A 72,089-nucleotide genomic window follows, 5' to 3' on the forward strand; every position below is an offset into this window, starting at 1 on the left:
TTATCCTTTCTAAATCTCAACAATCCACATATCAATTCTTCATTCTCTTTTTCCCTTTGAATTCTTAACATTTTTCTTTAAACCTTTCTTAATTTTCTCAGCCATTCATCCATAAAAATCTTAACCATCAAATCATTTCATAATCTCTACTTTAGCAATCTTAACTGAAACCAACTTTAAAACTATTTTTCAGTTTAATTCTCTATCAAAAGACTCAAGAAAATCATTTATTTTAAATTCATTAAATACTTTTCAAAACATAACCCTCTCATTAAAAGTAATCAAATAAAACTCTTTCTCAAGTTTACTAATGTCCCAAAAACTCAAAGATCATCTCTCTTTACCATTTAAATTCAGATGTTATAAATTCACCAAGCTCCTCAAAAGGTAATCCTTTATTTCAAGCCCAAAACATAACTCTTTTCATCTTGAATCGAACTCAAAACATAGTTCCTTTCTTAAATAATTCAAACTCAAAACATAAACCTTTTCTTGGAAAATCAAATTTAAAATAGTATAATTCTTTTTTTTTTAAACTAAATAAAACTCAAATAATTAATTTTCCAAATCCAAATCTTCTAAAATAACTTTTTAAATAAAACCTCAGATTTTATAAAATTTCGTCAGCACCTTCTCTAAAACTCGGACTTAGCCACCCTTACAGGTTACCTTTTTCTCAACAATTCATCCACCTTTTCTCAACAATTACCAAATAGGAGATTCTTAATCAATCAAAAAATTCACAATTCGCAATAATTAACAATTCAATCATAATCCGCAATTCCCACATAATCCATCAATCCAACTTCCATCTCATCAATTCATAACTAATTTCCCAAAACCAATTCTCAATCAGTCACCAACCAAGTCCACTACCGTTACCATATATCGAATAACTAGCTCATCAACAACCAATTCAATATAATTCATTAAAGATCAGAATTTCAATTCATTCATCACAACCATCAATAACTCAGGCACAACCACAACCACATCCAGCTTCAATCATAATTCAGAATAATCACCACAACTAACTTTTTTCAAATACTTTTCATTCAACAATTAACTCATCATATTTCAATTTAGTAACAATTAAGCAACCTTACACTCCAAATTTTGTATCTAAGCCTAGGAGTCTAGGACTCTTCCAATATCACAATTCCAACTTCCATTTCATTAAACAAAGTTATTAAAATCAGTAGTATAGCTCCAAGAACTCGGAATCAATAATTCACAAAATTACACATACATATTCATAATAGTTCATCAACTTCCAGCAGAATTTTCAAGCATACCCTCATCATCATCAAATCACATAACCAACAGAAATAATCATCCTCAAACACAGCCACAAATCAATCTCATCACAATTTCATCACATTCAATCATATTCACAATCACCAACAACCTAAATTTCGTCAATTTTCATCAATTAATCAAATAAGACATTTATAAATTATTTGCAGTTACTCACTAAATCTCAATGGCATCCATAAATTAAAACAGTTAATTTTAAAATAAATCCCCAACCTCCGAGCGTCGAAATTAGAAGAAAACCGAAACCGCTTGGGGCGGCAGTGGCTGAGCTAGCGTAAACAGCAGCAGAAACAGGGGTTGAGCCAAAGGACAGTGGCTCCAACCCTCGTGAACTCTCTCTTTCACTGCGGCTGGGCTTTCCGACAGCAACGGCTTCTGACCACAACACGACAACCTGGCGCGGCGGAGGAGCGCGACGACGGCAGCGATTGCTTCGGCGCAGTGACGATGACTTCTTCCTTCTTTCCCGCGAGCTCGACGGCTTCACTCTCTTCTCCTCGACGGCAGCGAGCTCGCAGAAACGGCTGGACGGCGACGGATCTAACAGGAACGGGACCCTCGGCGGCGCAGGACGCGACGGAGCTGGCAGCGGCAGAGCGCGACGGCTCCCCTTCTTCCTCGCGTCGTCCCTGGCTCGCGGCACTCTCTCCTCTCGAACGGGTCTGCTCGACAGCGGCGGCAAAGAGCACGGCGGTACATCGTCCTACTCTCTGCAACGGCGTCGACGGCGTATTCCAGGACGGCGGCAGTGATGAAGGAAGGGGGTGGCGTCGCTGAATTAGGAATTGAGGGTGAGTTGTGTTGTGCGTGTGTGTGTGTTTGCCGTGAGAGATGAGGGCTGTGAGCATAGTTGTAAGAATCGGACCGGTGATCGAACTGGTTAGGTTATTAGTTTATTGGTTTATTGATTTAACCGATAAATCGCTGGTTGAACCGGTAAAATCGGTTTCACATGAGTAAAAAATATAAAATAGTAAAAAATTTAGTAAAGTGATAATTAGGTTCTTGAAATTTTTTACTTCGGATTAATTAGTCCTTGAAAAAAATAAAGTATCAATTTGGTCCTTTACGACAGTAAACCATGGATACGTTATGTCCCTCTATCAATTTATTATGTGAAATTTAATAGTGATGTTTATATATCTACTAATTAATCCTAAGTCAAAATCTTCGAAGACATACTACTTAACTTAATATTTTAAAAAATTTAAAATAAATATATTAACTAACATTTTAATAATAGTATAAATCCTAAAGAATTATATATTAAAAAAAAGGTGAGTATAAAACTAAAATTAAATTAAATAAATATAAAACAATTCAATTATGTATATATATATATTAACTAGCACATAAAGTATAAAAGTGACAAAGCAGCTTGGTGGCATACCTTGTTGAGTGCAACAAAAGAGACATGAGTTCGAGTCCTGCTCTGGAGCACCGAAGATCTGCGAGGGAAAGGAGCATAGGAGTAATGTTCGAGCCTACCATGAGGCGCTGGACGGCTGGAGCACCGTAGACCTGTGAAATGCTGGGAGCACCATAGGATCGGCCGGTTCGCGCATTTGTATCGAACCGACCGGTTTTAGCCGGTTTCTGACGAATCGTCCGATTCTTGCCGGTTTAATTGCGTGTTCGGTCCAAACTATAAATCGAATCGGCCAGACCACCGATTTTTCAGTCGAACCGGCCGGTCCGGTCCAGTTCTTACAACTATGGCTGTGAGACTGAGTGCGAGAGAGAGAGAGAGGAAGGGGGACTAGGATTTCTCAATTTGGGAAATTAGGCTCTGAATTTGGAAATTTAGAATTAGAAAGTAGAAATTTTACAAAGACTATAAAAAAGATATAATAAATATAAAATAAAAAAATATAAATAAGAAATTCTAGTATTATTATTTACTATAATTACTATCACAATATAATTAATATATTAATATTGTAGTATAAGAAAGAGAGAATAGTATAAGAGAGAGAAGAGATTATTGTTATTGATTGATTGTAGTATCTGCGGAGGCTTAACCTCCTATTTATACACATAAGGGATCTTCATTTTTAACTTTTAATTAATGCTCCTTTAATATTCTTCATTCTTGGAATATGAGCTCCACATAGAAAATGGGCATCCACGTCTCATTCTTATCACAATACTCCCCCTTAGATGACCATTTAGGATTATTGCCTCGTTAAAATCTTACTAAAGAAAAATCCAGTGGGAAAAAACTTTAGTGAAGGAAAAAAAGTACAATATCCTTTAGTGATGGGGACTGCCTCATTAAAAACCTTGTCAAGAAAAACTCAATGAGAAAAAACCTGACCAAGGAAAAAAGAGTACAGTCTCCCCCTCTTGCCGACATTATTTTATATCTCGAAATCGGCGCATCCCAATCTGATGTACCAATCTTTCAAAAGAAGATTTTGGGAGTGACTTTATGAATAAATCTGCCAGATTATCACTTAAGTGGATCTGTTGAACATCAATTGTCCCTTGATTTTGAAGATCATGAATGAAGAAGAATTTGGGAGAAATATGCTTTGTTCTATCACCTTTGATATATCTGCCTTTAAGTTGAGGAATACATGCTGTATTATCTTCAAACAGGATAGTTGGAGCTATCTTCTGATCAATCAGTCCACATGATGACAGAATATATTGGATCACACTCCTTAGCCAAAAACACTCGCGACTAGCTTCATGTATCGCTAGTATTTCAGCATGATTAGAGGATGTTGCTGCTATCGTCTGTTTCGTGGACCTCCATGATATAGCTGTACCACCATATGTGAATAGATATCCTGTTTGAGATCTCCCTTTATGTGGATCAGACAAATATCCAGCATTTGCATAGCCAACTAATTGTGAGTTGGATCCATAGGGATAAAACAATCTCATATCAACCGTTCCATGAAGATATCGAAAGATCTGTTTGATTCCACTCCAATGTCTTCTGGTTGGAGAGGAACTATATCTTGCTAGTAAATTCACCGCGAATGATATGTCAGGTCGCGTATTATTAGCAAGATACATTAGCGCTCCAATGGCACTAAGATATGGTACTTCAGGACCAAGGATATCTTCATTCTCTTCTTTAGGACGGAATTGATCATTTTCTACATCTAAAGATCTTACAATTATTGGGGTACTTAATGGATGTGACTTATCCATATAAAATCTTTTCAAGATCTTTTCTGTGTATGTTGTTTGATGAATAAAGATCCCATTTTTTGTATGCTCGATCTGTAGGCCGAGACAAAATTTAGTCTTTCCAAGATCTTTCATCTCAAACTCTTCCTTTAGAGTTTTTATAATTGTTGGAATCTCTTCAGGAGTTCCAATGATATTTAAATCATCAACGTACACAGCAATAATAATGAATCCAGATGCAGTTTTCTTTATGAAAACACAGGGGAAGATATCATCATTCTTAAATCCATTTTTGGCCAAATACTCAGTAAGACGATTATACCACATTCGTCCAGATTGTTTTAGACCATATAAAGATCTTTGCAATTTAACTGAGTATAATCCTTGTGAATATTCATTGGATGGTTTAGATATCTTTAGTCCTTCAGGAACTTTCATATAGATATCCCGATCTAATGAGCTGTATAAATAGGCTGTTACCACATCCATTAAATGCATATGCAGTTTATGATATGCAGATAAACTGACCAAATAACGTAATGTTATCGCATCCACTACAGGGGAATACGTTTCTGCATAATCTATACCGGGCCTTTGTGAAAAACCTTGTGCCACAAGTCGGGCTTTATAGCGCACAACTTCATTTTTCTCATTTCGTTTTCTCACAAATACCCATCGGTATCCAACAGGTTTTACATCTTCAGGTGTACGGACTACAAGTCCAAAGACTTCACGTTTTACAAGTGAGTCTAATTCAGTCTTCATGGCTTCTTTCCATTTTGGCCAATCATTCCTTTGTCGACATTCTTCGACTGATCTTGGCTCAAGATCCTTACTTTCATGCATGATATTTAATGCCATATTATATGCAAATATTTCATTAACAATTGTCTTATTTCGGTCCCATTTCTCTCCTGTAAAGACATAATTTATCGAGATCTCATCATTTTCACAATTTTCAGGTACCTAAACGTCTTCTGGCGTTAAAATTATATCAGAATTTTGGACAACTGCAGGTGTCTTTACTGTGTCTTTTTCAACAGGAATAGTATTTACCTCTTTTCTCTTTCGAGGATTTTTATCTTTGGAACCGACAGGCCTGCCACGCTTCTGGCGTGTATTTGCTTCAGTGGCTATTTGTAATAAATATATAGGATTCCTACCCATATTTGGACCGTTTGGTATATTACTTGAACCAGCTCCGGTGTTATTGTGAGTATCTGTATAATATGTAAAAAATTCATTATTAAGATGAAAATAATGTAATTTGATAATTCAAGGGTACACTCAAGAAATAAATTATACATAATTCGTACATACTAAGAATCAAGTAACATAGATATATCGTAAAAAATAATTCATATTAAATGATAAACTAACAACATAAATTTATTAATGGGAAGTATAACTTAGAGTACCTGATACAGAGTATTGTTGAGGGGGTATATTTGTGATATCTTATAATGGTGTTGCTGCCTCTGTTCTTCACTCATATTTTGTCTTCGTTGTCTGCATAGTTTTGCCAAGTTCGTCGACCACTTCCACTTGAATCTTCCATTAGTATGTTGTCAACTATAATTAATCAAAGAAATATATAAAAATAGGTTTACACTTTTATTTAATGACGAAAAATAAATTACAGTAGGTTTTACATTATATTTAGACGAAGTGAGAAGAATGCAGGAGAAGATGGAGAAAAAATAAAGGAAATTTTTTCTATTATGGAGTAACCAGTGAAGTGAGAGAGATTAAGAGGAAAAATTGGTATCCTATTAGTTATTATAGATGAAGATGAAGATTAAGTAGTGGAAATTCTGTAACTGATGCAGTAACGTGATGTGAGAGAAATTAACGGGAGAAATTATATTGATGTGAGAGTGGAATTCTGTAACTGGAAGTAAGTTATTAAAAAGGATAAAAATGAAAAAAAATATTGGACACCAAAATGGGTTTTCCCATTATATATTGTTATAGATATGAGAATAAATATAATAAATATTTTGATAAATTTTAAAGGTAGAGTCATTTTAAAAATCAGATATACTTTAATAAGAATATTTAAAAATATTATTTATCAATATATTGCTAAGTTTAATTAATTATTTTTAATTTAAATTATAAAATAAACGGATTAATTATACTTTAAATAAAAAATATCAATTATCTAATTTAAATCATTTAACTCTTCATTATTTTTTTATTATCAAAAATTTAATTTCAAATTATATAAAATAACTAATTTCAATAAAATTTTTATAAAAATATTAATTAACTTAAATTCTAAATGTTTATAAAATCAATTTAATCATTTTTAATAGATTATTTTTAAAAATAAAAAATTTGAATTAAATTATAAAACATTCATAGTAAAAATTACCTAAATTAAATTATGCAACTCTTTCTTATTTTTTAATTACTGAAATTATGTAAAATATTCAATTATAATAAAAGTTATATAAAAATCATAATTAATTTAAATTTTGATTATTATAAAAATTACATATTAAGTTCTAATTACTTTTAAAATTCAAAGTATTATAGAATTTTATTTAATTATCTTTAGTAAAATAATTTTCTTAAAATAAAACTCTCAACAAAATATAATAAATTAAATTTTTCAAAAATTCAGATTGTTACATATATGTGGCATGTTATGTTCTCCAATCAAATACATAGCTGCCAATTGGCAATGAAAAGCTATACTGCCAATTGGCAATGAAAGCTATAGCATCTTAATAAGTTGCAATGCAGCAACATCGATTCATGTTAAAGATATGTATAGTATTTTACAATGCATCAAGTGCTGATGCTAGCTTTATACTGCTGTTTATAAAAGACTAATAAAAAAAATTGTTCATTGTTTATTTTTATAGAAATTAATTCACACCTATGGTTGTATTACATTATAATTATATTACCTGTCACTTCAAAATTTGAAAATTTGAAACTAACAATTTATATGTTCATAATCATTATACTGACATGACTTAATTAGTCAACAACTTTTAATTTTAAAAACAAAATCAAACATGTATGTTTGCTTTAGGAAAAAAAGGCTTCACCCCCTTTATTTATCTTATCTCATTCTCCTTCATCGTGAACCCAACACCAGCTCCATCGACTGTGACATCTTAACTTCAGACTTGGCAACCTCCACAAGTACGTCGAAAGGAGTACATTGCCACCAAATTGCTCATCGGAAACATCATCATTGGCTTTGAGGAGATGAAGGAAAAGATGATGTAGAAACGCGAAAGTTGGCCATGTGCTTACCTATATTTCAAACAAAACCCCATTGAATTTTATGAATGTAAAGATTATCGCATATCTCTCTATCTATCCATATCCACATAAGGATTATCTATCCACCTTCAATCTTCGTTATTTCTATCTAATATGTATCTATCTATCTAATTATCTATGTAGGGTAATATTTACCTCTACTGCATGAAGAACAATTAGAGATAAAGTGTATGACATCACGAAATGGTAGTCTAATTCCTTGTAATTCTTCACCAATAGATTACACAACCAACATTAAAAGTAAGTCTTGTTTGGACTCTAATTTCTTACAATTTTTATATTTATAGCATGTACATTTTTCAGTTCAAAACAAGAAAGCATTATACTTTAAGCCTTTTTGGTTCAGTTATTTATTCATAACAGTATAATGTTATGATCCTTTCAACTCCAAATTTATTTGTGGCATAGACAGTATTTTAATTTTCTATTTCATTTTAAATATAATACTCAAGAAAACAATATATCCATGAAAACAAAAATGTCTTTAACAAGCTCTAAGATGAGATGCATGAAACAAATTTAATTGTGTAAGATAATAACATAAAGAATAGGACATCTGTGAACTCAACATTATTAAAGCAAGGAGAGTAATCCATCAACTAGAAAATAAAATAACAAAATGATGAAATTTAATTTTTATTAAATTTTAATATTGTGTCATTTAAATAAGTTTTTTTATTAAAGTTTAATAAAAATAGATCCATATTACACACTCTTTAAGAAATGTTTTCATTTTATACATACAAATTATAACCATTTCAATTTTTCAAGAAGAAATAACTAGCCAAAAAAAGTATGTAAAGGAGAAGGGTGTTCATGGAATACAGAAGAATCTATGACAATTACTAGTAAGAAACAAAAGCAATATTGCGTGAAATATAGGAAGGGACATCAAAAAATCCTCCACTTTGATAACGGAGACCCTGCATCCACGGATTTTTAAAAAATTAAAGAAAAAATCGAAAAAAAGATTAAAAAACAAATAATTCTCAAGATAATATATGTTCTTCAATATTAAATGTAATCTTGCTGATTAAATTGTATTAAGAATTGGGGCAATATATGTTCTCTTTATCAATTATAACAACAACATTAATACTGGTTGTTTTTAAAAGAACCAACTTAAAAACAAAAATATAACAATTAAAATAAAGATATTAAAATGAGTCAAGGCAACACTAAAATCATATGAATTGTTGCAAGTTCTTCTTTAATATCTACGTTGCATATACAAAACACACCTACACTGCTACACACATATGTATGTCACAAGAGGCACAAGTTAGTTGTTTACACAGCAGCTCACTAATTTTGCAATTTAAATTCAATAATGGCACAAGAGACACACACTAAGCCATTTTGTTTAATCATCCTTAACTCTGTTTGAAAACAACAACAAACACACGTAATTGTGCATCTTCAGCAACAACATCCACAATTATCTCATCAATCACTAAAGCTAATTAGCACCCTCAACAACATTCTTGCCATAATAATGGTTCAATCCTTTTCATCAGCATTTCTTTGTCTTCAATTACCACACTCCATTAAGGTCAGAAGACACACACACAAGAGGCACACACACATTGAATAAGATCACAGAAGACTTACGGGAAGGAAGAGCGACGAATGGCCAAGAAGCTGATGGACATGCTGCGACTAAGACCGGCCAAGATCTTGCTGGAAGCGGCAACGAAGACCGAACTAGAAGCGGCGACGGAGACCGTGCTGGAGGCGGCGGCGATGTTCAGGCTGCGATGAGAGAAAGCGACGACATTTTTGCCTCGGCCCTCAGACATGGGAAGATGACGATTTTGCAGTGAGACCGTGAGAGTGAGAGACGGTGATGGTAAGAGGGGAGAATCATGGCGGTGGAGGGGAGGAGGGTGGTAGATGGCGGTGAGAGTAGAGTCAGAGAGGTGCGAATTTCTGAAATTGTGAGAGGATTTGAATTTTGGAAGTGGAGAGAGTACAGGCTTGGTGAGCTTCTCCATCTTTTTTGGAGTTGTCTTTCTAGAAGAGAAAGTTAATTTTATGTTGGAATAATTAATGTAAATTTTTTTGTATTTATCAAATATATTTAAGTATAAAAATATTTTGTATTTATTTATTATATAAAAATTTTAAATAAATATTTATTAGAAAAATATAACTTATAATTTTTAAAAATAATATTATTTTATTTTTTTAGTATTTTTATTTTAATTATTAAAAATTTATCAAATATATTTAATAATTTAGTGACACCAAAATAAACACTAAAAGAATAACGGCATGGCAAAAAAGGGCGATAGAATTAGAGTTTTTCTTTCTCAAAACTAAGAGATATATATAATAGAGCCATTTATTATTATTATTATTATTATTATAGTAAAATATATTTTTTATTCTGAAATTTTGTGAAAAATTTTAAAAATATCCCAAAATTTTATTTTATCTAAAATTTTTTTTATTTGTATCAAATATACCTCTAACAGCTAAATTTTCAAAAAAATTAGGACTAATTCAGCAATAATACATGACAACTATATCTAATTTTCTTGTCTTGGGTTATTCTTATTAAATTGTTGCTGAGTTGATTCAAAATTTTTTGAAAAATTAGCCTTCAGGGGTATATTTAATACAAATCGAAAACTTATGGGATAAAATTGAAACAAAATAACTCTTATGAGTATTTTTAAAACTTTTAGCAAATTTCAAAAACAAAAAATACTTTACCCTTATTATTATTAAGTAGTAATAGTAGTAGTATACTATATTTTTTTGTTGCCCGTGATATCCCCCAACCCGATAGGCCAAAGACTAATACGTCACGAATCTAAGCTCCATTTACAAGTATGCAACTGGCCAATGAGTTGCTGCACGCACAGAACGGAATTTGAACCCCCGACACTTGGTTAAACAGATGAGTAAGCTGACTATTCGACTGATCCAAGTTTGTTATAGTAGTAGTATATTTAGCAGTAGTATTGTTATAAACACTGCACTAAAAATGCCACTTCGTGTGCACCAGGCCTGATATGGTCATTTCGTGGGCATTTGGCTGGACATGCAATATATATTCATTTTGTGGAAGGAGATAGCGAAATGAAGTTGTGCAAATTTAAAAATCTTTTCAGTCAAACGTATTTTGATAATAAATTATTTTTTGTTATTTATTAAAAAAAAAGCGAAGAAATTGCCGAGTTCGTAGAACTCTAATACTAAAACCTTATTACAAACAAGAACACAACAAAACCCTGATACCATATGAAATAAGAACATAACCTTATTAAAAAGACACTATTGTCTAGAAATTGCATTGAAAAATGAGGACCCTGATACTACAAATACAGCAAAAACTTACAAGTCAGAAAAAGCAAGAAAAAGTATGAGGGGACAAAAAAAGGTTTATGCACATATGGTGAATTCCAAAGGGACACTAATAATGGCATCCAGAAAATCATCTCTTTTTCCTTCAAGAGAGTAATATGCAAGAATATGATCTGGATGCTTCATGCTTCATTACTAGAAGGAATCAACTCAATAGCCAAAAGACTGCATCTGGAAGAAGAGACACCAGGACCTTGCACCCAAAAGTACCTAAGAGAAGCTAGAAACATCGCGGAAATGGCTAGAACACACTCGGTAAAAGAGAAACTTTACTTAAAGAAGCATTGTTATAAGTTAAGCTCTGAGCCAACGGAACATACTAACATAATATTTGAGCTGATAGAATGTGTTTATCATTTATTTCTTCACTACACGAATTATGTGCCCCTGTAGTTTCATTAAGGGTACTGGTTAGTATAGGACATGTAATTATGAGTGGATAATATGACATTTAATTATATAACAATATGACAGAATGTGAGGTTTGAATTTCAGAATTGAAACTGATGCATTAGTGTATTACTTACCCAACATTGGAACCATCTCGCGGTTGATTAGACCCATTGCAGGAGTTTAATGCCTGAAACACTTAGTGGGGAAGATCAAGAATCTACATTTGTCGATGAATTAAGGTATTGGTACGATGAAATTTGAGGTGTTCAGGTTCAACAATGCTCAGGTCATTGGGTGTTGCATCTTCATCTCTGATAAAGTTATCGACAAATTATTCTTTCATTTTTCCTTTACCACTGCAAGAGGCAAAGGAAATATTCCCATATAGAACATGCTAGTAATTTTCTTCAAGTATCACTCAAATGTAACAAAGCACATGATGTTATCCTCTTGGCAAATTATAGAAAAATTTGACACTGCAAAGGATGTTACAGGAACTAATAACCAAACAGCTCATACATGAATAACAATATTCTCGTAAATTGTATGATGTATGGTCACTATCAACTATAAAATATGAAAAATAATGAAGAATAAAGTTCAATATCAATAATGTCTATCAGCAACTGTAATTGAGCAACCAAGAAAGAAAAAAGAAGCAAAATTAACTTGATCTTTCACACGATACTTTTGGTGCATCCATGAACATAATTCAAATTTACCATAAGAGGTAAGCAATTACCACTGCCACAAGATTGAGTTACATGTAGACACAGTACATGTCACAAAGAACCTTGAGTCTGAATCGAACAAGTTCTACATGTCACAAAGAACCTCTAGTCTGGATCAAGCAAGTTATGGGATTTGATAGTTTTTTTTACTCTCTTTCTTCAAGGTCCATTCTTGGTTAATGGATTCTAAGAGTATACTTGCTTCCTAGTCCAACACATTGTGTCGTCCCAAGAAATTTTCTAAAGGCATTCTCGTGCTATAAAAGTGTTCCAATCTATTGAGTCCATGTTTACATAAAGATTTAATTTTCCCTTCTATTGCCAACACCATTGGGCTTTCTGATTAAAGCAAAAACAAAAGCAAGTTTCTCACTGTGGTATAAGATGGATTTCAATTTTTCTCTTGTCCCACATTATGCAAAACAATGTTTGTATATGGATTATACCAATTCATTGCAATATTGAAATCAGTCTGTTCAATTCATCATAGATATTTTCCACTGCTGGATGAGTACGATCTTCTGAAATAAATTTTTGGACTTCACTCTGAACCTCAACCAACTATAAGCAGCAAATTTTTTTGCATTGTTTTTATTCATGAGAGATTGTACATCACCTACTTTTTCCATCTCCCACAAGTAGCGTATAAGTTGGAAAGCATGATATAAGGTGCTGCATTATGTAGATCCAACTTGAAGAGATGACCAGCTGCCAATTCTGCATTCTTGATGTCACCATTCTTTGCACAAATAGAGAGTAGGTTGGACTAAATGGGGTAATCTAGTTCATGAGTTATGCACTTGATGAAATCCATAGCTTTATCAACACCACTAGAGCGACCAATGAGGGTGACCATACAAGCATAGTGATCCAATGTTGGTGTCATCCCATGTTCACTTATTGAATTAAAATATTCCTGTCCTTTTGCGACCATGTCAGCACTGATACAAGCAGATAATACACCCAAAAAACTAATGCTATCAGGTTTGATATTTTCTTGAAGCATCCTTTCATAAAGATCCAGTCCTTCATGTGGGTTGACTATTTTGTGCATAACCATGGATCATAGAATTTCAAGTAATCATATTTCGAATAGGCATTGTCCCAAAATTTCTCCAAGCATCCAAAGTAACAGCACACTTGCAGTACAAATCAACAAGAGCACTTGACACAAGCATGCTATGATCAACACTCATTACTATTACTTTTCCATCGACAACCTGACCATGACACAAAGAAGCTAGCTTGGCACATGAGCTGACCACACTTGAAATGGTATAAATGTCAGGTCTAACATCTCCATGCAGCATGTCGCCAAACAACATCAATGCATCATCTTCTCTTCTATTCTGTGCATAACCAACTATCATTTTTGTCCAACAAATCTCATCTTTTCTAGGTATTTCACTGAACATCCTCCTTGCATCATCCACATGTCTACACTAAAAGTAAGCATTGATAACAATTGATGCTGTAACTTGGTCAGGTTTCAAATCCAATAACTTCATCTTATTAAACAATTGAAAGCACTTATCATGATTCCCTAATTTGACATATCCAGAGATCATCAGATTCCAGGAAACAACATTCTTATATGTCGTTCGATCAAAGAACCACCGTGCCCTGTGAATATCACCATACTTCGCATAGACACCAGTGATAGCATTCCATACAAAAGTGTTATCCGCACAACCAACAATAACAACTCTCTCGTGAATCTGCTTACCAAGCTTCAAATCCAAGAGCTTAGAACATGCATGCAATGCATTCACATCGGATTACTGGACGGGCTAAAACCCATCTTCTTGGATCCTCAATAAATTTTCAATGCCTTGTCTGAATGCCAATTAGTTGCAAAATAAGCAATCAAGGTGTTATAAGAAACGGAATCATGAAAAGGCATTTGGTCAAAGACAGTTCTCAAATCCTCAACCAAACCCAACTTAGCATAAGAAGAAAGCAAGGAATTCCAAGAATAAATATCTATGTGGGTCATATTATCAAACAGGTCTCGTGCATAGGAAAGTTTGCCGCATTTGGCGAACAAATGGAGGAGCTGGTTGTGGATGAAGGAGAATTTGGGTTGGAAAAGGTGAAGTTGCATGTGAGACTGCAATCTGTTGGCTTGAACAAAGTCATTTGCTCGAATGCAGTGAAGGACATGGCGCATATAGGAATTAGAAGTAGCAAGGCAGCGAAAATACAAAAATCAATAGCTTGCTTAAGATTTTGTTTAGCCATTGAAGAAGAAAGTGCAATGCCCAACCTTTTGAAAATACGACTAGCTTCAAGACGTTGACATTTTGGGGGGTGACTCCTTGAATGGCTTCCAAGTGGCATGCTCCTATTGCTCTTGCATCAATGCCCTTCTTGCTGAAAAGTTTGAAAAAAAAACCCAAAATGAATTCAAAGAACAATAGGTACAATGATATCTGTCATGCTCAAAATTAACATGCTCTGGCTTTTGTTTGGACATATATGTGGGATGTTATGTTCTCCAATCAAATACATGGCTGCCAATTGGCGATGAAAGCTATAGTATCTTAATAGGTTGCAATGCAACAACATCAGTTCATGTTGAAGGTATGTACAATATTTTACAATGCATCAAGTGCTGATGCTAGCTTTATACTACTGTTTATAAAAGACTAATAAAAAAGTTTCTTCATTGTTTACTTTTATAGAAAGTAGTTCACACCTACGGTTGTATTACATTATAATTATATTACCTGGCACTTGCCAACATATCTCACCAACAAAACAAACCAACTTAAAAATTTTAAAACTTGAAACTAATAATTTATATGTTCATAATCATTGAACTGACATGACTTAATTACTCAACAAATTTTAACTTTTAAAAACAAAATCAAACATGTATGTTTGCTTTAGGTAAAAAATGGCTTCACCCCCTTCATTTACTCTATCTCATTCTCCTTCATCGTAAACCCAAGGCCAGCTCCATTGGTTGTGACATCTTGGCTTCAGACTTGGCAACCTCCACAAGTACGTCGAAAGGAGCACATTGCCACCAAATCGCTCATTGGAAACATCATCATTGGCATTGAGGAGATGAAGGAAAAGATAATGTAGAAACGCGAAAGTGATGAGCGGATAATTTATACGTTTTTTGGCATTGTTTTTACATAGTTTTCAGTATGATTGAGTTAGTTTTTAGTATATTTTTATTAGTTTTTAATTAAAAATCACATTTATGGACTTTACTATGATTTTTTGTGTTTTTCTGTGATTTCAGGTATTTTCTGGCTGAAATTGAGGGACCTGAGCAAAAATCAGATTCAGAGGTTGAAGAAGGACTGCAGATGCTGTTGGATTCTGACCTCCCTGCACTCAAAGTGGATTTTCTGGAGCTACAGAACTCCAAATGGCGCGCTTCCAATTGAGTTGGAATTTAGACATCCAGGTCTTTCCAGCAATATATAATAGTCCATACTTTGTCCGAGTTTAGATGACACAAACTGGCGTTGAACGCCAGTTCTATGTTGCAGTCTGGCGTTCAACGCCAGAAACAAGTTGCAAAGTGGAGTTCAATGCCAGAAACACGTTACAAACTGGCGTTCAACTCCAAGAATGACCTCTCCACGCGTAAACTTCAAGCTCAGCCCAAGCACACACCAAGTGGTTCTCGAAAGTGGATTTCTGCATCAATTACTTATTTCTGTAAACCCTAGTAGCTAGTCTAGTATATATAGGACATTTTACTATTGTATTAGACATCTTGGGACGTTTAGTTCTTAGATCATGGGGGCTGGCCATTCGGCCATGCTTGAACTTTTCACTTATGTATTTTTCAACGGTAGAGTTTCTACACACCATAGATTAAGGTGTGGAGCTCTGCTGTTCCTCAAAGATTAATGCAAAGTACTACTGTTTTTCTATTCAATTCAACTTATTCTGCTTCTAAGATATTCATTCGCACTTCAATATGATGGATGTGATGATCGTGACAGTCATAATCATTCTCAACTTATGAACGCGTGCCTGACAACCACTTCCGTTCTACCTTAGATTGAATGGATATCTCTTGGATATCTAATACAGGGGACCGAGTCCGAGATATTAGTGTCTTCGTGGTATAAGTTAGAACCCATGGATGGCCATTCCTGAGATCCGGAAAGTCTAAACCTTGTCTGTGGTATTCCGAGTAGGATCTGGGAAGGGATGGCTGTGACGAGCTTCAAACTCGCGAGTGCTGGGCGTAGTGACAGACGCAAAAGGATAGTAAATCCTATTCCAGTATGATCGAGAACCGACAGATGATTAGCCATGCAGTGACAGCGCATTGGACCATTTTCACAAGAGGATGGGATGTAGCCATTGACAACGGTGATGCCTTACATAGAGCTTGCCATGGAAAGGAGTAGGATTGATTGGATGAAGACAGCAGGAAAGCAGAGATCAGAGGAACGAAAGCATCTCTATACGCTTATCTGAAATTCTCACCAATGAATTACATAAGTACCACTATCCTATTTTATATTTTATTTATTTTCATCCACTAATTTCTTAATACAATTTAATCTGCCTGACTGAGATTTACAAAGTGACCATAGCTTGCTTCAAGCCGACAATCTCCGTGGGATCGACCCTTACTCACATAAGGTTTATTACTTAGACGACCCAGTGCACTTGCTGGTTAGTTGTACGAAGTTGTGAAATAGATATAAGATCATGAACGTGCGTATTGAGTTTTTAGCGCCGTTACCAAGGAATGGAATGATCACGATTTCGCACACCAAGTTTTTGGCGCCGTTGCCGGGGATTGTTCGAGTTTGGACAACTGACGGTTCATCTTGTTGCTCAGATTAGGTAACTTTATTTTAATTTTAACCTTTTTGATTTTATTATTCTTATTTTCAAAAATTCAAAAAAATTTCTTCTTTTTCGTTTTTCCCAAATAATTTTCGAAAAAAAATACAAAAAAATTTTACAAAATCATAAAATCAAAAATATTTTTATGTTCCTTGTTTGAGTCTAGAGTCAAGTTTTAAGTTTGGTGTCCATTGCATCTTTTTAATTTTCTAAAAAAATTATTTTTGAAAATTTCATGCATTGCATTCTTCATGATCTTCAAGTTGTTCTTGGCCAGTCTTCTTGTTTGATCTTCATATTTTCTTGTTTTGTGTCTTTTCTTGTTTTTCATATGCATTTTTAATTTTTTAGTTTCTAAAGTTTGAAAATTTCTAAGTTTGGTGTCTTGCATGTTTTTCTTTCATTAAAAATTTTCAAAAATAAGTCTTGATGTTCATCTTGATCTTCAAAGTGTTCTTGGTGTTCATCTTGATATTCATAGTGTTCTTTGCATGCATTGTGTGTTTTAATTCATAATTTTTATGTTATGAGTCTTTTTCATATTTTTCTCTTTCTTCATTAAAAATTCAAAAATCAAAAAATATCTTTTCCTTATTTTACTCAAAATTTTCGAAAATATGATTTGATTTAGTCAAAAAGTTTTTAAATTTAATTGTTTCTTATGAATCAAATCAAATTTTCAATTTAAAAATATTATCCTTTCAAAATCTTTTTCAAAAATCAAATCTTTTTCATCTTACCTTCATATTTTCGAAAACTTTTTAAAATTGATTTTCAAAATTTTTTTCTCATTTTATTTCTTAATTTTCAAAATCTTTACTAACATTTAATATGATTGATTGAAAAATTTCAAGTTGTTACTTGCCTATTAAGAAAGATTCAATCTTTAAACTCTAGAATCATATCTTTTTAGTTTCTTGTTAGTCAAGTAATCAACTTTAGTTTTCAAAATCAAATCTTTTTAATTTTCTTTTCAAATCTTTTTCAAATTAAAATTTCAATCATATCTTTTTCAAATTCAATTTTAAAATCTTTTCTAACCCCTTATCTTTTTAAAATTGATTTTCAAATCTTATCTTTTTGTTTCAATCATATCTTTTTAAATTTCAATCATATCTTTTTTCAAAAACAAATTTCAAAACTTTTTCAATCAATCTTATCTTTTTGTTTCAATCATATCTTTTTCAAAACTACCTAACTAATCCTCTCTCTTATTTTCGAAAATTCCCTATCTCCTTTTTCAAAATTCCTTTTTAATTAACTAATTGTTTTAATTTTAATTTAATTTCAATTTTAATTTTCGAAATCTAACTTTCAATTTTAATTTTTATTTTAATTAAATTTCAAAATTCTCTCACCTCTCATCTCCTTCTATTTATTTATTCATCTACTAACACTTCTCTTTCACCCAAAAATTCGAACACCACCTCCCTTTCTGTGTTCGAGTTTTTTTCTCTTCTCTTCTTTACATTACATTCTTTTCTTCTTCTACTCACACAAAGGAATCTCTATACTGTGACATAGAGGATTCCATATTTTCTTTGTTATTCCCTTCTTTGTCATATGAGCAGGAGCAAGGACAAGAACATTCTTGTTGAAGCAGATCCTGAACCTGAAAGCACTCTGAAAAGGAAACTAAGAGAAGCTAAAATACAACAATCCAGAGACAACCTTATAGGAATTTTCGAACAGGAAGAGGAGATGGCAGCCGAAAATAATAATAATGCAAGGAGGATGCTTGGTGACTTTACTGCACCTAATTCCAATTTACATGGAAGAAGCATCTCCATCCCTGCCATTGGAGAAAACAATTTTGAGTTGAAACCTCAATTAGTTTCTCTGATGCAGCAGAACTGCAAGTTTTATGGACTTCCATCTGAAGATCCTTTTCAGTTCTTAACTGAATTCTTGCAGATATGTGATACTGTTAAGACCAATGGGGTTGATCCCGAGGTCTACAGGCTTATGCTTTTCTCGTTTGCTATAAGAGACAGAGCTAGAGTGTGATTGGACTCTCAACCCAAAGATAGCCTGAACTCTTGGGATAAGCTGGTCACGGCTTTCTTAGCCAAGTTCTTTCCTCCTCAAAAGCTGAGTAAGCTTAGAGTGGATGTTCAAACCTTCAGACAGAAAGAAGGTGAATCCCTCTATGAAGCTTGGGAGAGATATAAGCAACTGACCAAAAAGTGTCCTTCTGAAATGCTTTCAGAATGGACTATCCTGGATATATTCTATGATGGTCTGTCTGAATTAGCTAAGATGTCATTGGATACTTCTGCAGGTGGATCCATTCACCTAAAGAAAACGCCTGCAGAAGCTCAAGAACTCATTGACATGGTTGCTCAAAACCAGTTCATGTACACTTCTGAGAGGAATCCTGTGAGTAATGGGACACCTCAGAAGAAGGGAGTTCTTGAAATTGATACTCTGAATGCCATATTGGCTCAAAATAAAATATTGACTCAGCAAGTCAATATGATTTCTCAGAGTCTGAATGGAATGCAAGCTGCATCCAACAGTACTCAAGAGGCATCTTCTGAGGAAGAAGCTTATGATCTTGAGAACCCTGCAATAGCAGAGGTGAATTACATGGATGAACCCTATGGAAACACCTATAATCCCTCATGGAGAAATAATCCAAATCTCTCATGGAAGGATCAAAAGCCTCAACAAGGCTTTAACAATGGTGGAAGAAACAGGTTTAGCAATAGCAAGCCTTTTCCATCATCCACTCAGCAAAAGACAGAGAGTTCTGAGCAGAATCCATCTAACTTGGCAAATATAGTCTCTGATCTATCTAAGGCCACTCTAAGTTTCATGAATGAAACAAGGTCTTCCATTAGAAATTTGGAAGCACAAGTGGGCCAGCTGAGTAAAGGAATCACTAAAACCCCTCCTAGTACTCTCCCAAGCAATACAGAAGAGAATCCAAAAGGAGAGTGCAAGGCCATTGAATTGATTACCATGGCCGAACCTGTAAGGGAGGAAGAGGACGTGAATCCCAGTGAGGAAGACCTCCTGGGACGTACAGAGATCAATAAGGAGCTTCCCTCTGAGGAACCAAAGGACTCTGAGGCTCATCTGGAGACCATAGAGATTCCATTGAACCTCCTTATGCCATTCGTGAGCTCTGATGAGTATTCTTCTTCTGAAGAGAATAAAGATGTTACTAAAGAGCAAGTTGCCAAGTACCTTGGTGTAATCATGAAGCTGAATGCCAAATTATTTGGTAATGAGACTTGGGAAGATGAACCTCCCTTGCTCACCAATGAACTGAGTGATCTGGATCAACTGAGATTGCCTCAGAAGAAACAGGATCCTGGAAAGTTCTTAATACGTTGTACTATAGGCACCATGACCTTTGAGAAGGCTCTATGTGACCTTGGGTCAGGGATAAATCTCATGCCCCTCTCTGTAATGGAGAAACTGGGAATCTTTGAGGTGCAAGCTACCAGAATCTCATTAGAGATGGCAGACAACTCAAGAAAACAGACTTATGGTCAAGTAGAGGACGTGTTAGTAAAGATTGAAGGCCTTTACATCCCTGCTGATTTCATAATCCTGGATACTGGGAAGGATGAGGATGAATCCATCATTCTTGGAAGACCCTTCCTAGCCACAGCAAGAGCTGTGATTGATGTGGACAGAGGAGAATTGATCCTTCAACTGAAGGAGGACTCCCTTGTGTTTAAAACTCAAGGATCTCCTTCTGTAACCATGGAGAGGAAGCATGAAAAGCTTCTCTCACTGCAGAGTCAACCAAAGCCCCCACAGTCAAACTCTAAGTTTGGTGTTGAACTCCCATATCCAAACTCTAAGTTTGGTGCTGGGAGTCTATAAAATTGACCTGATCACCTGTGTGGCTCCATAAGAGCCCACTGTCAAGCTATTGACATTAAAGAAGCACTTGTTGGGAGGCAACCCAATGTTATTTAATCATTTTTATTTTATTTTCTCTTTGTTATTTCATGTTTTATTAGGATGATGATCATGTGGAGTCACAAAAACTACTGAAAAATCAAAAATAGAATGAAAAACAGCATTGAAAACAGAACACCTTGGAGGAAGGGCTTACTGGCGTTTAAACTCCAGTAAGGAGCATCTGGCTAGCGTTTAACGCCAGAACAGAGCATGAAACTGGCATTAAACGCTAGAAACAAGCAGCAGTCTGGCGTTTAAATGCCATGATTGCACCTAGAGGAAAGCTGGCGTTAAACGCCAGAAACAAGCATCAGACTGGCGTTCAACGCCAGAAACATGCACCATACTGGCGTTCAATGCCAGAAACATGCTGCAGACTGGCGTTGAACGCCCAAAACAAGCATGGAAGTGGCGTTTAACGCCAGAAACATGCTACAGTCTGGTGTTAAACGCCAGGATTGCATATATAGGGCGTTTTACACGCCTCAAAGGTGAAAGGATGAGAAATCCTCAAACACCTCAGGATCTGTGGACCCCATAGGATTCCCTCAGGATCTGTGGACCCCACAGGATCCCCACTTACCTTTCTTTTCTCCTCTTCACACCTTTTCATATCATTTTCCCCAAATACCCCTCACCAATCAACTCAATCACTCTTTCCCATCACCTCTTCACCACTCACATCCATCTTCTCTTCCCCATAAACCCCACCTACCTTCAAATTCAAAATATTTTCCCTCCCAAACCCAACCCTAAATGGCCGAACCCTAAACCCCTCCCCACTTCTATATAAACCCCTCATTCCTTCTTCTATTTCACACAACACAACCCTCTCTTCTTCCACTTGGCCAAAACCCACTCTCTCTCCCTCTCCTCCATTTCTCTTCTTCTTCTACTACTTTCTTTCTTCTTTTGCTCGGGGACGAGAAAACATTTTAAGTTTGGTATGGTAAAAGCATTGCTTTTTGTTTTTCCATAACCATTTATGGCACCTAAGGCCAGAGAAACCTCTAGAAAGAGGAAAGGGAAGGCAATTGCTTCCACCTCTGAGTCATGGGAGATGGAGAGATTCATCTCAAAGGTCCATCAAGACCACTTCTATGAAGTTGTGGCCAAGAAGAAAGTGATCCCTGAGGTTCCTTTCAAGCTCAAAAAGAATGAGTATCCGGAGATCCGACTTGAGATCCAAAGAAGAGGTTGGGAAGTTCTCACCAACCCCATTCAACAAGTCGGGATCCTAATGGTTCAAGAGTTCTATGCAAACGCATGGATCACAAGGAACCATGATCAAAGTGTGAACCCAAATCCAAAGCATTGGCTTACCATGGTTCGAGGGAAATACTTAGATTTCAGTCCGGAAAATGTAAGGCTGGCGTTCAACTTGCCAATGATGGAAGAGAACGCACGCCCCTACACAAGAAGGGTCAACTTTGATCAAAGGTTGGACCAAGTCCTCATAGACATATGTGAGGAAGGAGCTCAATGGAAAATTGACTCAAGAGGCAAGCCGGTTCAATTAAGAAGGCATGACCTCAAACCAGTGGCTAGGGGATGGCTAGAGTTCATTCAACACTCAATCATTCCTACTAGTAACCGTTCTGAAGTTACTATAGACCGAGCCATCATGATCTATAGTATCATGATTGGAGAAGAGGTGGAAGTTCATGAGATTATACCTCAAGAACTCTACAAGGTAGCTGGCAAGTCCTCCACTTGGGCAAGGTTAGCCTTTCCTCACTTCATATGCCACCTCTGCAATTCAGCTGGAATTGACATAGAGGGAGACATCCTCATTGAAGAGGACAAGCCCATCACTAAGAAAAGGATGGAGCAAACAAGAGAGCATGGACCTCAACATGAGCATGAAGAAATTCCTCACCATGAAATCCCTGAGATGCCTCAAGGGATGCACTTTCCTCCACAAAACTATTGGGAACAAATCAACACTTCCCTAGGTGAATTAAGTTCTAACATGGAACAATTAAGGGTGGAACATCAAGAGCACTCCATCATCCTCCATGAAATTAGAGAAGATCAAAGAGCTATGAGGGAGGAGCAAGAAAGACAAGGAAGAGACATAGAGGAGCTCAAAAGCACCATTGGTTCTTCAAGAAGAGGAAGGTGCCACCCTCACTAAGGTGGACTCATTCCTTAATCTCCTTGTTTATTTATTTTCCTGTTTTTCAATTTTCATGCTTTATGTTTGTTTATGTTTTTGTCTTCATGATCGCTAGTATTTAAGTGTCTGTGCCTTAAAGTTATGAATGTCCTATGAATCCATCACCTCTCTTGAATGAAAAATGTTTTAATTACAAAAGAACAAGAAGTACATGGTTTCAAATTCATCCTTGAAACTAGTTTAATTATTTTGATGTGGTGACAATACTTTTTGTTTTTGAATGAATGCTTGAACAGTGCATATGTCTTTTGAAGTTGTTGTTTAAGAATGTTAAATATGTTGGCTCTTGAAAGAATGATGAACAGGAGAAATGTTATTTGATAATCTGAAAAATCATAAAAATGATTCTTGAAGCAAGAAAAAGCAGTGAATACAGAAAGCTTGCGAAAAAAATGGCGAAAAAAATAGAAAAAAAAGAAAGAAAAAGCAAGCAGAAAAAGCCAAAAGCTCTTAAAACCAAGAGGCAAGAGCAAAAAGCCAGTAGCCCTTAAAACCAAAAGGCAAGGGTAAATAAAAAGGATCCAAGGCTTTGAGCATCAGTGGATAGGAGGGCCTAAAGGAATAAAATCCTGGCCTAATCGGCTAAACCAAGCTGTCCCTAACCATGTGCTTGTGGTGTGAAGGTGTCAAGTGAAAACTTGAGACTGAGCGGTTAAAGTCAAGGTCCAAAGCAAAAAAAAGAGTGTGCTTAAGAATCCTGGACACCTCTAATTGGGGACTTTAGCAAAGCTGAGTCACAATCTGAAAAGGTTCACCCAGTTATGTGTCTGTGGCATTTATGTATCCGGTGGTAATACTGGAAAACAAAGTGCTTAGGGCCACGGCCAAGACTCATAAAGTAGATGTGTTCAAGAATCAACATACTGAACTAGGAGAATCAATAACACTATCTGAACTCTGAGTTCCTATAGATGCCAATCATTCTGAACTTCAATGGATAAAGTGAGATGCCAAAACTATTCAAGAGGCAAAAAGCTACAAGTCCCGCTCATCTGATTGGAGCTATGTTTCATTGATAGTTTGGAATTTATAGTATATTCTCTTCTTTTTATCCTATTTTATTTTCAGTTGCTTGGGGACAAGCAACAATTTAAGTTTGGTGTTGTGATGAGCGGATAATTTGTACGCTTTTTGGCATTGTTTTTGCATAGTTTTCAATATGATTTAGTTAGTTTTTAGTATATTTTTATTAGTTTTTAATTAAAAATCACATTTCTGGACTTTACTATGAGTTTGTGTGTTTTTCTGTAATTTCAGGTATTTTCTGGCTGAAATTGAGGGACCTGAGCAAAAATCAGATTCAGAGGTTGAAGAAGGACTGCAGATGCTGTTGGATTCTGACCTCCCTGCACTCAAAGTAGATTTTCTGGAGCTACAGAACTCCAAATGGCGCGCTTCCAATTGCGTTAGAAATTAGACATCCAGGGCTTTCCAGTAATATGTAATAATCCATACTTTGTCCGAGTTTAGATGACACAAACTGGCGTTGAACGCCAGTTCCATGTTGCAGTCTGGCGTTCAGCGCTAGAAACAAGTTGCAAAGTGGAGTTCAACGCCAGAAACACGTTACAATCTGGCATTTAACTCCAAGAATGACCTCTCCATGTGTAAACTTCAAGCTCAGCCCAAGCACACACCAAGTGGTTCTTGGAAGTGGATTTCTGCATCAATTACTTATTTCTGTAAACCTTAGTAGCTAGTCTAGTATATATAGGAGATTTTACTATTGTATTAGACATCTTGGGACGTTTAGTTCTTAGATCATGGGGGCTGGCCATTCGGCCATGCCTGAACTTTTCACTTATGTATTTTTCAACAGTAGAGTTTCTACACACCATAGATTAAGGTGTGGAGCTCTGCTGTTCCTCAAAGATTAATGCAAAGTACTACTATTTTTCTATTCAATTCAACTTATTCCACTTCTAAGATATTCATTCGTACTTCAATATGATGGATGTGATGATTGTGACAGTCATCATCATTCTCAACTTATGAACGCGTGCCTGACAACCACTTCCGTTTTACCTTAGATTGAATGGATATCTCTTAGATATCTAATACAAGGGACCGAGTCCGAGATATTAGTGTCTTTGTGGTATAAGTTAGAACCCATGGATGGCCATTCCTGAGATCCGAAAAGTCTAAACCTTGTCTGTAGTATTCCGAGTAGGATCTGGGAAGGGATGGCTGTGACGAGCTTCAAACTCGCGAGTGCTGGGCGTAGTGACAGACGCAAAAGGATAGTAAATCCTATTCCAGTATGATCGAGAACCGACAGATGATTAGCCATGCAGTGACAGCGCATTGGACCATTTTCACAGGAGGATGGGATGTAGCCATTGACAACGGTGATGCCTTACATAGAGCTTGCCATGGAAAGGAGTAGGATTGATTGGATGAAGACAGCAGGAAAGCAGAGATCAGAGAAACGAAAGCATCTCTATACGCTTATCTGAAATTCTCACCAATGAATTACATAAGTACCACTATCCTATTTTATATTTTATTTATTTTCATCCACTAATTTCTTAATACAATTTAATCCGCCTGACTGAGATTTACAAAGTGACCATAGCTTGCTTCAAGCCGACAATCTCCGTGGGATCGACCCTTACTCACGTAAGGTTTATTACTTGGACGACCCAGTGCACTTGCTGGTTAGTTGTACGAAGTTGTGAAACAGATATAAGATCATGAACGTGCATATTTAGTTTTTAGCGCCGTTACCAAGGAATGGAATGATCACGATTTCGCACACCAGAAAGCTGACTATGTGTTTACCTGTGTTTCAAAACAAAACCCCATTGAATGTTATGAATGTAAAGATTATCTCATATATCTCTATCTATCCATATCCACATAAGGATTATCTATCCACCTTCGATCTTCTTTCTTTCTATCTAATATGTATGTATCTATCTAATTATCTATGTAAGGTAATGTTTATTTCTACTGCAGGAAGAACAATTAGGGATAAAGTGTATAGCATCATGAAATGGTAGCCTAATTCCTTGCAATTCTTCACCAATAGACTATACAACCAACACTAAAAGTAAGCCTCACTTGGACTTTAATTTCTTACAATTTTTATATTTATAGCATGTACATTTTTCAGTATAAAACAAGAATGCATTATACTTTAAGCCCTTTTTGTTCAGTTATTTATCCATAACAGTATAATGTTACGATCCTTTTAACTCCAAAGTTATTTTTGACATAGGCAGTATTTTAATTTTCTATTTCATTTTAAATATAATACTCAAGAAAACTGTATATCCATCAAAACAAAAATGTCTTCAACAAGTTCTAAGATGGGATGCATGAAACAAACTAAATTGTGTAATATAATTACATAAAGAATAGGACATATGTGAACTCAACATTATCAAAGTAAGGAGAGTAATCCATCAATCAGAAAATAAAAAACAAAATGACGAAATTTAATTTTTATTAAATTTTAATATTGTATCATTTGAATAAATTTTTTTTGGATTAAAGTTTAATAAAAATAGATCCATATCACACACTCTTTAAGAATTATTGTATCCATGGATTTTTAAAAAATTAAAGAAAAATCGAAAAAAAAGAGATTAAAAAAAGATAATCCTCAAGGTTAATATATATTCTTCAATATTAAATGTAATCTTGCTGATTAAATTGTATTAAGAATCAGGGTAAAATATATTCTTTTTATCAATTATAACAATATTAGTACTAGTCTTTTTTAAAAGAACCAACTTAAAAAAGAAAATATAACAACTAAAATAAAGATATTAAAATGAGTCAAGGCAACACCAAAATCATATGAATTACTGCAAGTTCTTCTTTAATATCTACATTGCATATGCAAAACACACCTACACACATACGTAAGTCACAAGAGGCACAAGTTAGTTGTTTACACAGCAGCTCACTAATTTTGTAATTCAAATTCAATAATGGTGCAAGAGGCGCACATACTGAGCCATTTTGTTTAATCATCCTTAACTCTCTTTGAAAACAACAACAAAGACAAGTAATAGTGCTTCTTCAGCAATAACACCCATAATCATCTCATCAGTCACTAAAACTAATTAGCACCCTCAAAAAATATTCTTGCTATAAAAATGGTTACAATCTTCTTCATCAGCATTCTTTTGTCTTCAATTACCACACTCCATCAAGGTTAGAAGACACACACACATTGAATAAGATCACAGAAGACTTACCAGAAGGAAGAGCGGCGAACGGCAAATAGGTTAACAAAAAAGCTGTGACTAAGACCGACCAAGATGCCACTGCAGCGGCGATGAAAACTGGCCAAGATCTTGCTGGAGGAGGCAACGGAGACTGGATTAGAAGCGGCAACGAAGACCGGGCTGGAGGCGGCGGCAACGTTTAGGCTGCGACGAGAGAAAGCAACGACGATTCTATCTCGGCTCTCAGATGTGGGATGACTACGATTTTGCGGTGAGACCGTGAGAATGAGAGACAGTGGCAGTAAGAGGGGAGGATCGTGGTGGTGGAGGGGAGGTGAGTGGCGGACGGCGGTGAGAGTAGAGCCAAAGAGGTGCGAATTTCTGAAATTGTGAGAGGATTTGAATTTTGGAAGTGGTGAGAGTATAGGCTTGGTGAGCTTCTCCATCTTTTTTAAAGTTGTCTTTCTAGAAGAGAAAGTTAATTTTATGTTGGAATAATTTATGTAAATTTTTTTGTATTTATTAAATATATTTAAGTATAAAAATATTTTGTATTTATTTATTATATAAAAAAATTTTAAATAAATATTTTTAAAAAAATATAAATTATAATTTTTAAAAATAGTATTATTTTATTATTTTATGGTTTTTATTTTAGTTATTAAAAATTTATCAAATATATTTAATAATTTAGTGACACTAAAATAAACTCTAAAAGAATAACGGCATTGCAAAAAAGGGCGATAGAATTAGAGCTTTTCTTTCTCAAAACTAAGAGATATATATAATAGAGCCATATTATTATTATTATTATTATTATTATTATTATTATTATTATAGTAAAATATAATTTTTGTTCTGAAAGTTTGTCAAAAATTTTAAAAATATCTCAAAGTTTTATTTTATCTAAAAATTTTTTTATTTGTATCAAATATACCTTTAACAGCTAAATTTTCAAAAAAATTAAGACTAATTCAGCAATAATACATGACAACTATCTCTAATTTGCTTGTCTTCAGTTATTCTTATAAAATTGTTGCTGAATTGATCCTAAATTTTTTGAAAATTAGCCTTTAGGGATATATTTAATACAAATAAAAGACTTATGGGATAAAATTGAAACAAAATAACTCTTATGAGTATTTTAAAAACTTTTAGCAAACTTCAAAAAAAAAAAAATACTTTATACTTATTATTATTAAGTAGTCGACAAATTATCCTTTCAATTTTTCTTTACCCCTGCAAGAGGCAAAGGAAATATTCCCATATAGAACATGTTAGTAATTTACTTCAAGTATCTCTCAAATGTAACAAAGTAAAGGATGTTATCCTCTTGGAAAATTTTACAAAAATTTGACATTGCAAAGGATGTTACAGGAACCAATAACCAAACGGCTCATACATGAATAACAATATTCTCATAAATTGTATGATGTATGGTCACTATCAACTATAAAATGTGAAAAATAATTAAGAATAAAGTTCTATATCAATAATGTCTAGCAGCAACTTTAACTGAGCTACCAAGAAAGAAAAACAAGCAAAATTAACTGGATCTATCACACTATACTTTTAGTACATCTATGAACATAATTCAAATTTACCATAAGAGGCAAGCAATTACCATTGCCACAAGATTGAGTTATATGTAGACACAGTACATGTCACAAAGAACCTCGAGTCTGAATCGAGCAGGTTCTACATGTCACAAAGAACCTCTAGTTTGGATCAAGCAAGTTATGGAATTTGATAGTTTTCTTGACTCTCTTTCTTCAAGGTCCATTCCTGGTTAATGGATTCAAAGAGTATACTTGCTTCCTAGTCCAACACATTGTGTCGTCCCAAAAAATTTTCTAAAGGCATTCTCGTGCTATACAGTTGTTCCAATCTACTCAGTCCACGTTTACATAAAGATTTAATTTTCCCTTCTATTGCCAGCACCATTGGGCTTTCTGATTAAAGCAAAAACAAAAGCAAGTTTCTCACTGTGGTATGAGATGGATTTAAATTTTTATCCTATCCCACATTATGCAGAACAATGTTTGTACCTAGATTATACCCGATTCGTTGCAATATTGAAATCAATATGTTCAATTCATTATAGATATTTTTCACTGCAGGATGAGTACTATCTTCTGAAATAAATTTGTGGACTTCACTCTCAACCTCAACCAAACTATAAGCAGCAAACTTTTTTGCATTGTTTTTATTCATGAGAGATTGTACATCACCTACTTTTTTCCATCTCCCACAAGTAGCGTATAAGTTGGAAAGCAAGATATAAGGTCCTGCATTATGTAGATCCAACTTGAAGAGATGACCAGCTGTCAATTCTGCATTCTTGATGTCATCCTTCTTTGCACAAATAGAGAGTAGGGTGGACCAAATGAGGTAATATGGTTCATGAGTTATGCATTTGATCAAATCCATAGCTTTATCGACACCACTAGAGCGACCAATGAGAGTGACCATACAAGCATAGTGATCAAATGTTGGTGTAATCCCATGTTCACTTATTGAATTAAAATATTCCCGTCCTTTGGCGACCATGTCAGCACTGATACAAGCAGATAATACACCCAAAAAACTAATGCTATCAGGTTTGAAATTTTCCTGAAGCATCCTTTCATAAAGAGCCAGTGCTTCATGTGTGTTGACTATTTTGTGCATAACCATGGATCATAGAATTTCAAGTAATCACATTTCGAATAGGCATTATCCCAAAAAAATGCTCCAAGAATCCAAAATAACTCCACACTTGTAGTACATATCAACAAGAGCACTTGACACAAGCATGATATGATCAACACCCATTACTATTACTTTTCCATCGACAACCTGAGCATGACACAAAGAAGCTAGTATGGCACAGGAGCTGACCACACTTGAAATGGTGTAACTGTCAGGTCTAACATCTCCACGCAGCATGTCGCCAAGCAACATCAAGGAATCCTCTTTTCTTCCATTCTGTGCATACTATCATTGTTGTCCAACAAATCTCATCATTTCTAGGTATTTCACTGAACATCCTCCTTGCACCGTCCACATGTCTACACTAAAAGAAAGGATTGATAACAATTGATGTTGTAACTTGGTCAGGTTTCAAACCCAATAAATTCATCTTATTAAACAATTGAATGCACTTATCATGATTCCCCAATTTGACATATCCAAAGATCATAAGATTCCAGGAAACAACATTCTTATGTGTCATTCGATCAAAGAACCACCGTGCCCTGTGAATATCACCACACTTCGCATAGACGCCAGTGATAGCATTCCATAACAAAGTGTTATCCCCACAACCACTAATAACAATTCTCCCGTGAATCTGCTTACCAAGCTTCAAATCCAAGAGCTTAGAACATGCTTGCAATGCATTCACATAGGAGTATTGGGTGGGCTGAAACCCATCTTCTTGCATCCTTACTAAAATCTTTAATGCCTTGCCTGAATGCCCATTAGTTGAAAAACAAGCAAACAAGGTGTTATAAGAAACAGAATCACGAAAAGGCATTTGATCAAAGACAGTGCACAAATCCTCAACCAAACCCAACTTAGCATAAACAGAAAGCAAGGCATTCCAAGAATAAACATCTCTGTGGGTCATATTATCAAATAGGTTTCGTGCATAGGAGAGTTTGCCGTATTTGGCAAACAAATGGAGGAGATGGTTGTGAATGAAGGAGTCTTTGGGTTGGAAAAGGTGAAGTTGCATGTGAGACTACAATCTCTTGGCTTCAACAAAGTCATTTTCTTGAACACAGTGAAGGACATGGCGCGTATAGGAATCAGAAGTAGCAAGGCCGCGAGAATACAAAAAATCAATAGCTTGTCTAAGATTTTAATTAGCCATTGAAGAAGAAAGTGCAATGCCCAACCTTTCAGAAATATGACTAGCTTTAAAATGTTGACATTTTGGGGGCTGACTTCTTGAATGGCTTCCAAGTGGCATGCTCCTATTGCTCTTGCATCAATGCCCTTCTTGCTGAAAAGTTTGAAAAAAAAAACCCAAAATGAATTCAAAGAACAATAGGTACAATGATATCTGTCATGCTCAAAATCAACATGCTCTGGCTTTTGTTTGGACATATATGTGGGATGTTATGTTCTCCAATCAAATACATGGCTGCCAATTGGCAATGAAAGCTATAGCATCTTAATAGGTTGCAATGCAGCAACATCGGTTCATGTTGAAGGTATGTACAATATTTTGCAATGCATCAAGTGCTGATGCTAGCTTTATACTACTGTTTATAAAAGACTAATTAAAAAAATTGCTTGATTGTTTACTTTTATAGAAAGTAGTTCACACCTATGGTTGTATTATATTATAATTATATTACCTGCTACTTCCCAACATATCTCACCAACAAAACAAACCAACTTCAAAATTTGAAAACTTGAAACTAATAATTTATATGTTCATAATCATTATACTGACATGACTTAATTACTCAAAAACTTTTAACTTTTAAAAACAAAATCAAACATGTATGTTTGCTTTAGGTAAAAAATGGCTTCACCCCCTTCATTTACTCTATCTCATTCTCCTTCATCGTAAACCCAAGGCCAGCTCCATTGGTTGTGACATCTTGGCTTCAGACTTGGCAACCTCCACAAGTACGTTGAAAGGAGCACATTGCCACAAATGGCTCATCAGAAGCATCATCACTGGCTTTAAGGAGAGGAGAGGAAAGATGATGTAGAAACACAAAAGCTGGCCATGTGCTTACTTGAAGAAACAAAACCCCAATGAATGTTATGAACGTAAAGATTATCTCATATCTCTCTATCTATCCATATCCACATAAGGATTATCTATCCACCTTCGATCTTCTTTTTTTCTATCTAATATGTATCTATCTTTCTAATTATCTATGTAAGGTAATGTTTACCTCCACTGCAGGAAGAACAATTAGAGATAAAGTGTATGGCATCATGAAATGGTAGTCTAATTCCTTGCAATTCTTCACCAATAGACTACACAACTAACACTAAAAGTAAGCCTCACTTGGACTTTAATTTCTTACAATTTTTAAATTTATAGCATGTATATTTTTCAGTTCAAAACAAGAAGGCATTATACTTTAAGCCCTTTTGGTTCAGTTATTTATTCATAATAGTATAATGTTATGATCCTTTTAACTCCAAATTTATTTGTGGCATAGGCAATATTTTAATTTTCTATTTCATTTTAAATATAATACTCTAGAAAACTGTATATCTATCAAAACAAAAATATCTTCAACAAGTTCTAAGATGAGATGCATGAAACAAACTAAATTATGTATTATAATTACATAAAGAATAGGACATCTGTGAACTCAACATTATTAAAGCAAGGAGAGTAATCCATCAATCAGAAAACAAAATAACAAAATGACGAAATTTAATTTTTATTAAATTTTAATATTGTATCATTTGAATAAGTTTTTTTTATTAAAGTTTAATAAAAATAGATCCAAATCACACACTTTTTAAAAATTATTTTCATTTTATACATACAAATTATAAACATTTCAATTTTCTAAGAAGAAATAACTAGCCAAAAAAAGTATGTAAAGGAGAAGGGTGTTCATGAAATATAGAGGAATTTTATGACAATTACTAGTGAGAAACAAAAGCAATATTGCATGAAATATAGGAAGGGGCATAAAAAAACTCTCCACTTTCCCGCAACGGGTAACGGGGACCCTGCATCCACAGATTTTTAAAAAGTTAAAGAAAAAATTGAAAAAAGATAATCCTCAAGGTAATATATATTCTTCAATATTAAATGTAATCTTGCTGATTAAATTGTATTAATAATCAGGATAATATATGTTTTTTATCAATTATAACAATATTAGTACTAGTCTTTTTTAAGAGAACCAACTTAAAAAAAATATATAACAACTAAAATAAAGATACTAAAATGAGTCAAGGCAACACCAAAATCATATGAATTACTGCAAGTTCTTCTTTAATTTCTATATTGCATATGCAAAACACACCTACTCACATACGTATGTCACAAGAGGCACAAGTTAGTTGTTTACACAGAAGCTCACTAATTTTGTAATGCAAATTCAATAATGGCACAAGAGGCGCACACATTGAGCCATTTTGTTTAATCATCCGTAACTCTCTTTGAAAACAACAACAAACACAAGTAAAAGTGGTTCTTCAGCAACAACACCCACAATCATCTCATCAGTCACTAAAATAAATTAGCACCCTCAACAAACATTCTTGCTATAATAATGGTTCCAATCTTCTTCATCAGCATTCTTTTGTCTTCAATTACTACACTCCATCAAGGTCAGAAGACACACACAAGAAACACACCCACATTGAATAAGATCACAGAAGACTTACCAAAAGGAAGAGTGGCGAACGACAAAGAGGTTGACGGAAAAGCTGCGACTAAGACCGGCCAAGATGCCGCTGCAGCGGCGATGAAAACTGGCCAATATCTTGCTGGAGGTGGCAACGGAGACTGGACTAGAAGCGGCGACAAAGACCGGGCTGGAGGCGGCGGCAACGTTTAGGCTGCGACGAGAGAAAGCGACGACGATTCTGCCTCGGCCCTCAGACGCGGGATGATGATGATTTTGCGGTGAGACCATGAGAGTGAGAGACGGTGGCGGTAAGAAGGGAGGATCGTGGCGGTGGAGGGGAGGGGGTGGCGGACGGCGGAGAGAATAGAGCCAAAGAGGTGCAAATTTCTGAAATTGTGAGAGGATTTGAATTTTAGAAGTGGAGAGATCAGAGTACAGGCTTGGTGAGCTTCTTCATCCTTTTTAGAGTTGTCTTTCTAGAAGAGAAAGTTAATTTTATGTTGGAATAATTTACGTAAATTTTTTTATATTTATCAAATATATTTAAGTATAAAAATATTTTGTATTTATTTATTATATAAAAAATTTTTAAATAAATATTTTTAAAAAATATAAATGATCATTTTTAAAAATAATATTATTTTATTTTTTTAGTATTTTTATTTTAATTATTAAAAATTTATCAAATATATTTAATAATTTAGTGACACCAAAATAAACTTGAAAAGAATAACGGCATTGCAAAAAAGGGCGATAGAATTAGAGTTTTTCTTTCTCAAAACTAAGAGATATAGATAATAGAGCCATATTTTTATTATTATAGTAAAATATATTTTTTGTTCTGAAAGTTTGTCAAAAGTTTTAAAAATATCTCAAAGTTTTATTTTATCTAAAAATTTTTTTATTTGTATCAAATATATCTCTAACAGCTAAATTTTTAAAAAAATTAAGACTATTTCAGCAATAATACATGACAACTATCTCTAATTTGCTTGTCTTGGGTTATTCTTATAAAATTGTTGCTGAATTGATCCTAAGTTTTTTTGAAAAATTAATCTTCAGGGGGATATTTAATATTAATCGAAAACTTTTGGGACAAAATTGAAACAAAATAACTCTTATGAGTATTTTTTAAACTTTTAGCAAATTTTAAAAACAAAAAAATACTTTACCCTTATTATTATTAAGTAGTAATAGTAGTAGTATACTTTTTTTTTTGTTGCCCATGATATCCCCCAACCCGACAGGGCAAAGACTAATACGTCACGGATCTGAGCTCCATTTACAAGTATGCCGTTGGCCAATGAGTTGCTGCATGCACAGAACGAAATTCGAACCCCAGACACTTGGTTAAACAGACGAGTAAGCTGACTATTCGACCGATCTAAGTTTGTTATAGTAGTAGTATATTTAGCGGTAGTATTGTTATAAACACGGCACTAAAAATGCCACTTCGTGTGCACCAGGCCTGATATGGTCATTTCGTGGGCATTTGGCTGGAGATGTAATGTAAATTCATTTTGTGTAAGGAGACTGCGAAATGAAGTTATGCAAATTTAAAATCTTTTCAGCAAAACGTATTCTGATAATAAATTATTTTTTGTTATTTATTTAAAAAAAGGCGAAGAAATTTCCGAGTTCGTAGAACCTTAATACTACAACCTTATTACAAACAAGAACACAACAAAATCCTGATACCATACAAAATAAGAATATAACCTTATTAAAAAGACACTACTGTCTAGTAATTGCATTGAAAATGAGGACCCTGATACTACAAATACAACAACAATTTACAAGACAGAAAAAGCAAAGAAAAGTATGAGGGAACAAAAAAAGGTTTATGCACATATGGTGAATTCCAAAAAGACACTAACAATGGTATCCAGAAAATCATCTATTTTCCTTCAAGAGAGTAATATGCAAGAATATGATTTGGATGCTTCATGCTTCATTACTAGAAGGAATCAACTCAATAGCCAAAAGACCGCATCTGGAAGAAGAGACACCATGACCTTGCACCCAAAAGTACCTAAGAGAAGCCAGGAACATCGCGAAAATGGCTAGGGCACACTCGGTAAAAGAGAAACTTTAAGTAAAGAAGCATTGTTATAAGTTAAGCTCCGACCCAACGGAACATACTAACATAATATTAGAGTTGATAGAATGTGTTGATCATTTATTTCTTCACTACAAGAATTATGTGCCCCTGTAGTTTCATTAAGGGTACTGGTTAGTATAGGACATGTATTTATGAGTGGCTAATATGGCATTTAATTATATCAGTATGATAGAATGTGAGGTTTGAATTTCAGAATTGAAACTGATCCATTAGTGTATTACTTACCCAACATTGGAACCATCTCGCAGTTGATTAGACCCATTACAGGAGTTAAATGCCTGAAACACTTAGTGGGGGAGATCAAGAATCTACATTTGTTAGTGAATTAAGGAATTGGTACAGCAGATGAAATTTGTGGAGTTAGGGTTCAACAATGCACAGGTCATCGGGTGTTGCATCTTTATCTCTGATAAAGTTATCGACAAATTATCCTTTCATTTTTCCTTTACACTGCAAGAGGAAAAGGAAATATTTCCATATAGAACATGTTAGTAATTTACTTCAAGTATCTTTCAAATGTAACAAAGTACAGGATGTTATCCTCTTGGCAAATTTTGCAAAAATTTGACACTGCAAAGGATGTTATAGGAACCGATAACCAAATGGCTCATACATGAATAATAATATTCTCATAAATTGTACAATGTATGGTCACTATCAACTATAAAATAAGAAAAATAATGAAGAATAAAGTTCTATATCAATAATGTCTAGCAGCAACTGTAATTAGGCTACCAAGAAATAAAAAATAAGCAAAATTAACTTGATCTTTCACACTATACTTTTGGTGCACCCATGAACGTAATTCAAATTTACCATAAGAGACAAGTAATTACCACTGCCACAAGATTGAGTTACATGTAGACACAGTACATGTCACAAAGAACCTCGAGTCTGAATTGAGCAGGTTCTACATGTCACAAAGAACCTCTAGCCTGGATCAAGCAAGTTATGGGATTTGATAGTTTTTTTGACTCTCTTTCTTCAAGGTCCATTCTTGGTTAATGGATTCAAAGAGTATACTTGCTTCCTAGTCCAACACATTGTGTCGTCCCAAGAAATTTTCTAAAGGCATTTTCGTGCTATACAGCTGTTCCAATCTACTGAGTCCACATTTACATAAATATTTAATTTTCCCTTCTATTGCTAGCACCATTGGGCTTTCTGAGTAAAGCAAAAACAAAAGCAAGTTTCTCACTATGGTATGAGATGGATTTAAATTTTTCTCCTGTCCCACATTATGCAGAACAATGTTTGTATGTGGATTATACCCAATTCGTTGCAATATTGAAATCAATCTGTTCAATTCATCATAGATACTTTCCACTGCTGGATGAGTACGATCTTCTGAAATAAATTTGTTGACTTCACTCTGAACCTCAACCAAACTATAAGCAGCAAAATTTTTTGCATTGTTTTTATTCATGAGAGATTGTACATCACCTACTTTTTTCCATCACCCACAAGTAGCGTATAAGTTGGAAAGCATGATATAAGGTCTTGCATTATGTAGATCCAACTTGAAGAGATGATTAGCTGTCAATTCTGCATTCTAGATGTCACCCTTCTTTCCACAAATAGAGAATAGGGTGGACCAAATGAGGTAATCTGGTTCATGAGTTATGCATTTGATCAAATCCATAGCTTTATCAACACCACTAGAGCGACCAATGAGAGTGACCATACAAGCATAGTGATCCAATGTTGGTGTCATCCCATGTTCACTTATTGAATTAAAATATTCCCGTCCTTTTGCGACCATGTCAGCGCTGATACAAGCAGATAATATACCCACAAAACTAATGCTATTAGGTTTGACATTTTTCTGAAGCATCCTTTCATAAAGAGCCAGCACTTCATGTGGGTTGACTATTTTGTGCATAACCATGGATCATAGAATTCCAAGTAATCACATTTCGAATAGACATTGTCCCCAAAATTCTCCAAGCATCCAAAGTAACTCCACACTTGCAGTACATATCAACAAGAGCACTTGATACAAGCATGCTATGATCAACACCTATTACTATTACTTTTCCATCAACAACCTGAGCATGACATAAAGAAGCTAGTATGGCACAGGAGCTGACCACACTTGAAATGGTGTAACTGTCAGGTCTAACGTCTCTATGTAGCATGTCGCCAAACAACATCAATGCATCCTCTTCTCTTCCATTCTGTACATAACCAACTATGATTTTTGTCCAACAAATCTCATCATTTCTAGGTATTTCACTAAACATCCTCCTTGCATCATCCACATGTCCACACTGAAAGTAAGCATTGATAACAATTGATGCTGTAACTTGGTCATGTTTCAAACCCAATAACTTCATCTTATTAAACAATTGAATGTACTTATCATGATTTCCCAATTTGACATATCCAAAGATCATAAGATTCTAGGAAACAACATTCTTATGTGTCATTTGATCAAAGAACCACCGTGCCCTGTGAATATCACCACACTTCGCATAGACACCAGTGATAGCATTCCATATAAAAGTGTTATCCCCACAACCACTAATAACAACTCTCCCCTGAATCTACTTTGCAAGCTTCAAATCCAAGAGTTTAGAACATGCTTGCAATGCATTCACATCGGAGTACTGGATGGGCTGAAACCCATCTTCTTGGATCCTCACTAAAATTTTTAATGCCTTGCTTGAATGCCTATTAGTTGCAAAATAAGCAATCAAGGTGTTATAAGAAACGAATCACGAAAAGGAATTTAGACAGTGCACAAATCCTCAACCAAACCCAACTTAGCATAAGCAGAAAGCAAGGAATTCCAAGAATAAATATCTCTGTGGGTCATATTATCAAACAGGTCTCGTGCATAGGAGAGTTTGCCGCATTTGGTGAACAAATGGAGGTGCTGGTGGTTGTGGATAAAGGAGACTTTGGGTTGGAAAAGGTGAAGTTGCATGTGAGACTGCAATCTCTTGGCTTGAACAAAGTCATTTGCTCGAACGCAGAAAAGGACATGGCACATATAGGAATCAGAAGTAGCAAGGCCACAAGAATACAAAAAATCAATAGCTTGCCTAAGATTTTGTTTAGCCATTGAAGAAGAAAGTGCAATGCCCAGCCTTTCAAAAATACGACTAGCTTCAAGATGTTGACATTTTGGGGGGGGGGTGACTCCTTGAATGGCTTCCAAGTGGCATGCTCCTATTGCTCTTGCATCAATGCCCTTCTTGCTGAAAAGTTTGAAAAAAAAAAAACCCAAAATGAATTCAAAGAACAATAGGTACAATGATATCTGTCATGCTCAAAATTAACATGCTCTGGCTTTTGTTTGGACATATATGTGGGATGTTATGTTCTCCAATCAAATACATGGCTACCAATTGGCAATGAAAGCTATAGCATCTTAATAGGTTGCAAGGCAGTGGCATCGGTTCATGTTGAAGGTATGCACCGTATTTTACAATGCATCAAGTGCTGATGCTAGCTTTATACTGCTGTTTATAAAAGACTAATAAAAAAATTGCTTCATTGTTTACTTTTATAGAAAGTAGTTCACAGCTATGGTTGTAATATATTATAATTATATTACCTGACACTTGCCAACATATCTCACCTACAAAACAAACCAACTTCAAATTTTGAAAACTTCAAACTAATAATTTATATGTTCATAATCATTATACTGACATGACTTAATTACTCAAAAACTTTTAACTTTTAAAAACAAAATCAAACATGTATGTTTGCTTTGGGAAAAAAATGACTTCACCCCCTTCATTTACTCTACCTCATTCTCCTTCATCGTAAACCCAAGGCCAGCTCCATTGGCTGTGACATCTTAGCTTCAAACTTGGCAACCTCCACAAGTACGTCGAAAGGAGCACATTGCCATCAAATGGCTCATTGGAAGCATCATCACTAGCTTTGAGGAGAGGAGAGGAAAGATGATGTAGAAACACAAAAGCTGGCCGTGTGCTTACCTGTGTTTCAAAACAAAACCCCATTGAATGTTATGAACATAAAGATTATCTCATATCTCTCTATCTATCCATATCCACATAAGGATTATCTATCCACCTTTGATCTTCTTTCTTTCTATCTAATATGTATCTATCTATCTAATTATTTATGTAGGGTAATATTTACCTCCATTGCAGGAAGAACAATTAGAGATAAAGTGTATGGCATCATGAAATGGTAGCCTAATTCCTTACAATTCTTCACCAATAGACTACACAACCAACACTAAAAGTAAGCCTCACTTGAACTTTAATTTCTTACAATTTTTATATTTATAGCATGTACATTTTTCAGTTCAAAACAAGAAGGCATTATACTTTAAGCCCTTTTGGTTCAGTTATTTATTCATAATAGTATAATGTTACGATCCTTTTAACTCCAAATTTATTTGTGGCATGGGCAGTATTTTAATTTTCTATTTCACTTTAAATATAATACTAAAAAAAACTGTATATCCATCAAAACAAAAATGTCTTCAACAAGTTCTAAGAAGAGATGCATGAAACAAACTAAATTGTGTAATATAATTACATAAAGAATAGGACATCTGTAAACTCAACATTGTTAAAGCAAGGAGAGTAATCCATCAATCAAAAAATAAAATAAAAGATGATAAAATTTAATTTTTATTAAATTTGAATATTGTATCATTTGAATAAATTTTTATTTTGGATTAAAGTTTAATAAAAATAGATCTATATCACACACTCTTTAAGAATTATTTTAATTTTTACATACAAATTATAAACATTTCAATTTTTCAAGAAGAAATAACTAGCCAAAAAAAGTACGTAAAGGAAAAGGGTGTTCATGAAATACAGAGAAATTTTATGACAATTACTAGCGAGAAACAAAAGCAATATTGCATGAAATATAGGAAGGGGCATCAAAAAACTCTCCCTTCCCCACAACGGGTAACGGGGACCTGCATCCACGGATTTTTAAAAAATTAGAGAAAAAATCGAAAAAAAAGAGATTAAAAAAAAGATAATTCCCAAGGTAATATATATTCTTCAATATTAAATGTAATCTTGCTGATTAAATTGTATTAAGAATTATGGTAATATATGTTCTTTTTATCAATTATAACAATAATATTAGTACAAGTCTTTTTTAAAAGAACCAACTTAAAAAAGAAAATATATCAATTAAAATAAAGATATTAAAATGAGTCAAGGCAACACCAAAATCATGAATTACTGCAAGTTCTTATTTAATATCAACATTGCATATGCGAAACACACCTACACACATACATATGTCACAAGAGGCACAAGTTAGTTGTTTACACAGTAGCTCACTAATTTTGTAATTCAAATTTAATAATGGCAAAAGAGGCGTACACATTGACCCATTTTGTTTAATCACCCTATACTCTCTTTGAAAACAGGAACAAACACAAGTAATAGTGCTTCTTCAGCAACAACACCCACAATCATCTCATCAGTCACTAAAACTAATTAGCACCCTCAACAAACATTCTTGCTATAATAATGGTTCCAATATTCTTCATCAACATTCTTTTGTCTTCAATTACCACACTCCATCAAGGTCAGAAGACACACACATACAAGAGGCACACACACATTGAATAAGATCACAGAAGACTTACCAGAAGGAAGAGCGGCGAACGGCAAAGAGGTTGACGGACAAGCTGCGACTAAGACCGGCCAAGATGCCGCTACAGCGGCGACGAAGACTGGCCATGATCTTGCTGGAGGTGGCAACAGAGACTGGACTAGAAGCGGCGATGAAGACTAGGCTGGAGGCGGCGGCAACGTTCAGGTGGCGACGAGAGAAAACGACGACGATTCTGTCTCGGCCCTCAGACGTGGGATGACGACGATTTTGCGGTGAGACCGTGAGAGTGAGAGATGGTGGTGGTAAGAGGGGAGGATCGTGGCAGTGGAGGGGAGGAGGGTAGCGGACGGCGGTGAGAGTAGAGCCAAAGAGGTGGGAATTTCTGAAATTGTGAGAGGATTTGAATTTTGGAAGTGGAGAGAGTACATGCTTGGTGAGCTTCTCCATCTTTTTTAGAGTTGTCTTTCTAGAAGAAAAAGTTAATTTTATGTTTGAATACTTTATGTAAATTCTTTTTATTTATCAAATATAATTAAGTATAAAAATATTTTGTATTTATTTATTATATAAAAAATGTTAAATAAATATTTTAAAAGATATAGATTATAATTTTTAAAAATAATGTTATTTTATTTTTTTAGTATTTTTATTTTAACTATTAAAAATTTATCAAATGTATTTTAATAATTTAGTAACACCAAAATAGACTCTATAAGAATAACGGCATTGTAAAAAAGGGCGATAGAATTAGAGTTTTTCTTTCTCAAAACTAATATATATATAAAATGGAGCATATTATTATTACTATTATTATTATTATTAGAATAAAATATATTTTTATTCTTAAAGTTTGTCAAAAGTTTTAAAAATATCCCAAAGTTTTATTTTGTTTAAAAAAATTTTTATTTGTATCAAATATACCTCTGACAGCTAAATTTTCAAAAAAATTAAGACTAATTCAGCAATAATATATGACAACTATCTCTAATTTGCTTGTGTTGGGTTATTCTTATAAAATTATTGCTGAATTGATCCTAAGTTTTTTGAAAAATTAGCCGTCAGGGGTATATATAATACAAATCGAAAACTTATGGGATAAAATTGAAACAAAATAACTCTTATGAGTATTTTTAAAACTTTTAGCAAACTTCAAAAATAAAAAATACTTTACCCTCTTTATTATTAAGTAGTAATAGTAGTAGTGTATTTTTTTTATTGCCCACGATATCCTCCAACCCGACAGGCCAAAGACTAATTCGTCACGGATCTGAGCTCCATTTACAGGTATGTCGCTGGCCAATGAGTTGCTGCACACATAGAACGGAATTCGAACACCCGATATTTGGTTAAACAGACGAGTAAGCTAACCATTCGACCAATCGAAGTTTCTTATAGTAGTAGTATATATGGTAGTAGTATTTTTATAAACACTGCACTAAAAATGCCACTTCGTGTGCACCAGGCCTGATATGGTCATTTCGTGGGTATTTGGCTGGAGATGCAAATTCATTCTGTGGAAGGAGACTGCGAAATGAAGTTGTGTAAATTTAACAATCTTTTCAGCCAAAAATATTCTAATAATACATCATTTTTTCTTATTTAATTAAAAAAAAGGTGAATAAATTGCCGAGTTCATAGAACCCTAATAATACAACCTTATTACAAATAAGAACACAACAGAACCCTGATACCATACGAAGTAACAACATAACCTTATTAAAAAGACACTATTGTCTAAGAATTGCATTGCAAAATGAGGACCCTGATATTACAAATACATCAAAAATTTACAAGACAAAAAAAGCAAGGAGAAGTATGAGGGGATAAAAAAAGGTTTATGCACATATGGTGACTTCCAAATGGACACTAGCAATGGTATCCGAAAAATCATCTCTTTGCCTTCAATAGAGTAATATGCAAGAACATAATCTAGATGCTTCATGCTTCATTACTAGAAAGAATCAACTCAACAGCCAAAAGACCGCATTTAGAAGAAGAGACACCATGACCTTGCACCCAAAAGTACCTAAGAGAAGCCAGGAACATCGCGGCAATGGCTAGGGCACGCTCGGTAAAAGAGAAACTTTAATTAAAGAAGCATTGTTATAAGTTAAGCTCCGATCCAACGGAACATACTAACATAATATTAGAGCTGATAGAATGTGTTGATTATTTATTTCTTCACTACACAAATTATGTGCCCCTGTAGTTTCATTAAGGGTACTAGTTATATAGGACATATAACTATGAGTGGCTAATATGACATTTAATTATATAACTGATGAGCGGATAATTTATACGCTTTTTGGCATTGTTTTTACATAGTTTTCAGTATGATTTAGTTAATTTTTAGTATATTTTTATTAGTTTTTAATTAAAAATCACATTTCTGGACTTTACTATGAGTTTGTGTATTTTTCTGTGATTTCAGGTATTTTCTGGCTGAAATTAAGGGACCTGAGCAAAAATCATATTCAGAGGTTGAAGAAGGACTGCAGATGCTGTTGGATTCTGACCTTCTTGCACTCAAAGTGAATTTTCTGGAGCTACAGAACTCTAAATGGCACGCTTCCAATTGCGTTGGAAAGTAGACATCCAGGGCTTTTCAGAAATATATATTAGTCCATACTTTGCTTGAGTTTAGACGATGCAAACTGGCGTTGAACGCCAGTTTTATGTTGCAGTCTGGAGTTCAGCGCCAGAAACAAGTTGCAAAGTGGAGTTCAACACCAGAAACATGTTACAAACTGGCGTTCAACTCCAAGAATGACCTCTCCACGTGAAAGCTTCATGCTCAGCCCAAGCACACACCAAGTGGGCCCCGGAAGTGGATTTCTACATCATTTACTTATTTCTGTAAACCCTAGTAACTTGTTTAGTATAAATAGGACTTTTTACTATTGTATTTACATCTTCGGATCATCTTTGATTAGTTTTATGCTATCTTAGATCACGTTTGGGGGCTGGCCATTCGGCCATGCCTGGACCTTATCACTTATGTATTTTCAACGGTAGAGTTTCTACACACCATAGATTAAGGTGTGGAGCCCTGCTGTTCCTCAAAGATTAATGCAAAGTACTACTGTTTTTCTATTCAATTAAATTTATTCTGCTTCTAAGATATTCATTCGCACTTCAACATGAATGTGATGATCGTGACACTCATCATCATTCCATATGAACGTGTGCCTGACAACCACTTTCGTTCTACCTTCGATTGAATGAGTATCTCTTGGATTTCTTAATCAGAATCTTCGTGGTATAAGTTAGAACCCATGGATGGCCATTCTTGAGATCCGGAAAGTCTAAACCTTGTCTGTGGTATTCCGAGTAGGATCCGAGAAGGGATGGCTGTGACGAGATTCAAACTCGCGAGTGCTGGGCGTAGTGACAGACGCAAAAGGATAGTAAATCCTATTCCAGTATAATCGAGAACCGACAGATGATTAGCCATGCAGTGACAGCGCTGACGTTGGGATTTTTGCCAGTAAAGAATTTCATAAAAACAGTCGCGTTGTAGATATAGTCTCTAAACCGACAGAAATCCCTTCGTACAAACGTTTTGGTTGTCACAAGTAACAAACCCCTTTAAAATTGATAACCGAGTATTTAAACCTCGGGTCGTCTTCTCAAGGAATTGCAGGAAAGTATGTTCTTATTATTGGTTATGAGTTTTGTAAATTGGGGTTCTGGAGTTTGGGCAATGCGCACAGGTATATTTTCAGGCAATAAAAATAAAAAATAATTGTAAAATAAACTCTTGGCAAGGTATGAGAACCGAAAGTCCTATTCTGGTTATCCTTATCAATTGTGATGAGAATTGGATTTTTCTCCCACTTTGTTAACCTCTAACTATGAAGGTAAGTTAAGTGGATGAATTAATTCTGATTCCTCAAGTCCTAGTCTTTCCTTAGGAAAAGTTAGAGTTAGTGGAACTCGAATTAATTGTTGAAGAATTCCAATTTTCAATCAACAATGAATTTGATAACTCAAGAATCTCCAATTATTTAACCAAATCCAAAAGGGAAGAAAGTCTACTTGAATGAAAATAACTTGGATAAACACAGAGCATTAATAAATTAAAGAGAGCAATCATAAGTCTGAAATACCTCAAATTATATTAAATAAAATATTCAAACCATAACATGGAAAAGTTCATAAATTAAATTGGAAAAATAAATAAAAATAAAGAACCTAGGATTGAGAGTCACTCCTAAAACTAAGAGAAGTCCTAAATCCTAATCCTAAGAGAGAGGAGAGAATCTCTCTCTCTAAAAACTACATCTACTCCTAAAATTGTGAATATGAGAGCCTCCCTTATGAATGGATGCATTCCCTCACTTTATAGCCTCTAATCTGTGTTTTCTGGACCGCAAACTGGGTCAGAAACAGCCCAGAATTCGCTGGTTGCGAATTCAAACACGCTGATTTTCGTTACTGCGACGTGACCACATGGGTCACGCGGTCTTGTCGCCTAGCGTCAGGGCAACTATAGCATATTATTTATCAAATCGAAGCCCCGGATGTTAGCTTTCCAACGCAACTGGAACCGCGTCATTTGGACCTCTGTAGCTAAAGTTATAGCCGTTTGAGTGCGAAGAGGTCAGGTTGGACAGCTTAGCAATTTCTCCAACTTCTTGTATTCCTTCCACTTTTGCATGCTTCCTTTCCATCCTCTGAGCCATTCCTGCCCTGTAATATCTGAAATCACTTAACACACATATCAAGGCATCTAATGGTAATAAGAGAGGATTAAACATAGGAAACTTAAGGCCAAAGAAGCATGTTTTTAATCAAAGTACAAAATCAGGAAGGAGAATGTAAACTCATGCAAATAGTATGAATAAGTGGGTAAAGAGTTGATAAAATCCACTCAATTGAGCACAAGATAAACCATAAAATAGTGGTTTATCAAGTGCATTGGACCATTTTCACAGGAGGATGGGATGTAGCCATTGACAACGGTGATGCCCTACATAAAGCTTGCCATGGAAAGGAGTAGGATTGATTGGATGAAGATAGCAGGAAAGCAGAGATCAGAGGAACGAAAACATCTCCATACGCTTATCTGAAATTCTCACCAATGAATTACATAAGTACCACTATCCTATTTTATATTTTATTTATTTTCATCCACTATAATTTCTTAATACAATTTAATCCGCCTGACTGAGATTTACAAGGTGACCATAGCTTGCTTCAAGCCGACAATCTCCGTGGGATCGACCCTTACTCACGTAAGGTTTATTACTTGGACGGCCCAGTGCACTTGCTGGTTAGTTGTACGAAGTTGTGAAACAGATATAAGATCATGAACGTGCGTATTGAGTTTTTAGCGCTGTTACCAAGGAATGGAATGATCACGATTTCGCACACCAAGTTTTTGGCGCCGTTGCCGGGGATTGTTCGAGTTTGGACAACTGACGGTTCATCTTGTTGCTTAGATTAGGTAATTTTCTTTTTGTTTTATTTTCAAAAATTTTTCAAAAATCTTTCAAAAATTTTTCTTTTGTTTTCGAAAAATTATTCTAAATTTTTAAGAATGAATTCTAAAGTTTCAAAATGGTATGCTGAAGCTTGGCTGGCCATCAAGCTTTAGACTAACCTGGTATGATTCCTGGGATCTTGATTGAGGACTTTGAATTCATTACTTCCCTTTTTCTATATGTTTTCGAAAAAAAATATATACAAAAAAATATAAAATCATAAAAATAAAAAAATATTTTGTGTTTCTTGTTTGAGTCTTGAGTCAATTTTTAAGTTTGGTGTCAATTGCATTTTTTCTAAAAATTTATGCATTTTTCGAAAATTCATGCATTCATAGTGTTCTTCATGATCTTCAAGTTGTTCTTGGTAAGTCTTCTTGTTTGATCTTCATATGTTCTTGTTTTGTGTCTTTTCTTGTTTTTCATATGCATTTTTAATTTGTTAGTTTCTAAAGTTTGAAAATTTATGAGTTTGGTGTCTTGCATATTTTTCTTTCATTAAAAATTTTTAAAAATAAGTTCTTGGTGTTCATCTTGATCTTCAAAGTGTTCTTGGTGTTCATCTTGACATTCATAGTGTTCTTGCATGCATTGTGTGTTTTGATTCATAATTTTTATGTTATGAGTCTTTTTCATGTTTTTCTCTTTCTTCATAAAAAAAAATTTCAAAAATAAAAAAATATATCTTTTCCTTATTTTACTCAAAAATTTCGAAAATATGATTTGAGTTAGTCAAAAAAGTTTTTAAATTTAATTGTTTCTTACGAATCAAATTAAAATTTTAATTTGAAAATCTTATCTTTTTCAAAATCTTTTTCAAAAATCAAATCTTTTTTATTTTTCTTATTTATTTTCGAAAATTTTAAAAATATTTTTCAAAAATCTTTTTCTTAATTTTATCTCATAATTTTCGAAAATATCATCAACAATTAATGTTTTGATTCAAAAATTTCAAGTTTGTTACTTGCCTGTTAAGAAAGATTCAAACTTTAAGTTCTAGAATCATATCTTGTGATTACTTGTGAGTCAAGTCATTAATTTTGATTTTAAAATTTCAAATCTTTTTCAAATTAAAATTTCAATCATATCTTTTTCAAATTCAATTTCAAAATCTTTTCTAACTTCTTTCCTAACCTCTTATCTTTTTTTAAAATTGATTTTCAAATCTTTTTCAATCAATCTTATCTTTTTGTTTCAATCATATCTTTTTCAAAACCACCTAACTAATTCAATCTCTCTTAAAATTTTCGAAAATACTCCCTCTTTTTCAAAATTTCATTTTGATTAACTAATTGTTTTAATTTTAATTTAATTTCAACTTTAATTTTCGAAATTTAACTTTAAATTTTAATTTTTATTTTAATTAATTTTCGAAATCCTCTCACCTCTCATCTCCTTCTATTTATTTATTCATCTACTAACACTTCTTTTCATCTCATATCTCTGCTCCTATCCTCACCCTTGTGTTTGGATTATCCATTCTTCTTCACTCTTATTCCCTTTCTTCTTCTACTTACACAAAGGAACCTCTATACTGTGGTAAAAAGGATCCCTATTATTATTTTATGTTCCCTTCTTTTCATATGAGCAGGAGCAAGGACAAGAACATTCTTGTTGAAGCAGACCCTGAACCTGAAAGGACTCTAAAAAGGAAACTAAGAGAAGCTAAAATACAACAATCCAGAGACAACCTTACAGGAATTTTCGAACAGGAAGAGGAGATGGCAGCCGAAAATAATAATAATGCAAGGAGGATGCTTGGTGATTATACTACACCTACTTCCAAGTTTGATGGAAGAAGCATCTCAATCCCTACCATTGGAGCAAACAATTTTGAGCTGAAACCTCAATTAGTTGCTCTAATGCAACAGAACTGTAAATTCCATGGACTTCCATCAGAAGATCCCTACCAATTTTTAACTGAGTTTCTGCAGATCTGTGAGACTGTTAAGACTAATGGAGTAGATCCTGAAGTCTACAGGCTCATGCTTTTCCCTTTTGCTGTAAGAGACAGAGCTAGAACATGGTTGGACTCACAACCTAAAGATAGCCTGAACTCTTGGGATAAGCTGGTCACGACCTTCTTGGCTAAGTTCTTTCCTCCTCAAAAGCTGAGCAAGCTTAGAGTGGATGTTCAGACCTTCAAGCAAAAAGATGGTGAATCCCTCTATGAAGCTTGGGAAAGATACAAGCAGATGACCAAAAGGTGTCCTCCTGACATGCTTTCAGAATGGACCATTCTGGATATCTTCTATTATGGTCTGTCTGAGTTCTCCAAGATGTCACTGGACCATTCTGCAGGTGGATCCATTCACCTAAAGAAAACGCCTGCAGAAGCTCAAGAACTTATTGACATGGTTGCAAATAATCAATTCATGTATACTTCTGAGAGAAATTCCGTGAATAATGGGACACCTCAGAAGAAGGGAGTTCTTGAAATTGATACTCTGAATGCCATATTGGCTCAGAATGAAATATTGACTCAGCAAGTCAATATGATCTCTCAAAGTCTGAATGAATTGAAGGAATCATCCAACAGTACTTAAGAGGCATCTTCTGAGGAAGAAGCTTATGATCCTGAGAACCCTGCAATAGCAGAGGTGAATTACATGGGTGAACCTTATGGAAACACCTATAATCCCTCATGGAGAAATCATCCAAATCTCTCATGGAAGGATCAACAAAAGCCTCAACAAGGCTTTAATAATGGTGGAAGAAACAGGTTTAGCAATAGCAAGCCTTTTCATCATCTTCTCAGCAACAGACAGAGAACTCTGAACAAAATACCTCTAATTTATCAAACTTAGTCTCTGATCTTTCCAAGGCTACTCTAAGTTTCATGAGTGAAACAAGGTCCTCCATAAGAAATTTGGAGGCACAAGTGGGCCAGCTGAGTAAGAAAATCACTGAAACACCTCCTAGTACTCTCCCAAGCAATACAGAAGAGAATCCAAAGAGAGAGTGCAAGGCCATTGATATATCAATCATGGCCGAACCCACAAGGGAGGGAGAGGACGTGAATCCTAGTGAGGAAGACCTCCTGGGACGTCCAGTGATCAACAAGGAGTTTCCCTCTGAGGAACCAAAGGAATCTGAGGCTCATCTAGAGACCATAGAGATTCCATTAAACCTCCTTATGCCCTTCATGAGCTCTGATGAGTATTCTTCTTCTGAAGAGAATAAGGATGTTACTGAAGAGAAAGTTGCCAAGTACCTTGGTGCAATCATGAAGCTGAATGCCAAATTATTTGGTAATGAGACTTGGGAAGATGAACCTCCCTTGCTCATCAATGAACTGAGTGATCTGGATCAACTGACATTACCTCAGAAGAAATAGGACCCTGGAAAGTTCTTAATACCTTGTACCATAGGTACCATGACCTTTGAGAAGGCTCTATGTGACCTTGGGTCAGGAATAAACCTCATGCCACTCTCTGTAATGGAGAAATTGGGAATCTTTGAGGTATAGGCTGCCCAATTCTCATTAGAGATGGCAGACAAATCCATGAAACAGGCTTATGGACAAGTAGAGGACGTGTTAGTAAAGGTTGAAGGCCTTTACATCCCTGCTGATTTCATAATCCTAGACACTGGAAAGGATGAGGCTGAATGCATCATCCTTGGAAGACCTTTCCTAGCCACAGCAAGAGCTGTGATTGATGTGGACAGAGGAGAGTTGGTCCTTCAACTGAATGAGGACAACCTTGTGTTTAAAACTCAAGGATCTCCTTCTGTAACAATGGAGAGGAAGTATGAAAAGCTTCTCTCAGTAGAGAGTCAACTAAAGCCCCAACAGTCAAACTCTAAGTTTGGTGTTGGGAGGCCTCAGCCAAACTTTAAGTTTGGTGTTGAACTCCCATATCCAAACTCTAAGTTTGGTGTTGGGAGTCTATAAAATTGACCTGATCACTTGTGTGGCTCCATGAGAGCCCACTGTCAAGCTATTGACATTAAAGAAGCGCTTGTTGGGAGGCAACCCAATTTTTATTTATCTAATTTTATTTTTATTTTATTATTCTTTTATGTTTTATTAGGTTCATGATCATGTGGAGTCACAAACTAAATCAAAAAATTAAAAACAGAATAAAAAATAGCAGAAGAAAAATCACACCTTGGAGGAAGGACTCACTAGCGTTCAAACGCCAGTAAGGAGCATCTGGCTGGCGTTCAACACCAGAACAGAGCATGGAGCTGGCGCTGAACGCCAGAAACAAGCATGGAGCTGGCGTTCAACGCCAGAAATGCATGCAAAGGCATTTTACATGCCTAATTAGTGCAGGGATGTAAATACTTGACACCTCAGGATCTGTGGACCCACAGGATCCCCACATACCTCTACTCACCTTCCCTCCTCATAATCCTATATCACCCTTTCCCAAGAACCTTTCACCAATCACCTCAATCTCTCTTCCCCATCACCTCTTCACCACTCACATCCATACACCCCACATACCTTCAAAATTCAAAATCTCTTTCCCACCCAATCCTACCCATATAGCCGAATACACACATCCCTCCATCTTCTCCGTATATTCTTCTTCTTCTTCTTCTATTCTTTCTTCTTTTGCTTGAGGGCGAGCAACATTCTAAGTTTGGTGTGGTAAAAGCATAGCTTTTTTTTTGTTTTTCCATAACCATTGATGGCACCTAAGGCCAGAGAAACCTCTAGAAAGAGGAAAGGGAAGACAGAAGCTTCCACCTCCGAGTCATAAGAGATGGAGAGATTTATCTCAAGGGTCTATAGCTCAGTGGTAGAACATTTGACTGCAAATCAAGAGATCCCTGATATACCTCAGGGGATACATTTTCCTCCACACAATTATTGGGAGCAACTAAGGGTGGAACATCAAGAGCACTCCATCATCCTTCATGAAATTAGAGAAGATCAAAGAGCAATGAGGGAGGAGCAACAAAGACAAGGAAGAGACATAGAAGAGCTCAAGGACATCATTGGTTCCTCAAGGAGAAAACGCCACCATCACTAAGGTGGACTCATTCCTTGTTCTTAAATTTTCTGTTTTTCGTTTTTATGTTAAATGTTTATCTATATTTGTGTCTTATTACATGATCATTAGTATTCAAGTGTCTATGCCTTAAAGTAGTGAATATAAATCCATCACCTCTCTTAAATGAAAAATGTTTTAAAAACAAAAGAACAAGAAGTACATGGTTTCGAATTCATCCTTGAAACTAGTTTAATTATTTTGATGTGGTGGCAACACTTTTTATTTTCTGAATGAATGCTTGAACAGTGCATATGTCTTTTGAAGTTGTTGTTTATGAATGTTAAATATGTTGGCTCTTGAAAGAATGATGAAAAGGAGACATGTTATTTGATAATCTGAAAAATCATAAAAATGATTCTTGAAGCAAGAAAAAGCAGTGAATACAAAGCTTGCAGAAAAAAATAGCAGAAAAAAAAAGAGAAAAAAAAAGAGAACAAGCAAGCAGAAAAAGCCAAAAGCTCTTAAAACCAAAAGGCAAGAGCAAAAAGCCAATAACCCTTAAAACCAAAAGGCAAGGGTAATAAAAAGGATCCAAGGCTTTGAGCATCAGTGGATAGGAGGGCCTAAAGGAATAAAATCCTGGCCTAAGCGGCTAAACCAAGCTGTCCCTAACCATGTGCTTGTGGCGTGAAGGTGTCAAGTGAAAACTTGAGACTGAGTGGTTAAAGTCAAGGTCCAAAGCAAAAAAAAAAGAGTGTGCTTAAGAACCCTGGACACCTCTAATTGGGGACTTTAGCAAAGCTGAGTCACAATCTGAAAAGGTTCATCCAGTTATGTGTCTGTGGCATTTATGTATCTGGTGGTAATACTGGAAAACAAAGTGCCTAGGGCCACGGCCAAGACTCATAAAGTAGCTATGTTCAAGAATCAACATACTGAACTAGGAGAATCAATAATACTATCTGAACTCTGAGTTCCTATAGATACCAATCATTCTGACTTCAATGGATAAAGTGAGATGCCAAAACTATTCAATAGGCAAAAAGCTACAAGTCCCGCTCATCTGATTAGAGCTATGTTTCAGTGATAGTTTGGAATTTATAGTATATTATCTTCTTTTTTATCCTATTTGATTTTCAGTTGCTTGGGGACAAGCAACAATTTAAGTTTGGTGTTGTGATGAGCGGATAATTTATACGCTTTTTGGCATTGTTTTTACATAGTTTTCAGTATGATTTAGTTAGTTTTTAGTATATTTTTATTAGTTTTTAATTAAAAATAACATTTCTGGACTTTACTATGAGTTTGTGTGTTTTTCTGTGATTTCAGGTATTTTCTGGCTGAAATTGAGGGACCTGAGCAAAAATCAGATTCAGAGGTTGAAGAAGGACTGCAGATGCTGTTGGATTCTGACCTCCCTACACTCAAAGTAGATTTTCTGGAGCTACAGAACTCCAAATGGCGCGCTTCCAATTGCGTTGGAAAGTAGACATCCAGGGCTTTCCAGAAATATATAATAGTTTATACTTTGCTCGAGTTTAGACGATGCAAACTGGCGTTGAACGCCAGTTCCATGTTGTAGTCTGGCGTTCAGCGCCAGAAACAAGTTGCAAAGTGGAGTTCAACGCCAGAAACACGTTACAAACTGGCGTTCAACTCCAAGAATGACCTCTTCACGTGAAAGCTTTATGTTCAGCCCAAGCACACACCAAGTGGGCCCCGAAAGTGGATTTCTACATCATTTACTTTTTTTTGTAAACCCTAGTAACTAGTTTAGTATAAATAAGACTTTTTACTATTGTATTTACATCTTCGGATCATCTTTGATTAGTTTTATGATATCTTAGATCACGTTTGGGGGCTAGCCATTCGGTCATGCCTGGACCTTATCACTTATGTATTTTCAACGGTAGAGTTTCTACACACCATAGATTAAGGTGTGGAGCCCTGCTGTTCCTCAAAGATTAATGCAAAGTACTACTATTTTTCTATTCAATTCAACTTATTCTGCTTCTAAGATATTCATTTGCACTTCAACATGAATGTGATGATCGTGACACTCATCATCATTCCCTATGAACGTGTGCCTGACAACCACTTTCGTTCTACCTTCGATTGAATGAGTATCTCTTGGATTTCTTAATCAGAATCTTCGTGGTATAAGTTAGAACCCATGGATGGCCATTCTTGAGATCCGAAAAGTCTAAACCTTGTCTGTGGTATTCCGAATAGGATCCGGGAAGGGATGGCTGTGACGATCTTCAAACTCGCGAGTGCTGGGCGTAGTGACAGACGCAAAAGGATAGTAAATCCTATTCCAGTGTGATCAAGAACCGACAGATGATTAGCCATGCAGTGACAGCGAATTGGACCATTTTCACAGGAGGATGGGATGTAGCCATTGACAACGGTGATGCCCTACATAAAGCTTGCCATGGAAAGGAGTAGGATTGATTGGATGAAGACAGCAGGAAAGCAGAGATCAGAGGAACGAAAGCATCTTCATACGCTTATCTAAAATTCTCACCAATGAATTACATAAGTACCACTATCCTATTTTATATTTTATTTATTTTCATCCACTATAATTTCTTAATACAATTTAATCCGCCTGACTGAGATTTACAAGGTGACCATAGCTTGCTTCAAGCCGACAATCTCCGTGGGATCGACCCTTACTCACGTAAGGTTTATTACTTGGACGATCCAGTGCACTTGCTGGTTAGTTGTACGAAGTTGTGAAACAGATATAAGATCATGAACGTGCGTATTAGGTTTTTAGTGCCGTTACTAAGGAATGGAATGATCACGATTTTGCACACCAATAACAATATGATAGAATGTGAGGTTTGAATTTCAGAATTGAAACTGATGCATTAGTCTATTACTTACCCAACATCGGAACCATCTCGTAGTTGATTAGACCCATTGCAGGAGTTAAATGCCTGAAACACTTAGTGGGGGACATCAAGAATCTAGATTTGTCAATGAATTAAGGCATTGGTGCTGCAGATGAAATTTGAGGAGTTAAGGTTCAATAATGCTTAGGTCATCGGGTGTTGAATCTTCATCTCTGATAAAGTTATCGACAAATTATCCTTTCATTTTTCCTTTACCACTGCAAGAGACAAAGAAAATATTCACATATAGAACATGTTAGTAATTTATTTCAAGTATCTCTCAAATGTAACAAAGTATAGGATGTTACCCTCTTGGCAAATTTTGCAAAAATTTGACACCGCAAAAGATGTTACAGGGAACAAATTACCAAACTGCTTATACATGAATAACAAGCAGATAATACACCCACAAGTAGATAATACACCCATATAGAACCAATTCACTTATTGAATTAAAATATTCGTGTCCTTTTGTGACCATTTTAGCACTGATACAAGCAGATCATACACCGACAAAACTAATGCTATCAGGTTTGATATTTTCCTGAAGCATTCTTTCATAAAGAGCCAGTGCTTCATGTGGTTGACTATTTTGTGTATAACTATGGATCATAGAATTCCAAGTAATCACATTTCAAATAGGTATTTCCCCAAAAATGCTCCAAGTATCCAATGTAACACCACACTTGGAGTACATATCAATAAGAGCACTTGACACAAGCATGCTATAATCAACATCCATTACTATTACTTTTCCATGGACAACCTGACCATGACACAAAGAAGCTAGTATGGCATAGGAGCTGACCACACTTGAAATGGTGTAACTGTCAAGTCTAACGTGTCCATGTAGCATGTCACCAAACAACATCAATGCATCCTATTCTCTTTCATTCTGTGCATAACCAACTATCATTGTTGTCCAACAAATCTCATCCTTTCTAGATATTTCACTGAACATCCTCCTTGCATCATCCACATGTCCACACTGAAAGTAAGCATTGATAACATTTGATGCTGTAACTTGGTCAGGTTTCAAACCCAATAACTTCATCTTATTAAACAATCAAATGCACTCATCTCAATTCCCCAATTTGACATATCCAGAGTTCATAAGATTCCAGGAAACAACATTCTTATGTGTCATTTGATCAAAGAACTACTGTGCCTTGTGAATATCACCACACTTTGCATAGACACCAGTGATAGTATTCCATACAAAAGTGTTATCAAACAGGTCTCGTGGATAGGAGAGTTTGCTGCATTTGGCGAACAAATGGAGAAGCTGGTTGTGGATGAAGGAGTCTTTGGGTTTTGAAAAGGTGAAGTTGCATGTGAGACTGCAATCTCTAAGCTTGAACAAATTCGTTTGCTCGAATGCAGTGAAGGACATGGTGCGTATAGGAATTAGAAGTAGCAAGGCCACAAAAATACAAAAAATCAATAGCTTGCCTAAGATTTTATTTTGCCATTGAAGAAGAAAGTGCAATGCCCAACCTTTCAAAAATGCAACTAGCTTCAAGATGTTGACATTTTGGGGGGTGACTCCCTGAATGGCTTCCAAGTGGCATGCTCCTATTGCTCCTGCATAAATGCCCTTCTTGCTGAAAAGTTTGAATAAAAAAATCCAAAATGAATTCAAAGAGCAGTAGGTGCAATGATATCTATCATGCTCAAAATTAACATGCTCTGGCTTTTGTTTGGACATATATGTGGCATGTTATGTTCTCCAATCAAAAACATGGCTGGCAATTGGCAATGAAAGCTATAGCATTTTAATAGGTTGTAATGCAGCAGCATCGGTTCATGTTGAAGGTATAAACAGTATTTTACAATGCATCAAGTGCTGATGCTTGCTTTATACTGTTGTTTATAAAATACTAATAAAAAATTGCTTTATTGTTTACTTTTATAGAAAGTAGTTCACACCTATGGTTGTATTACATTATAATTAAATTACGTGCCACTTGCCAACACATCTCACCAACAAAACAAACCAACTTCAAAATTTGAAAACCTGAAAATAATAATTTATATGTTCATAATCATTATACTGACATGACTTAATTATTCAACAACTTTTAACTTTTAAAAGTAAAATCAAACATGTATGTTTGCTCTAGGGAAAAAATGGCTTCACCCCCTTCATTTACTCTATCTCATTCTCCTTCATTGTGAACCCAAGGCCAACTCTATTGGCTGTGACATCTTAGCTTCAGACTTGACAACCTCCATAATTACGTCGAAAAGAGCATATTGCCACCGAATGGTTCATTGGAAGAATCATCACTAGCTTTCAGGAGAGGAGGGAAAAGATGATGTAAAAACGCGAAAGCTGGCCATGTGCTTACCTGTGTTCCAAAACAAAACCCCATTGAATGTTATGAACGTAAAGATTATCTCATATCTCTCTATCTATCCATATCCACATAAAGATTATGTGTCCACATTCGATCTTCTTTCTTTCTATCTAACATGTATCTATCTTTCTAATTATCTATGTAAGGTAATGTTTACCTCCACTGCAGGAAGAACAATTGGAGATAAATTGTATGGCATCACGAAATGGTAGTCTAATTCCTTGCAATTCTTCACCAATAGACTACACAACCAACACTAAAAGTAAGCCTCACTTGGACTCTAAATTTTTACTATTTTTATTTTTATTGCATGTACATTTTTCAGTTCAAAACAAGAAGGCATTATACTTTAATCCATTTTGGTTCAATTATTTATTAATAACAGTATAATGTTATGATCCTTTCAACTCCAAATTTATTTGTGGCATAGACAGTATTTTAATTTTTATTTCATTTTAAATATAATACTCAAGAAAACTGTATATCCATCAAAACAAAAATGTCTTCAACAAGTTCTAAGATGAGATGCATGAAACAAACTAAATTGTGTAAGATAATAACATAAAGAATAGGACATCTGTGAACTCAACATATTAAAGCAAGGAGAGTAATCCTTCAACCAGATAATAAAATAACAAAATGATGAAATTTATTTTTATTAAATTTTAATATTGTATCATTTGAATAAGTTTTTTTTATTAAAGTTTAATAAAAATAGATCCATATCACACACTCTTTAAGAATTGTTTTCATTTTATACATACAAATTATAAACATTTCAATTTTCCAAGAAGAAATAACTAGCCTAAAAAAATTATGTAAAGGAGAAGGGTGTTCATGGAAAACAGAGAAATTTTATGACAATTACTAGTAAGAAACAAAAGCAATATTGCCTGAAATATAGGAAGGGGCATCAAAAAACCCTCCCCTTCCCCGCAACGAGTAACGGGACCCTGCATCCACGAATTTTTTAAAAATTATAGAAAAAATCGAAGAAAAAAGATAATCCTCAAGGTAATATATGTTCTTCAAAATTAAATGTAATCTTGCTGATTAATTTGTACTAAGAATCAGGGTAATATATGTTCTCTTTATCAAATATAACAACAACATTAGTACTGATTTTTTTAAAATAACCAACTTAAAAAAATATATAAAAATTAAAATAAACATATTAAAATGAGTCAAAGCAACACCAAAATCATATGAATTGCTACAAGTTCTTCTTTAATATCTACATTACATATACAAAACACACCTACATACATACGTATTTCACAAGAGGCACAAGTTAGTTGTTTACACAGCAGCTCACTAATTTTGTAATTCAAATTCAATAATGGCACAAGAGGTGCACACACTGAGCCATTTTGTTTAATCATCCTTAACTCTGTTTGAAAACAACAACAAACACAAGTAATAGTGCTTCTTTAGCAACAACACCCACAATCATCTCATCAATCACTAAAACTAATTAGCACCCTCAACAATATTCTTGCTATAATAATGGTTCCAATCTTCTTCATCAGCATTCCTTTGTTTTTAATTACCACACCCCATCAAGGTCAGAAGACACACACACAAGAGGCACACACACTTTAAATAAGGTCATAGAAGACTTACCAGAAGAAAGAGCAGCAAACGGCGAAGAGGCTGACGGACAAGCTACGACTAAGACCGGCTAAGATGTTGATGTAGCGGCGATGAAGACCGGCCAAGATCTTGCTGGACGTGGCAACGGAGACCGGAATAGAAGCGGTGACGAAGATCGGGATAGAGGCAGCAGCGACGTTCAGGCTATGAAGAGAGAAAGCGACGACGATTCTGCCTCTGCTCTCAGACACGGGAAGACGACGATTTCGTGGTGAGACCGTGAGAGTGAGAGACGATGGCGGTGATAGGGGAGGTTCGTGGCGGTGGAGGGGAGGAGGGTGGCGGACTATAGTGAGAGTAGAGCCAGAGAGATGCGAATTTCTGAAATTGTGATAGGATTTGAATTTTGGAAGTGGAGAGAGTATAGGCTTGGTGAGCTTATCCATCTTTTTTAGAGTTGTCTTTCTAGAAGAGAAAGTTAATTTTATGTTTGAATAATTTATGTAAATTTTTTTTATTTATCAAATATATTTAAGTATAAAAATATTTTGTATTTATTTGTTATATAAAAAATTTTTAAATAAATATTTTTAAAAAAATATAAATTATAGTTTTTAAAAATAATGTTATTTTATTTTTTTTAGTATTTTTATTTGAATTATTAAAAATTTTTCAAAAATATTTTAATAATTTAGTGACACCAAAATAAACTCTATAGGGCAGGAATGGCTTAGAGGATAGAAAAGAAGCATGCAAAAGTGGAAGGAATACAAGAAATTGAAGGAATTGCTAAGCTGTCAACCCTGACCTCTTCGTACTAAATCGATCATAACTTGAGCTACAGAAGTCCGAATGAGGCAATTCCAGTTGCGTTGGAAAGCTAACATCCGGAGCTTCAAAATGATGTGTAATTTGCCATAGTTGCCATGCAGTTAAGTGACGCACACGCGTGGATCACGCGTATACGTGACCTTGCGAAAGTTCAGCGACGCGTATGCGTGACGGAGCCACGTGCTGTACGTATCAGAAATCGCTGGAGGCAATTTCTGGGCTGTTTTTGGCCCAATTTCAAGCTAAAAAACACAGATTAGAGGCTGGGAGTGGAGCAGAATCAATCATTCACTTCTCATTCATTCACTTTTGACATTAGTTAGGCCTCTCTCCTCTCTCTAGGTTCTTAGATTTTTAGGTTTATTTCTTCTCAAATTTCAGGTTCAATGTTCCTTTAATTTAGTTTTCTTCTACTTTTATTTATTCTATTACTTTAGTTTATCTTATTCTCTTGTTAATTTCCCTTTTCCACCATTTTTATGTTTATGATCTCTTGTTACGTTTGGTTTCTTTTAATGATATTTATGTTCTCTATGTTTATTGTTACTCTCTTTAATTGTTAGTCATTTATGTTTGCAATTGGTTGTTTTGATTTTATTATCTCTTATTAATTCTCTATGTTTTTATTTTGCGCCTTCCAAGTGTTTGATAAAATGCTTGGTTGGATTTTAAATTAGCTTTCTATATTATTGACATGGATTGATTAGTTGAGACTATAGAGTTATCAAATTCTCTTGTTGAAGGATAATTGAAAATAGCTGATTGGCCTAGGCTTAGGACTTGTGAACTTAAGTTGATTTTGCTCACTTGACTTACCTTCATTGTAGAGGTCAACTAAGTGAAAGCGAAATACAATTACCATCACAATTGATGACGATAATGAGGACATGACTTCTAATTCTCAATCCTAGTTAAGAATTTTCTTAGTTATTGATTTATCTTCTTGCCATTTTATTTTCTTGTTTCTTATTACAAAACCCAAAAAGATACAATCTCATAACCAATAATAAATACACTTCCCTGCGATTCCTTGAGAGACGACCCGATGTTTGAATTTTTCGGTTTATTTTTATTGGGTTTGCATTGTGACAAACAAATTAAATTTGATTGAGAATAATTTGTTGGTTTAGATCTATACTTGCAACGTAATTATTTTTGTGAAATCTTTACCGACGATTTTTCCCACATCAGTGGCATAATAGCTTCTCCTTTTTCTTGGGGTTTCTCTTGAACAATGTGTTCTTGAACAACATTTTCATTATGAAGAGTTTGATCATCCACCATATGATCTACTAGAACATTATCTTCATTATGTGGAACATTAGTAACAGGTTATTCTACATTGATCCTATTTGTATGGGCATTGTATTGAACAATCACTCTTGTACATAGAGAGATTTGATAAACATTATCATTCTCAAAAACCTTAAAAGAACGATTTCTCTCACTTTTCACATCATGCTCTAAAAATCTTGCATTTCTAGATTCAACTATTTTACTTGAATGGGAAGGACAATAAAACCTGTAACCCTTAGACTTTTCTGCATAACCTATAACATAAGCACTCGTCGTCCTTGGGTCCAATTTCCTTTCTTATGGATTATAAACTCAAACTTCAGCAGAACAACCCCAAATCCGTATATGATTCAAACTAGATTTCCAACTTTTTCATAGTTCAAATGGCATTTTAGCAACTGTCTTGGTTGTAACTCTATTTAATATATATGCGGTTGTCTTAAAGGCTTCATTCTACAAGAATAAAGGAAGATTGAAGTTGTTAAGCATACTTTTCACCATATCCAGCAAAGTCCTATTTCTTCTTTCAGCTACACCATTTTGATCTAGTGTGCTAGGCATGGTGTATTGTGCCATAATACCATGGTCTTGAAGATATTTTGCAAAAGAACCAGGTGCTTGTCCACTTTCAGTATATCTCTCATAGAATTTTCCACCTCTATCTAATCTCATGATATTAATTTGCTTTCCGCATTGTTTCTCTACTTCAGCTTTATAAACTTTAAAAGTGTCAAATGTCTCATATTTATTATGAAGCATATAAAGATACATATATCGTGAATAATCATCAATAAAGGAGATGAAGTATTTCTTACCACTTGAGGACATATCAGGACAACACATGTTAGTGTGAATTATTTTTAATATGTTAGAACTCCTCTTAGCACCTTTTTGAGACTTTTTGGTTTGCTTCCCTTTAATGCAATCCACACTGATCAAAATCAGTAAAGTTTAGAGGTTCAAGAACCCCACCACTTACTAATTTTTTCATTCTCCCAATGAAGATATGTCCCAACCTTCGGTGCCACAACATGGAGGGTTTTTCATTCATACCATTACCATGCATAACCATTAAACCTGATAGAACATTATTAGCTAAATTGACTTTAAATAAATCACCAATTAAAGTACCACGTCTAATAATATTAGAATTTTTAATAATGTCAATAGCATCATCATAAAAATGTATACATAATCCTTGTTTTACAAGCTTAGATAAAGAAATCAAATTTTTAGAAAATTCTAGAATATAAATAGTTCTTTCTGAAACTAAAATACAACCAGTACTTAATACATGCCTAAATGTTCCAACGGCTTCTACACGTGAATGCATCCGATTGTCCATATAGATGCTCAGTTCACTTCCTATTGGTTTCCTTTTCCTTATCTCCCCACACTTAAACATTAGCATGTCCTCATGCTAAGCTCAAGAGAAGCTATAAAGGAAGTGAAGAGGAATAGTAGAATGTATGAAATGCAACCTATCTATATGAATGTGAATAAATGCAAAATATTTCTACCTACTTGGTTAAAAGTAAATCAAATTCTCCAAGAACAAATATGAACTGGATTCCACTAATTCAAATCATAAAAGGAAGTACAAATAGACTTGCAAGAAGAAAGCTTGTGAAAGCCGAGAATAAAGAATCGAGCATATCAAGTGTTTGAGGTTCGATTCTCTCAATTCTCTACTAATATTCCTTTCTAAGACTTGCTCTTCTTCTACTAATCAACAAAAATTTAATCCACAAATACACATATCAAGAGGTCTTTTAAGGGTTGTAATGGGGTTAGGGTCAAGGTAGGAATATATTTGGTTAAGTGGGCTAAAATCTGAATCCTTGATTAACCCAAACTTCCCACCTAACTTAAGACAATCCATGTAATCAGAATATAAAATCTAACTACCCATTAACTATGTTTTGCCACATATTCGTGCATCCCAAATTTGAATACAACTCATATGCATTGCTACCACCATTTACTTTGGGGCATTTTGTCCCCTTTTTATTGCTTGATCTTTTTCTCATAATTTTTTTTGTTTTTCTCAATGCATATGATTAAGGTATTGAATGCATAAACATGTCCTCAACATTCTTTTTCACATTTTCACAAGAATATACAACACCCAATTCTCAAACCAAACGTTTTCAAGCCCAATTTCCCCACACTTAATTCATGAGCACTCTCACTAGTCTAAGCTAATCAAGGATTCAAATTAAGGACATTATTGTTTTCCGCTTAGAGTTAGTGATGAGCTAAAGTAAAGAACAAAATGGGTAAAATAGGCTCACTTTGGTTTGTAAAGGATAATGAAAGGGTAAGGCCATATGGGTATGTAAGCTCAGTGAAACAAAGGCCTCAATCACATAAGTGCATGCATACATCAAACAATGAAAATATAGAATCAAGCAAGACAAAGATCACAATGTTAGAGAGAACAACATACACCAAAACAGAATATTGGTTGATAAAATGCAACCAATCAAATAGGCTAAAAAATCTCACTGGTTTTGTGTGTTCGAGCTCTAAAACCATGTTCCAAAAATAAATTTCTTCAGGCAAGTTTAACAAAAAAATTTAATTCAAATTAGTGAAATGCTGATGAGCGGATAATTTATACGCTTTTTGGCATTGTTTTTACATAGTTTTTAGTATATTTTAGTTACTTTTTATTATATTTTTATTATTTTTTATGCAAAAATCACATTTCTGGACTTTACTATGAGTTTGTGTGTTTTTCTGTAATTTCAGATATTTTCTGGCTGAAATTGAGGGACCTGAGCAAAAATCTGATTCAAAGGTTGAGAAAGGACTGCAGATGCTGTTGGATTCTGACCTCCCTGCACTCAAATGCGTTTTTCTGGAGCTATAGAAGTCCAATTGGCGCGTTCTTAATTGGGATGAAAAGCTGACATCTTGGGCTTTCCAGAAATATATAATATTTCATACTTTTTCTAAGATTTGATGGCCCAAACTGGCATTCAACGCCAGCCAGAGACCCTTTTCTGGCATAAAACGTCGGAACTGGCACCAGAACTAGAGTTAAACGCCTAAACTGGCATCCAAGCTGGCGTTTAACTCCAGAAAAGGCCTATGCATGTGTAAAGCTCAATGCTCAGCCCAAGCACACACCAAGTGGGCCCCGGAAGTGGATTTTTGCACTCTCTGCACTTAGTTACTCAATTTCTGTAATCCGTAGTAACTAGTTTAGCATAAATACTAGTCTTTCCTATTGTATTGGAAGAAGCTTATGCCATTTTTCACATTTGGAGGCTGGCCACATGGCCATGCCAAGACATTTTTGTCTTATGTATTTTCCACGGTGGAGTTTCTACACCTCATAGATTAAGGTGCAGAGCTCTGCTGTTCTTCATGAATTAATGCAAGTACTATTGTTTCTCTTTCAATTCACGCTTACTTCTTCTCCAAGATATACTCTCGTACTTAATTCAGTTAAGTCAGAATGAAGGGGTGACCCGTGACAATCACCCACTATCTTCGTTACTCGCTTAGCCAAGATCCGCGTGCCTGACAACCACAAGTGGTCTACATGATGTTCAACGTAGTCAATGGACGACAGCCGGAGTATAGTCTCTTGAGTCTCTGATCCACGGATTTGACTTGCCTCTCCTGACAACAGAGCATTTGAATCCGTGAGATTAGAACCTTCATGGTAGAGGCTAGAACCAATTGGCAGCATTCCTGAGATCCAAAAAGTCTAAACCTTGTCTGTGGTATTCCGAGTAGGATCTGGGACAGGATGACTGTGACAAGCTTCAAACTCACGAATGTTAGGCGCAGTGACAGTGTGCAAAAGGATAGAGAGATCCTATTCCGACAGATGATTAGCCATGCGGTAGCTGTGCCTGGTATTTTTCATCCGAGACGAGAGATTCGACAGTTGGTTAGCCGTACAAAAACCGTACCTGGACCATTTTCACTGAGAGGACGGATGGTAGCCATTGACAATGGTGATCCACCAACATACAGCTTGCCATGGAAGGGAGCACACATGATTGGATGAAGACAATAGGAAAGCAGAGGTTCAGAAGCAATAAAACATCTCCAAACGCTTATCTGAAATTCCCACCAATGAATTACATAAGTATCTTTATTTTAATTTACGTTTTATTTATCTTTCAATTATCAAAACCTCATAACCAATTGAATTCGCCTGACTAAGATTTACAGGATGACCATAGCTTGCTTCAAGCCGGCAATCTCCGTAGGATCGACCCTTACTCACGTAAGGTTTTATTACTTGGACGACCCAGTGCACTTGCTGGTTAGTTGTACCGGAGCTGTGAAGAGTGTGATCACAATTCCGTGCACCAAGTTTTTGGCACCGTTGCCGAAGATTGTTCGAGTTTGGACAACTGACGATTCATCTTGTTGCTTAGATTAGGTAACCTTCTTTCTTGTTTCAACCTTTATTTTCTTTTCAAAAAGTTTTTAAAATATTTCAAAAAGAAAAAAAATATTTCGAAAAATCATTCAAAATTTTTTTTAAAATGAATTCTAGAGCTTCATGATGATATGTGAAGCCTGGCTGGCTGTTAAGCCATGTTTAATCTTTTGGCTGTAGAAAGGTCATCATTGTATTTGTTATGCTAAAGCTTGGCTAGCCATTGGCCATGTCTAATCTTTTGGACCGAAGCTTTAGACTAACATTACAGGAGTCTTGGAATTCTTATTAAAAAAAAATTTTTTGAATTTCTTTATTTTCTATTTCCAAAAAATTTTTCAAAAAATATACAAAAAAATTAATAAAATTATAAAACCAAAAAATAAAATTTGTGTTTCTTGTTTGAGTCTAGTGTCAAATTTTAAGTTTAGTGTCAACTGCATGTTTTTAATTTTCTTAAAATTTTCGAAAATTCATGCATTATGTTCTTCGTGATCTTCAAGTTGTTCTTGATGATTTTCTTTGTTTGATCTTTACATTTTCTTGTTTTGTGTCTTTTCTTGTTTTTCATATGCATTTTCGAATTATTAGTGTCTAAAGTTTAAAAATTTTTAAGTTTGGTGTCTTGCATGTCTTTCTTTTCTTAAAAATTTTCAAAAATATGTTCTTGATGTTCATCTTGATCTTCAAAGTGTTCTTGGTGTTTATCTTGACATTCAAGGTGTTCTTGCATGCATTATTTGTTTTGATCTTAAATTTTTTTGTTTTGTTTCATTTTGTTGTTTTTCTCTCTCCTCATAAAAAAATTCAAAAGTAAAAAAAAAAATATCTTTTCCGTATTCTTCTCATAATTTTCAAAATTTTGAGTTGACTTGGTCAAAAAATTTTAAAATTTAGTTGTTTCTTGTTAGTCAAGTCAAAATTTCAATTTAAAAACTTTATCTTTTCAAATCTTTTTCAAAATCAATTCTTTTTCATTTTTTTTATGATTTTCAGATTTCATTCTTAAAATTTTTCAAAATCTTTTTCATTTTTCTTTTAATGTTTTCGAAAATTTTAAAACTAATTTTTCAAAATTTTTTTCTTAATTTTATTTCATATTTTCAAAAATCCTTGCTAACAATTAATGTTTTGATTAAAAAATTTCAAGTTTGTTACTTTCTTGTTAAGAAAGGTTCAATCTTTAATTCTAGAATCATATCTTTTAGTTTCTTGTTAGTCAAGTCATCAACTTTAATTTTAAAAATAAAATCTTTTTAATTTCTTTTTCAATTCTTTTTCAAAATAAATTTCAATCATATCTTTTTAAAATTTTAATTTCAAAATCTTTTTCTAACTTCTTATCTTTTCAAAATTTATTTTCAAATCTTTTTCAACTAACTACTTGACTTGTTTGTTTTAATTTTAAAAAGTTTACTATTTCTTATCTTTTTCAAAACCACCTAACTACTTTTCCACTTCTAATTTTCGAAAATCACTAACTACTTTTTCAAAAGTCTTTTTAATTAACTAATTGTTTTAGTTTTTAATTTTCTTGTATTTCTTTTTCAAATTTTCAAAACTAACTTAATTAATTAAATAAAAATAAAAATTCGAATACTCTCTCTCTCATCTCTTTCTATTTATTTTATTTATTTACTAACACTTCTCTTCTCTCTTAGTATTCGAATTTCTTCCCTCTTTCATCTCTTTCTATTTATTTTATTTAATTACTAACACTTCTCTTCTACTCATAATTTGAACCCCTCTCTCTTCTCTCTGTTCGAATTACTCACCTCCTCTCTCTTCTCATTCTTCTATTCTTCTATTCTTATACTCACATAAAGGAATCTCTATACTGTGACATAGAAGATTCCCATTCTCTCTTTGTTCTCTTCTTTTTTATATGAGCAGGAACAAGGATAAGGACATTCTTGTTGAAGCTGATCCTGAACCTGAAAGGACTCTGAAGAGGAAGCTAAGAGAAGCTAAAGCACAACACTCCAGAGAGGACCTTACAGAAAATTTCGAAAAAGAAGCAGACATGGCAGCCGAACCTGAGAACAATGGTGGAGATGCAAGGAAGGTGCTTGGTGACTATACTGCACCAACTTCCAACTTCTATGGAAGAAGCATCTCAATTCCTGCTATTAGAGCAAACAACTTTGAGCTTAAGCCTCAATTACTTTCTCTAATGCAGCAGAATTGCAAGTTTCATGGACTTCCATTGGACCACTCTGCTGGTGGATCTCTTCATCTGAAGAAAACACCTGCAGAAGCCCAGGAACTCATTGAAATGGTTGTAAATAACCAGTTCATGTATACTTCTGAAAGAAATCCTATGAATAATGGGATGACTCAGAAGAAAGAAGTTCTTGAGATTGATACTCTGAATGCCATATTAGCTCAGAATAAAATATTGACTCAGCAAGTCAATATGATTTCTCAGAATCTGACTAGAATGTAAGCTGCATCCGGCAGTACTAAAGAAGCCTCCTCTGAAGGAGAAGCTTATGACCCTGAGAATCCTACAATGGAAGAGGTGAATTACATGGGAGAATCCCATGGAAACACTTATAATCCTTCATGGAGAAATCATCCAAATTTCTCATGGAAGGATCAACAGAAGCCTAATCAAGGCTTCAATAATAATAATGGTGGGAGAATTCGGTTTGGCAATACCAAACCTTTTCCATCATCTTCTCAGCAACAGACAGAGAATTCTAGGCAGAGCCTCTCTGACTTAGCAACCATAGTCTCTAATCTAATTAAGACCACTCACAGTTTCATGACTGAAACAAGGTCCTTCATTAGAAATCTGGAGGCATAAGTGGGTCAGCTGAGTAAAAGAGTTACTGAAACTCCTCCTCGTACTCTCTCAAGCAGTACAGAAGAGAATCCCAAAAGAGAGTGCAAGGCCATAACTATATCCAATGTGGCCAAACCTGGAGAAAGTAAAAAGACAGTGATTTCCAGTGAGGAAGACCTTGCTAGACGTTCACTGACCAATAAGGAGTTCCCTATTGAGGAACCAAAGGAATCTGAGGCTCATATAGAGACCATAGAGATTTCATGGAACTTAATGCTGCAGTTCATGAGATCTGATGAAGATTCTTCCTCTGATGAGGATGAAGATCTTATTGAAGAGCAAGTTGCTCGGCATCTTGGAGCAATTATGAAGCTAAATGCCAAGCTATTTGGTAATGAGACTTGGGAGGATAGACCTCCATTGCTCATTGAGGAACTGAATACCTTGGTTCAGCACAAATTACCTCAAAAGAAACTGGATCCCGAAAGGTTCTTAATTCCTTGCACCATAGGCACCATGACCTTTGAGAAGGCTCTGTGTGACCTTGGTTCAAGTATTAACCTCACACCACTCTCTGTAATGGAGAAACTGGGGATCTTTGAGGTACAAGCTACAAGAATATCACTAGAGATGGCAGACAAATCAATGAAACAGGCTTATGGACTTGTAGAGGATGTCTTAGTGAAGGTTGAAGGCCTTTACATCCATGCTGACTTCATAATCCTAGACACTGGGAAGGATGAGGATGAATGCATCATCCTTGGAAGGCCCTTCCTAGCCACAGCAAGAGCTGTGATTGATGTGGATAGAGGAGAGTTAGTCCTGCAACTGAATAAGGACTACCTTGTGTTTAAGGCTCAGGGATCTTCCTCTGTAACCATGGAGAGGAAGCATGAAAAGCTTCTCTCAATACAAAGTCAAGCAGAGCCCCCACATTCAAACTCTAAGTTTGGTGTTGGGAGGCCACAATCATGCTCTGAGTATCAGTGAAGCTATGTAAGAGCTTACTATCAAGCTATTGACATTAAAGAAGCGCTTATTGGGAGGCAACCCAATCTTATTTATCTATGTTAATTACTTTTTCATTTCATTTTCCATTGTTAGTTTATGTTTTCTTTAGGTTGATGATCATGTGGAGTCACAAAAACAGCTGCAGAATTAAAGCGGAATCAAAAATAGCACACCCTAGAGGACAGGCTTACTGGCGTTTAAACGCCAGTAAGGATAGCAGAATGGGCATTTAACGCCCAGTCTGGTAGCATTCTGGGTGTTAAACACCAGAATTGGCAGACAGACTGGCATTTAACGCCAGAAAAGGCAGCAGACTGCGTTTAAACGCCAGAAAGGGCTGTGCAGGGGCGTTTAAATGCTAGAAAGGTGCAGGGAGCAGAATTCCTTGACACCTCAGGATCTGTGGACCCCACAGGATCCCCACCTACCCCAACTCTTTTTCTCTCCTTTTCACACCTTTCCATAACACTCTTCCCCAAAATAACCTCCACCAATCACCTCCATTTCTCCTCCAAAACCATTATACAACCCACCTACCCCACCCATTCAAATTCAAACCATCTCCCACCTACCCCCACCCATTCAAATTCAAACCATCACTCCTTCATTTTCATACATCATAACCACCTAACACCCCCTTGGCCGAACCATTCACTCACCTCCATCTCCTTCATCTCTTCTTCCTCTAATCCTTTCTTTCTTTTGCTCGAGGACGAGCAAACCTTTTAAGTTTGGTGTGGAAAAAAGCTATGCTTTTTATTTTTTCATAACCATTAATGGCACCTAAGGCCGGAGAAACCTCTAGGAAGAGGAAAGGGAAGGCAGTTGCTTCCAACTCCGAGTCATGGGAGATGGAGAGATTCATCTCAAAAGCCCATCACTAGAAAGAGGATGGAGCAAACAAGAGAGCCCACTCATGGACCTCAACAAGAGCATGAGGAAGTCCCTCATCAAGAAACCCCTGAGATGCCTCAAGGGATGCATTTCCCTCCACACAACTATTGGGAGCAACTCAACACCTCTTTAGAAGAATTGAGTTCCAACATGGAGCAACTAAGGATGGAGCACCAAGAGCACTCCATCATCCTTCATGAAATCAGAGAGGACCAAAAGGCCATGAGAGAGGAGCAACAAAGGCAAGGAAGAGACATAGAGGAGCTCAAGAACTCCATTGGTTCTTCAAGAAGAAGAAGAAGCCACCATCACTAAGGTGGACCCGTTCTTTAATCTCCTTGTTTATTTTCTTTTCTGTTTTCGGTTTTTATGCTTTATGTTTTGACTATGTTTGTGTCTTCATTACATGATCATTAGTGTTTAGTGTCTATGTCTTAAAGCTATGAATGTTCCATGAATCTTGCACCTTTCTTAAATGAAAAATGTTTTCTAAAAAAGAAAAAGAAGTACATAAATTTCAAATTCTATCTTGAAAATAGTTTAATTATTTTGATGTGGTGGCAATACTTTTTATTTTCTGAATGAATGCTTAAACAGTGCATATTTTTTATAGTGAAGTTTAGGAATGTTAAATTTTTGGCTCTTGAAAGAATAATGAAAAAAGAGAAATGTTATTGATAATCTGAAAAATCATAAAATTGATTCTTGAAGCAAGAAAAAGCAGTGAAAAACACAAAGCTTGCAAAAAAAATGGCAAAAAATAAAGAAAAAGAAAGAAAAAGAAAAAGAAAAAGCAAGTAGAAAAAGCCAATAGCTCTTTAAACCAAAAGGCAAGAGCAAAAAGTCAATAACCCTTTAAACTAAAAGGCAAGGGTAAAAAGGATCCAAGGCTTTGAGCATTAATGGATAGGAGGGCCCAAAGGAATAAAATCCTGGCCTAAGCGGCTAAATCAAGCTGTCCCTAACCATGTGCTTGTGTCATGAAAGTCCAAGTGAAAAGCTTGAGACTGAGTGGTAAAAGTCGTGATCCAAAACAAAAAGAGTGTGCTTAAGAACTCTGGGCACCTCTAACTGGGGACTCTAGCAAAGCTGAATCTGAAAAGGTTCACCCAGTTATGTGTCCCTGGCATTTATGTATCCAGTGGTAATACTGAAAAACAAAATGCTAAGGGTCACGGCCAAGACCCATAAAGTAGCTGTGTTCAAGAATCAACATACTAAACTAGGAGAATCAATAACATATCTGAATTTTGAGTTCCTATGGATGCCAATCATTCTGAACTTCAAAGGATAAAGTGAGATGCCAAAACAGTTCAGAAGCAAAAAACTACTAGTTCCGCTCATCTAATTGGAACTAAGCTTCATTGATATTTTGAAATTTATTGTATTTTTTCTCTTCTTTTTATCCTATTTTGTTTTTAGTTGCTTGGGGACAAGCAACAATTTAAGTTTGGTGTTGTGATGAGCGGATAATTTATATGCTTTTTGGCATTATTTTTACATAATTTTTAGTATGTTTTAGTTACTTTTTATTATATTTATATTAGTTTTTATGCAAAAATCAGATTTCTGGACTTTACTATGAGTTTGTGTGTTTTTCTGTAATTTCAGGTATTTTCTGGCTGAAATTAAGAGACCTGAGCAAAAATCTGATTCAGAGGCTGAGAAAGGATTCCAGATGCTATTGGATTCTAAGCTCCCTGCACACAAATGTGTTTTTCTGGAGCTACAGAAATCCAATTGGCTCGTTCTCGATTATGCTAGAAAGCTAACATCTTGGGATTTCCAGAAATATATAATAATCCATACTTTGCCTGAGATTTGATGCCCCAACCTGGCGTTCAACGCCAGCCAGAGACCCTTTTCTGGCGTAAAACGCCGGAACTGGCACCAGAACTAGAGTTAAACGCCCAAACTAGAATCCAAGCTGGCGTTTAACTCCAGAAAAGGCCTATGCACGTGTAAAGCTCAATGCTCAGCCCAAGCACACACCAAGTGGGCCCCAGAAGTGGATTTCTGCACTCTCTGCACTTAGTTACTCAATTTCTGTAATCCTTAGTAACTAGTTTAGTATAAATACTAGTCTTTCCTATTGTATTGGAAGAAGCTTATGCCATTTGTCACATTTGGAGGCTAGCCACATGGCCATGCCAAGACATTTTTCTCTTGTGTATTTTCCACGGTGG

At 35.1% G+C, this 72,089-nt stretch overlaps 5 protein-coding genes and 2 non-coding genes across 10 annotated transcripts in view; all 7 read right to left on the reverse strand.

Moving 5' to 3' along the window:
• LOC112771150 (pentatricopeptide repeat-containing protein At2g01510, mitochondrial) overlaps nucleotides 1–2,181 on the reverse strand; it is a 7,147-nt gene extending 4,966 nt beyond the window's left edge. For 3 of the 4 annotated variants that reach the window (XR_003186934.3, XR_011876708.1, XM_072225876.1), the window contains exon 1: nucleotides 1,531–2,181. The gene's annotated coding sequence lies outside the window, so the exon portion shown is untranslated. The remainder of the gene's footprint in view (nucleotides 1–1,530) is intronic. The other variant, XM_072225877.1, reaches the window with a different exon arrangement.
• An 11,152-nt stretch (nucleotides 2,182–13,333) lies between these two features.
• Nucleotides 13,334–14,430, reverse strand: LOC112769700 (pentatricopeptide repeat-containing protein At2g13600-like). Its single transcript, XM_025814183.1, has 3 exons — nucleotides 14,092–14,430; nucleotides 13,791–13,978; nucleotides 13,334–13,697 (listed from the first exon to the last, which is right to left on the reverse strand). The coding sequence occupies exons 1-3, from the start codon at nucleotides 14,428–14,430 to the stop codon at nucleotides 13,334–13,336; spliced, it is 891 nt and encodes a 296-aa protein (XP_025669968.1).
• Nucleotides 14,431–19,190: 4,760 nt separating this feature from the next.
• On the reverse strand, nucleotides 19,191–19,298 carry LOC112774470 (small nucleolar RNA R71). The gene has a single exon (XR_003188960.1). It is a non-coding gene; the product is annotated as a small nucleolar RNA R71 (small nucleolar RNA).
• Nucleotides 19,299–29,387: 10,089 nt separating this feature from the next.
• On the reverse strand, nucleotides 29,388–30,047 carry LOC112769701 (pentatricopeptide repeat-containing protein At5g08510-like). The gene has a single exon (XM_072224813.1). The coding sequence runs from the start codon at nucleotides 30,045–30,047 to the stop codon at nucleotides 29,388–29,390; it is 660 nt and encodes a 219-aa protein (XP_072080914.1).
• A 39-nt stretch (nucleotides 30,048–30,086) lies between these two features.
• On the reverse strand, nucleotides 30,087–30,981 carry LOC140181280 (pentatricopeptide repeat-containing protein At5g27110-like). The gene is made up of 2 exons (XM_072224814.1): nucleotides 30,463–30,981; nucleotides 30,087–30,347 (listed from the first exon to the last, which is right to left on the reverse strand). The coding sequence occupies exons 1-2, from the start codon at nucleotides 30,979–30,981 to the stop codon at nucleotides 30,087–30,089; spliced, it is 780 nt and encodes a 259-aa protein (XP_072080915.1).
• Nucleotides 30,982–37,368: 6,387 nt separating this feature from the next.
• On the reverse strand, nucleotides 37,369–38,152 carry LOC112769702 (putative pentatricopeptide repeat-containing protein At1g68930). Its single transcript, XM_025814184.1, has 2 exons — nucleotides 37,730–38,152; nucleotides 37,369–37,641 (listed from the first exon to the last, which is right to left on the reverse strand). Exons 1-2 carry the CDS (start codon nucleotides 38,150–38,152, stop codon nucleotides 37,369–37,371), a joined length of 696 nt encoding a protein of 231 aa, XP_025669969.1.
• Nucleotides 38,153–48,993: 10,841 nt separating this feature from the next.
• On the reverse strand, nucleotides 48,994–49,101 carry LOC112773503 (small nucleolar RNA R71). Its single transcript, XR_003188050.1, has one exon. It is a non-coding gene; the product is annotated as a small nucleolar RNA R71 (small nucleolar RNA).
• Between the last annotated feature and the right edge of the window lie 22,988 nt (nucleotides 49,102–72,089).

This window comes from Arachis hypogaea, chromosome 18 (assembly GCF_003086295.3).
Source record: "Arachis hypogaea cultivar Tifrunner chromosome 18, arahy.Tifrunner.gnm2.J5K5, whole genome shotgun sequence".
Taxonomy (NCBI): Eukaryota; Viridiplantae; Streptophyta; class Magnoliopsida; order Fabales; family Fabaceae; genus Arachis; species Arachis hypogaea.

Excerpts from the sequence above, each read along its gene's own strand:
- LOC140181280 (XM_072224814.1), bottom strand. The coding sequence starts at position 30,981 with ATGACCCACAGAGATGTTTATTCTTGGAATGCCTTGCTTTCTGTTTAT. Across the intron at positions 30,348-30,462 it reads TGGGTTTGAAACCTGACCAA|TATGCACAGAATGGAAGAAA; the intron begins GTTACAACATCA and ends CAACAATGATAG.
- LOC112769700 (XM_025814183.1), bottom strand. The coding sequence starts at position 14,430 with ATGCGCCATGTCCTTCACTGCATTCGAGCAAATGACTTTGTTCAAGCC. Across the intron at positions 13,979-14,091 it reads CTAATTGGCATTCAGACAAG|ATTCACGAGAGAGTTGTTAT; the intron begins GCATTGAAAATT and ends CTTGGTAAGCAG. Across the intron at positions 13,698-13,790 it reads AAATTAGGGAATCATGATAA|ACATGTGGATGATGCAAGGA; the intron begins GTGCTTTCAATT and ends CTTTTAGTGTAG.
- LOC112769701 (XM_072224813.1), bottom strand. The coding sequence starts at position 30,047 with ATGGTTATGCACAAAATAGTCAACACACATGAAGCACTGGCTCTTTAT.
- LOC112769702 (XM_025814184.1), bottom strand. The coding sequence starts at position 38,152 with ATGAAGTTATTGGGTTTGAAACATGACCAAGTTACAGCATCAATTGTT. Across the intron at positions 37,642-37,729 it reads GGACAATGTCTATTCGAAAT|AAAAATGTCAAACCTAATAG; the intron begins GTGATTACTTGG and ends AGGATGCTTCAG.